General features: G+C 44.2%; 3 protein-coding genes across 6 annotated transcripts in view; 2 read left to right on the plus strand and 1 right to left on the minus strand.

Moving 5' to 3' along the window:
* Positions 1-4439: 4439 nt before the first annotated feature.
* LOC118217608 (coiled-coil domain-containing protein 85A-like) lies at positions 4440-32422 on the minus strand. Of its 4 annotated transcripts, none has more exons than XM_035399517.1 (4): positions 31737-32422; positions 27320-28325; positions 6634-6691; positions 4440-5353 (listed from the first exon to the last, which is right to left on the minus strand). In XM_035399517.1, exons 1-4 carry the CDS (start codon positions 31962-31964, stop codon positions 5338-5340), a joined length of 1308 nt encoding a protein of 435 aa, XP_035255408.1. In that variant the 5' UTR covers positions 31965-32422; the 3' UTR covers positions 4440-5337. The 4 variants fall into 4 exon arrangements, 3 of the variants coding, with proteins under 3 accessions (XP_035255408.1, XP_035255407.1, XP_035255409.1); XM_035399516.1 differs by having other exon boundaries at positions 27320-28337; XR_004763241.1 differs by having other exon boundaries at positions 5312-5353; positions 27327-28337.
* A 2570-nt stretch (positions 32423-34992) lies between these two features.
* On the plus strand, positions 34993-36354 carry soul2 (heme-binding protein soul2). Its single transcript, XM_035400770.1, has 4 exons — positions 34993-35212; positions 35351-35477; positions 35644-35815; positions 35935-36354. The coding sequence occupies exons 1-4, from the start codon at positions 35075-35077 to the stop codon at positions 36107-36109; spliced, it is 612 nt and encodes a 203-aa protein (XP_035256661.1). The 5' UTR covers positions 34993-35074; the 3' UTR covers positions 36110-36354.
* Positions 36355-58090: 21736 nt separating this feature from the next.
* The window catches only part of slc24a3 (solute carrier family 24 member 3), a 67364-nt gene continuing 53570 nt past the window's right edge, over positions 58091-71884 (plus strand). Inside the window, exon 1 of the mRNA XM_035400822.1 lies at positions 58091-58740. Within this exon, the coding sequence (XP_035256713.1) occupies positions 58548-58740 (193 nt within the window). The 5' untranslated portion in view covers positions 58091-58547. The remainder of the gene's footprint in view (positions 58741-71884) is intronic.

Here is a 71884-nt window from a genome sequence, read left to right on the forward strand (position 1 = left end):
TTATTTGAGAATTTTCAGTTCCATAAATTTGATAATGCTATTTCATGCACATGAATATGTACTGTATGAATTTACATGTACTTTTCCATTTGCATGTGGCCTTAGTTTGGCTTCTGTGTGGAAGTGAAGTGAATGGGATCCACTCAGCTGATGTGAATTCAGATCATTCCAGAAATAAAATGCCTAATTATGTCATGAATGAACATGCACAGTGAACCGAGCGGTGCTTTCAAACTCACAAGAGCCTGTAAATTCTGCCTGTCAAGTAGCTTCACCAGGAGCCTGAGGAGAATGAGGAAAAAAGATTTGCATGAATAAAATCCCTATTTAATTTGGGGTCGTAGATGATATCCTCCTGTTGGAAAATCCTCTGCTGTTTTAAAGCAGGGGCTCTTAATGCTGCATGATTGCGTTCAACCTGGAAGGTGGGTTGTTTCTAAACTCTGAAAACAGTTACCTGCTCCTCAGTGTCTAATCCTCTACCGGTTTTACGTATAAACCTTGACTTCTTTAATAACCCAGAGGTCCTGCATACACACATTTTGGTGATTATCCAGTCACCCAGGGAAAGTGTTGCATGCATGTAGGCTTGATGTCGTCATGACTTGACCTATAAAAAAAAAATTAAAAAAATATGGAGTACGGCTGGTGCCATGGGACACACTTAAAACTCTTCCACAAAATTATTTTCAAGTGTCTGTACCTCTATACTGCATTCTGTCTTCTACTTCGATACTTATAGATAAGCTATGCATTTGTTCGCTGATATTTAAAGGACAATGCAGTGCTCATATGGGCTCATTCACCCTGCGAAGTTCAAGCAGTGCAATGGAGCTCTCTCATCCAACAGTACATGGTGGAGCCCCAAAACACAACCCGTTGCTTTACTCAGATGTATCCATGACAACCCTGCTCAAAGGGATGCAGTCAGTTGGCACTGGATAGGGAACTCGAGTTTGATTCTGCACCTTTAACACCATCATTGTTGGAAATGAAAGCTGTTGACTTTCTGTAAAGTGAAAAGGTGCTGGGCGCGCACTTCTGAAATTCTGCAGGTGTTGGCGGTAAGAAGCAGACTAAGGAGAGAAAAGAGGTGCCAGCACACTGTATTGAATACTCCTTAATAGGTTTCATGATGCAAACACTATTTCAGCAAAGGTTTTGGTCACATATAGCTGTCACATGACACACAAAAGAAAGGCTATATACAGTGTACTATGCTGTGTGCGCCATAGTGTGGGACAAAGACACATTATTTCTTGATTGGGCTCTGTACTCCACAATTTAATATTTAAAATCAATCAATTTCCATGTGGTTAAAGTGCAGATTCTCAGCTTTTATTAAAAGGAATCTTTATACATTTTGGTTTCACCTTGTAGAAATTACAGCACTTTTTATACATAGTCCCCCTATTTCATGGCACTAAAATGCATGCTCAGATGGGTTATGCCTGTAGAACACACTGAGCATGCTCAGATGTAAGTGCATAAGAACACCAGATTTAAAATCCCTGCAAAATATGTTATTCATTCTCTGGCATCTTGTCCATTAGTTTAATCAAAGTGTATAAAAAGTTAATAAACAAATATATTTTTATGTTATCCCTAGATAAACTCAGAAAAACATTTGTGCTTCATTTTAAGGATGAATTACTTTTTAAATCGGAAAATATTAAACTTTTTTTGAACAGCAAATTAGTTTGACCATTTTGAGTGAACAGCAGCGCATGTTGAAAACCGTGTCCTCCGGTTGTCTTGAAAATGTCCACGGACTGACATTCACTTCCACTTCATAAATATTGAATAAATGGAGGGCTGGACCTGCGGGGTGCGTGTGAGATGTTTATAGATTATCTGATTCCAGCGTGATGGATAGATTGATGGCGGGGGTGATGAGTGCAGGCAGACGGGACGGCTCAGTGTTACTGCTCTGCAGCCTGACTCCAGATCCCGCAGGCGGTGATACGTCTTAATCAGACCCTTCCCCACCACCTCCCAATATACGCTCCTGTCCAGGAGGTCCTGCTGAAGGTACACCTTCACTCATGCATTCCAATGTGTACGTGCACACACACATATATACACATGTACACACAGGCTCAAACACACACACACACACACATACACATGCATTGCACACACACACGTATACACACGCACACACACATACACATGCACTCACATATACACATGCAAATGGAGGCTCATGCACACACACACACATAGGCTCATACATGTGCACATACACACACACACACACACACACACACACAAAACCTCCCACACATACAGACACACACACCGCTGCTTTTGCCTACTTGTCCTATTACTCCCAAGAGTAACCTTGCGTCTCAGATATTGCCCGCTTACTTAAAAGTAGCCTTGTATTGGGTCACTTCCCATGGTGGCGTAGTGCTGTAGAGGTACTGGCGTGGGTCTGAAGGTGATCAATATGTTTTTTCCCTGAATACCATAGAAAAAGCACCACAGCAACAGCTGAGGGAAATTGATTTCATCTTGTAAATGTAAAGAGGCTGCAGTGAGCCTGGATCAATAGGCAAAGTGTATTTCTTGACTGTAACGTGTATGTAACTGCTTCCTAATCCTTTCCTCAATCTCTCCAATAAGCGCAGAATAAAAGCACAACATTCATTTCTTCTTTACCGTGACTCATTTCACCAACCTTGACCACATTTGGCCATATTGATCCATTGCTTTTTTCATGACAGCAAACCAATGGGAAAGCCTGATAAGTGACGTCAAACTGACCTCAGTCCAATCAACAGCCACGTTATAGCAGTCTAAGACATAGCTTAGTCACTCTTTGAGTACGATGGAGGTGTATCATGCACATCTATCAGACAGACAGGCAGGAAATGGTTATGCAATGTTGCATATCAGTACAAATCATTTTAATGAGAAAATGCACCTTTTCCTTTATGATTTGCATGTCAGCAAAGTGCATGTATGAGAGGGCTTTGCTACTCAGCCATGTCTGAAGAGTAAAGAATCTGATTATGTGGCACATTTATGACCCTTGTGTTACTGATGGTAGATATTCAAGATCATAGCGTTAAATAATGCAATAGAAACACTAAAGTAAGAATCCACAATGGTCACACTGCAATTAGTGGCCTGTTTAACTACTCATCCTTTATTTTCATTACATAATTAGCACATTAGTGTCATTTGTGACCAAGCACTGGTTAAAAGATTTTAGATTTTATTATTATTATTATTGTTGTTGTTGTTGTTGTTGTTGATGTACTTGAGACTTTTAAATGTTATGCATTGCTTATTTATATGTGAGATAAAATTATACCTTTGGCAGCAAAATACTGCAGAACTGTTTGCACACACTGCATTTAAATTCAATATATGAAAAGGTTAGTGATAGAAAACACTTTGTGTTTATCACAAAGAAGCAAGCACAGGTCAGTGACCCAAGCACAGGTCTTAGAGCTGGGTCTGATCCAGGAGTTTCAGCTGAAAACCTCAGTGACGTACCTCTCTACTGCACACACTGAGCATAGCTGAGGACAGACTCAGACTCTTCCTCACACAGCCTGTACAGTCATTGTCAAAAGGGTCGTTCGGGGCGCGCGGCGAGCCAAGAGTCCGGCAGGAGGCTTGAGCAGGTCCCCGTGGGGCCGTGAGTTGGTTTTAACAGTGTGACAGATGGCGCATAGTCTGTTCGATGGCTCATTAAAGGGAACATCTCTGCGCTTGAACTCAACCTGGAAGCAAAGCAGCTCTAACGGACGTTTGACTCTCGCGGTTATCGGCCAGCCTCTGCAAGTTAAGCAGCTGCAGAGCTCCTCCTTGTGTTTGCGGACCAGTCTTTCCTCAGCAGAAGAGATGAATGCTTCTGCGCAATGACGGGGACACTGTGCTGCAGGAGGTCAATCAATATTTTGATTGAAATTGGAAATTGATTGATACTCAGTGTGGTTATCAAAAGTCCCTTAGTGCTTACTCCAAAGACAAGGGGTTCCCTGGAGTCCTATATAAACCCTCAGTGTAGATTTTCAAATCTTCCCATGCAATCATGTGCCAATTTAATTGGCTGAATAACCCACCCCCCCCCCCCCCCCCCATCCCGCCACATCTGCTATAACTGTGAGTGTTCTGGCACAAAGCGGCTGGAACATCCGCTCTCAGCACCGTATCAGTGGGCTTGTGGTTGTGGCTGAGGGCCCACAGTGGAATTAAAAGCTACAGGCCCAGCCGCCACCACCATGAGGCCCTAAATTACAGATGGGTACTCTGTGTGTGCATGCGTACGTGTGAGAGAGAGTATATGTGTACACACTCAACTCCTGGAAGGGGAACTATATGAACAAGTAATCAAATCACATTTTTTATCACTGCTTTTTATGAGGTTGCCATGGCACCATACACTATACTGCCATTCCAAAAAACAGCCTGTCGTGGATAAGCCTTTTACATAAAGACCCTTTATTATATCATACATACATTTCTTAGTATAATCATTTTTTCTCTTATAATAATACCAGTACATCAAAAATAATAATGGTTATAATTGTATTTAGAAAACTAGCAGTTAAACTACTCTGTCATTTTCTGTTAAAAACATAAAGATTTAAGTTCTTTTTTTAATATATCTGTCAACAAAAATAAAAAAGATCACAGGATTACAAAGTAGCTGTTGGGCTTGGTATTATGTGTGCAGTTCAGCCCCCTCACAAACAAACAAACAGCGCGATGCCTGAAGCCGTATCTTTAGTGGAGATGAACACTCACTCAATGGGGAACGCAGCATAATTGTGCGGGTTTCACTGGCAGAGGAATATTCAGTTATTTCTGTCTCACCGCTTCGCAGAAATTATGAATTTCCAGGACCGGAGGGGGCCGGGTTGGGAACAGGGGGTGTCCCAGGGTGGGGGCGGGGACGGTTGATTCGGAATTTTCTCAGCATGTAGCCACTCTAGTTGTAGCAGTTTCTGTAAACATTCGGGGAGGATGTATTTTTCGTTTAAAGTGTTTGTGTCCAGTTGTTTTTATGCATTCTGTTCAAGGAGGTAGGACTATTCCATTGCCAACAGAGGGCATATTCCATATAAGACTCTAGTGTTTTTCCATATCTCCAGAAACAATGGTAACTCTGGGTCCTTGATGTGCAATGACAAAGTTCAGAGGTGGCTTGGGGGGTGTGGTCTACATTAATGAGAATCAATGGTTTCCAGGGGCAACAGTGCTTTCTGAAGTGGGCAGGTTTTTATTGAGCACTTAAGAGGAAGGAAGCGTCAGTCTCTCTGAAGGCTGGGACGATGGTCATTCCCAAACGCCTAGAGCTGGATCCAGGGGAGGCTGGGGTCAAGATGCATCGAAGCTGCAAGAAAGAATGACACAAACAACGAACAAACATTCTGATAAGAGAACAGAAATGGCACTGGATGTTTGACACTGGACACAGCGACAAGGTTGTAGAACTGATCATTCTGGTCCCTTATCTTTCTTTCCCAAGAGGCCAAAGACTTGAGTTTCGTGTGCACCCCATGTCACTTTTTTAAGTCAGAGAGGGTACAAGAGTGAGCTCTGTGTGGATAGACATTTACACTGTTTGTAATAGCATCTACTTTGAGTGTGTGTGCCTGAGAGAGAGAGAGAGAGAGAGAGAGAAAGTATATATGTGTTTGTGTGTGTGTGTGTGTGTGTGTGTGTGTGTGTGCACCTGTGTGAGTGCACGTGCGTGTGTGTCTGTGTCTGTCTCTGCACGCGTGTGCGTGTGTGTGTGTGTGTGTGTCTGTGTGTCTGTGTCTGTCTCTGCACGAATGTACACATGTATGCGGGTGGGTGTGTGTGTGTTAAAGCGCACACCCATGAGCATACCTCATGGGTGCCTATGGTGGAATGAAAAAATGAGGAGTACAATGAACCCAACTCCTGTCCTGAGGAAGTTATATTATTCTGCTATGAAATATTAACACACCCCAATGCCTGTCCTGCCTGGAACAGGCTTTAGACAGTGCTGAGAAATGAGACAGTCTCCACCTCTCCTGGGACTGCAGTCTTCAGGAAACTACACCACAGCACAGTTATTAAACTGAATTACATCCCCCCCCCCTCCCCCCCATCTTTAATACTCACTGGCACCATGAGTCATATCCACCATTCACAAAGATAACCGAACTTACGGCAAGCTAACTGTATTTGAAGATCATTATCTGATTAGTGCTCAGTGAGAAACTATTGAGATGCTAAGCTTGATCTGGTTCAACGAATGCTTTAGCAGCGCTCTTTAGTGCTTTCTGCATGTGCTCAGCTACCTGTGAATGGTAGTGCTGTCTGACTTTCAGTAGCATAAACGCTTTGTGACTAGCCCTATTAAATGCTCTTAATGGAAACTCTCATCTCTAATTTTCCTTTTTCTGTGATTCTACTGTGTGCGAGTAGAAGCTCTCTGCTGACTTGAACTCTAGAGGTCGTTACCATGGCAATGCCATAGAAACTATGGAATGTTCACTTTAAGAAAGAGGTCAGGTTCTTCAGTCCCAAAATAACCATATAAAACAACTGAGAAATAAAGTGACTTTGGTGTGCTTCCCATTCAATGAAATCTCTGATACCTCAGAGAAATCTGTCGTCTCTGTCGTGGCATTAGATTCTTACCTGTCCCAAAGCTTTACGCTTCTACAAGAGGCACTGCAACAGCCAGCCGATATTAGAGCTGCAAAAAAATAAATAAATTACGATAAATAAATCTGAATGTGCCGGTGAGACCCACCAAGGGTGGCAGAGTGGCAGAGCTGGAGGGCTCTGAGCCTGCGGATTTAAAGTTTCAGTGGGGCCCTGCTGTTATACATTTTAGGTATCGATTGCTTCAGTTAATATCCAGCTTTGTAAAGGGATGGTACTGAAAATTTTAGTTACACAAGTCACCGTAAATGAGGGCTTCTGCCAAGCCAATAAATAATAAAGAAAAATTGAATGAATAATCAAGCCAAACTGAATCAAAACAAAAAACAAATAATCAATTACTTTAGTGCCCTCTCATTTAAGAGCTTGGCTTGTCTTACACTAGGCTAAAGGTTTGAAAATATTAAGAAATTAGTATGGCAGGATTTTATGCTTTTCCCCCTTTTCTCCTTAATTTGGAGACACACACACGCACGCACGCACACACACACACACACACACACACACACCTTTTCTCCAGCAGCTGTGATGCATATTTTACCACACCACTGTTCCCAAGTCAGGCTCGCACAAACATGAATCGGAGGAAAACACTCAATGTGCAGCTCAACTGTGGCCTTGTGCCCGCCAGCAGGGTTCACTAGTGTACGACCAGAAGCTGAAATTCTGGCCGACAGACCTGGAGCCAATTGTGTTTCGCAACACAGGGCTGCCAGCCACAGTCGGCTCCGGCACGGTCTGGATTAAATGCCAGATCACACGGCCTATCCATGCGCTAGAACAGGGCCTTAACAGGATGAGACCCCCAGCAGTCTCCCTGACAGTGAATTTATAAGGCTCAACACATACTTAAAACCATCTTTACCAGAATGCACTGCAGCATATCTGAGATGTGTGGGTTCTGGTAGTGTGTTCATACCCTGAGGTGGCGGTAATTAGTGTATACAAATAAACAGGAGAATATAAGACACACAGGCCCTATTCCCACTGTTCTTGCACTGCTGTTTCTAAATTAGCTTTCTTTGGCTTGTTTCTTATGCTTTCACTTTCACTGGGGTTTATAGCAGGAATCTGCTTTTCAGCGTAAGAGGATTTTGTTTAGTTTTTTTAATATATATACATTTATGTCACAGTCATTAATTCAACCCATCTTTGTCAGTTTTGCTTGTCTGCTGTAAAGAGTCTGCCTGCCCCCTGTAATATCAGAGCACAGAGCTGCTCTTCCTGTCTGGCTCACACATGCCCACCTCATTTTCCCAACCCCAGCAGGCCCTCCCAAATTGAAACGAGGTGTGATAGAATGTTTCTGCTGTGGAAACGGATCTGATATTAGTGCTGGAGACGCACATACACAAATGTGATTTAGTATTTTTTTTTTTTTTTTTGTACTCACACACACACATTCAAACACATACTGACTCACAAACACACATATGAGCACTAGTACATACTGACACATGCATACATGCATACACACACACACACACAAACACATGCTGACTCACAAACACACATATGAGCACTAGTACATACTGACACATGCATACACGCACACACACAAATATGCATGATAATTGTAAAACACAAGGGTGGAATTTATTTGACATTACCTCTTGATAAACAGATGGCTCCGGTATTTTGAGCACAAAACGGATCTGAATATTAAGTTGATATAACGCATTTCCACACCTTAGTGTTTGACGGTGTTTTGGGTTTGCTGTACCACCTGTACCGTAGGCGAGATAAGTGTTCCATGACTGGCCCTTCTCCTCGTTTCTCACATTTCTGTCTCTATTCTGTCTATACGTCAGTATTATTCTTGTAATATGTCTGTATGTTTGTTTTCTCATGAATAGTTTTATTTGTGAATCTGAAGATTTTGTTTTTCTTTCACGAAACACACCCGTTTTCTCAGTGAATGATTTGACAGTTGAGGACTGGTTTGAGAGGACTTGAAAGTCTCCACAGCGTCTTTAGTCGTTCGTCAGCCTGCAGACACGGTACCACAAATGACTGCAGTCTGAAATAAAAGGCTTAAGACCCCGACTCCAGAAAGGTTGATTTCACGGCTGGGGGTCGTCCTAATTCACTGTGAGAAGAACAGTGTGAATCAATCACAACCTCTTCCTCAGACGCGACTAAAAACCCGGCATTAAACGATAACTGCCTCGCGTTTCCGCACGAGACCCGTTTCATTAGATTCCGTTTGCAGCTCTGACGACTGCGTCGCGTGATCTAGTCATCTGAGACGACTGAAGGCACAGGGTAAAACAAACAAATACGGAACCTTTATTCGAATGAAGATTTTAACGAGCGGGTACGTTCATCCCTGTCCCAGCTTAGAACAATTGGGCGCGGCTAAATGCAAGTTATTCAGACAGCCTGGCCGACCAGATGAAAATCACTGTTATCAAGGATCTGTTGCTATGACTACACGTCACTTCTGGGCAGCACAACACTGTGATTAAAGAATTAAGCTGACTGCTGTCTGTCTCTTATCTTAGAACAACGTCAAACACATGACACAGCTGCCCGGGCTCTCTCTGTTTCAGACTTTGCAGTGGTTCCTCAATCTTTATCAGGCTCTCCTACAACCATAATTTATGCTTTCAAAAAAAAGTGTTTATGACAAATTTCATGACTAAGCTATGCGAAAATGGCTTTTCTGTGTTACTCCTGGATGCTCCTCTGGTTTTGTAATAAAGGCTCTGCCCTGGGTTTGGCCCGAATGTCCTTATTTATGTCTCAAGGCTGAAGTTACTGCGATCGATATCCTGAAATTTCACATCAAGACGCCCTAACCTTCCGCGAAGAGCAACATCAATTATTTACTTAATCAAATAAAACATGCCCAAGGCTCGCGCTGGTGAATTCGTCTGATCCCCCGACAGCTGTCCTTCCTTAAACACACCCCGCGGCAGCGCGCTCGCACCCCCAGTGCGTCATGGACCATGAACAGGGGCCTCAGACTAGAATCACAGGCCTTGTTCCAGGGGACCCCCATATCAATGGCCAGAGATACTGGCGATAGCAGCGACGCTGTTCCAAAGTACAGAGGGAGTGTATAATATTCCCTACAGGTCACAGATCCCCCAGATAACTCAGCTGACAGGCCACGCAGACCCACTTTAACCTGTGAGAAGGTGAGGGAGTGCGTGCCCGTTTATTTGCGCGCACGCACGTTCGCGCATGCGCGTGCGTGTAGGTGTGCGTGTTTAGGTGCGTGACTGCGCATGTGTTGCTGTGCATGCTTTCAGACCCCATCTAACCACAGAGTCTCTGTTCAGAACACACGCTCCAAACATGCTATTTATTGGAACAAGAGCGTGAAGATTGGTGCGGTGTGTGCTCACAATATAGGCGTGATTGGCTAGCTTAGCAGAGGCCCCTAACCACCACCTTTACGCTCCTGCTGTTCTCGCAGGGTTTGCTAATCTACGGCTGGCCTACTTGCGCACCATATTGTCCTGTTTATATTGAAGTTAGAAGCGCGCTGAGCACTGTGAGGCTGAGTGTGCCTTTCAGATCCTCTGGCCTTTTCTTCTCCTGGCCTACATAACTGCCAGTTTGTGGTGTCTGGCTCTCATGTCACAGTGGGACCGGGATTAAGTAAGAAAAAAAAAAAAACTCAGGCTCGGAAGAGAATTCTCTACGGTGATCGACAAAATTTCAAGAAACGGTGAGCCTCTAGTCTTTCAGTCCCCTGTCATAGTAACCCTAATAGAGGGTTCCGGCACATGGTGCCCCCCTTTCCCCTGAATATGCGCCCCCCTCATAGGTCACGCAATAGGACGGAATAAGAGCAGTGGTTTAAATAACAAAAAGAGCTACTCTTACAATCTCTCTATCTCTCTTTCTCTCTATCTCTCTCTCTCCCTCCCTTCCTCTCTCTCTCCCCCTCCCTCTCTCTCTCTCTGTCTCTCTCTCTCTCTCACACACACACACACACATGCAGAATCCTCTATACGTGACAAGTCAGGCATTATAAAGTGACACAGCATGGCAGTAATCAGCTCCTCCAGTGAGGCTGTCCATCACCCTGCTCTAGATGTTAACGCTGCCATATAAATCTTACCCTAAATGTGTGGTGGGAAGCAAAAGCAAAGAAAGACCCTCCAGCCACAGAGGCTGACCAACGGCATTAACGACCAGCTATTTATTTCCTTTCATTTTTGTGTATGGTAGAGGTTGCAGGGGGGCTGCTTAATCTAAAGAGGGGGTTCTGACAGGTAGCCGAGAGGGCTATTATTCAAGCCCCCCCGTTAGCCTCCTTAAGTCCGATCAGGACCCCCACCTGCTGCCTCGGTACCCCAGCGAACCTCTGACTAGCGCTGTTACCATTAGCAAGGGCATCTGCCAGGCCAATCATCAAACACATGCAAAAAAAGCAGGGAGGGGAGCGGTGGGGGACAGGGACACAGCAAGTGGTCTGAGCAGGATCTGTCCTCTGTTAAACGCATGTTTACGATGCTGTGGGAACATCAAACTTGTATATTAATACACTCATCCAGTAAAATTTAGTCAAGACCCCTGTCTCCAACCACGGCTGTCCCACAGCAACCAAAGCCCAGTTTGTGCAATTTAATGTTCGTTCCAATGAGCTAAAAGAGCACAGTGTCTGTCCCAGATAAAGTAGGGCGATAGGAACTGTGGGGGCTTGTCCTATCAGAAGAGTTTACACTGTACTGTTAACGCCCGTTAAAACTGTAGGGAGCTGGCCAATGCGTACATTATGGCCTCTAAGCCAGCTGATCTGGGCCCTAGCGCTGCCCCTGACTGCGTAACTGCACAGATTCACTGCGCTAGGGTAATGATTCACACCGCCCCTCGTCCGTTGGCTTAGAGTCTTCACTCTGCAAGTGAAGACACGTTGGCTGTCCTCTGTGCGTGTCAGAGACCCGACGCGTGAAGACAGCGTGCAAACTCTCATCACGCGTCACGAAGGCAGACTTCAGCGGCGTGACCTCACTCCTCAGCGATCGCGCGCGTTTCGGAGCTGACGATCGCGTGGGAGAACCAATCGTCCCCACACGCGTTCCCCTATTGGCGTCTGCTGCCGGACGCCACGCCAGCTTTAACTCAGATGCCTCAGCCTGAGGTGTGTGAATCAAATCTGAACATACTCTGCAACTTTCTCTCATTTGCAACAACAAAATTTTTTTTTTCTTTCATTGTCAGTTGAGGTGGCCATGGCTTTTATTGTTTTTTTTTGGTTCCTTTTTTCAGCACCATGACAATGGTGAGGGGTTGCCAGGTTATCAGAAGTGCCGGCAGCATTAATATGCATAATGTCCTTTACTAAATATGGATTTTTAAAAAAGCTTCAAAGAGAGCTGCAAATAGAGTCGCATAGAGATAACGGGCTGCCTCCTGCTCCATAAGCCATCATCAGGAAAACTGTTCAAAGTTCCCTGTCAGTTTCTGCTAATAAATAGTATATTATCTGTATAGCCATGATAGCCAGTAAAAAGAGAGAGAGATGGCATTACGATGGTCATCCTTCTGCTCTAAGACTTCGTCCTCCCGACATCCCATAATCCCATACTACTGCACATACCACCCAAGGTCAACATTTAATGAGTTTCTCTCCCAATATCTCTGGGCTTAGGACCTTGTTGACCTACTTTCCAAAGGCAAGGGGGTGGGGGGTGGTTGAAATGATGGTTTTTACTTGATTTCCTCTATAGTTTTCCAGCACAGTCACTTGTGTTGTTCTTGTTGGTTTGGCTGGTCCATAGTGAACAGCTGCAGTCGCTGCTGACTCAATCAGTAGAGTAAACACAGTGAAGGAACGAGAATGAAAATCTAAAATCTCAAGGCGCAGAGTTTCCTCCCTAGACAAATAAACCAAATTCACTTCCTCACTCGATGATATTCTATCTACCGGGCCACGCTCAGCGGCAGCTGCTGGTTCCACTTCCAGCAGTGTTCTGCATGGGCACTGCAGGGGTTCCTCAGGAGCAGAGCCGGGCACCTTAGCATTCTCTTCACAGCAGATCCTCGTCTTGCCTGCATCACTACAACACGTACAGCCGACCCGAACAGGCTGGGGAGAAGTCTTAAAATCAGCAGCAATATCAGCACTATACTATGCACTTAAGAAAGCAGAGATTATCTTAAATGATCCAGCCCACCCCCCGTCGACAGAGTTCGGTGTCCTCCCCTCAGGTAGATGTTTCCGTCCCTCTCAGGGAGGATAACGGGTACAGGTGATGACTCATCCCTGCCATTATATCCTTTAAGTAGCAAATAACCACTCCAGTCCCCTTTTAACATGTTTAATGTAATATAATGGAATGTCTCGGATGTACTGTAACTACTGTGCTGATGTTTGATGTTTTATTTTTTTTGGCTACAGAACAAATTTCGCCCATAAGGGACACTAAACTTTTGTACGGCTACGACTACCACAACTGCCCGCCAGCGGCCCGCTGTAGGGCCGATTGGCAAAGTGCCGATGCTCGCTAGCTGGATACAGAAAACCGTGCTTTCGTTGCACCCCGAGAGCACGTCACCCCGAATTAAAGACCCGTTTATCCAAGAGGCTGTCAGTCAGTGACGGCTCTCTTTCTAGACCAAGCAACACGAAGCAGAATTATATTCCACTTAGCACAGCAGGAGAGCACGCAGGGTACACTCAGTCATAAAAATAATAACGTAGCAGACTAAAGGCTGCCTGTTCTACTGACCTAGCTGAGGGTCCACTCTCTACTCTCTTCCACAAAAGAAACTTTTCCAGTTTTTTTCCCCCCCTGAACAATAGAGAATAAGTGCCTCGGCTAAAGCCATAGATGCTCTGCCTTGGGTTTCCTTCAACTGAACCGAGTAAAAAAATCAGGGAGTTAATCGATGTTCTGATTCTTTTGCTTTGCTCGATTAATTGGTGCAAGGACTGAAAGAAACTGCCTAGTTTCCTCATTATTTTGCAGCCATGTGTCACAGTTTTAATTACATTCTAGCGCAATATGTAAGAGTAAAATTCTCATTTAATTAAAATAAATGGTTACTTATGCTACCAGCAATGGAAACCAAAGGGTGACCCTGACTGTCCCACATTTAATGGTATGTCTGGTAGATTAAACCGTACCGCTGCAAAGTCAGGCATCGCTGTGTAAGGCACTATATCCTGCAGGTAATTCCACCCCCATTTTCCATGCTGGAAGATTCTACTGAAGGGCTCCTAATGGCGTGTGGCTTTAGGAAGTGTAAATAAATGCAATCTCATCCTTGCCGTTACCCGTGACATCATTTCCCAGCTCATCCAGAGCGGCGGCGGCCTCCTCTCGCGGGGAGACGAGGCCTAAAAATAGCCGGGGGAAGGTCTGGAAGCCGGGAGAATAAACAGCTACAGCGGCGTCGCGCGTCACTTAAAGCTGAAGACGATGTCGCTTCCTCACAGAGGGTCTGCAGGTGCTGTTAACCCATTGTTTCTGGGAGAGCTGCTTATTTTTTTATAAACTGAGCATCAGGTCCATTAAATCAACGGAAACGCTTTTTCTTCACAAAAATAAAACGGGTAATCTACTACACTGAAACTGCAGCGGTTCAGTATATGTACCCACACCACGTTAACACAGGGGGAGCTTTCGGCTGCTCCTCATCCGTTCCCTGCATCCAGCGCACGCCGATGGCTCCTGTGATTTTTCATCTTCGTTTGCATCCTTTTCTTTCTTTCCTTTCAGTCTGAGGCTTTGATGTTGAGGCGCTCCAGAGAGCGGCTGGAACAAAGGGTGGCACTGCCGAGGCGTCATGAAAGAGTCTGAGCAGGTGTGGCCGCACACCTGTGAGAGACTAAGGCCCGAATCACACAGCGTGTGGCTCAACAGCCCCTACTGAGAGCATGAAGGGCCCCCTGCACCATTCCAGCTAACGGGACGTTTGAAGAACATTCCGGTTAGATTTTGATTCTGTTCTGAGATGGCATCAAAAAGTCTTGAGAACGTTTACCCAAACCTTCCTGGAATGTTTTGGGAGAATAAAATTGCATGTTGGGATGGCACTGCTTACAATTTAAGCACTAATCCAGAAAAATAAACAGAATGCCCCCATACGAAAGAGGCAAGCAACCCATATAAGGTCGAACAAGTCAACCTTCAGTTTACTGATTGGCAGTGCTACTCATGATTTGCTGTGCTAGTAGCAAGCTATACAGTCAGACCATGAAAAAATTCTTCCTTATCATCTACCAAAGTCAAATCATACCAGTTACATTAGCACACTGGACCCAAACCCTCAATGCATAATCAGGGTCTCCCTGGCCATAGCCTTTAAGCTGCTTTCTGAGCAAAGCTAATGGGGATGAAGGCCACTGTTACCCCAGGGAGTGTGGCTGGAAGCCTGCCCTTCTATGCAGAGGGAAAGCTCTGATCCTTTTGGCCCAGACTAGGACAGAGCCCTGGGGAAGCCTGCTGGCCTAACTCCGTTCTGCCACATAGTTCTGTCCCCCGCTTAAAAAACTGTGCCAGCCAATCAGGAACGTCGACAAAGCAGCTCAGCATCATCAGACAGTGCCCAGATATACTTCTCAAAATGTGCAGATTTGAGCAAAAGCCTCATGCAGGGATTATCATAGCTTGATGCTCAAAAATTTGTGTGGGTTTTTTTTTTCCGCCAAATCGAAGAACAAACAATCTGAAATTCTGAAAAATTACGTAGAGAGATATAGCCCTCAGAACGAACCGCTCCTTCCGGAAAATATATCCCTGCTCCTCGGCTGTGGAAGCAGCCATCTGTTTCTGCCCACGCGTTTGGTGACCTCAACATAGACGGCTACACCCAAAAACTCAGCAGTGTCACCAGGCCTGTCCAAAGCACAGGGACAAAATGCATGCATGCACACACGCTTACTCATACGCATGCATGCACAAATGTACGCATGCTGACTTGGAATAGAGGGGCGTCACTCATTGAATGACATTGTGGCAATATAGTTCAATATATAATATAGTTTTGCATCACAGTCACTGTTTTATATGCAAACACAAATTGAATTAGTAACGAGGAAAAACAACTCATGACTGTCTAATACTTTTGTATTTAACTCTATATATAAATATGCTCACGCACCCACACACAGACAGCATTTGTGTGTGTGTGTGTGTGTGTGTGTACACACAATGGATACTACTAGACCGGCATCAATGTTTGAACGCTGAAAATCTAGACTGTTAATTACATATAAATTAATTTTGCGACATGTAAATTGCAAGCATGCGCAACATATGCACGTCAACTTAACTGAATTAAATCTTAAGAAATCAATGTGTCGTACAACAAAACTCTGAGCACAGAGAGTACTTTCCCTCACGGCGAGTCGTCACTGAACACTCCGCACCGGAGCCACCGGGATGGTTCAGCACACCCGGCACGCTCGCACTGTTCCGCTCCGCTCCGCCGCTCCACCTCTAAGTCACCTCCCTGTCTGCGGGACCATGATGCATCAGCACTTCCTCCAGCGCCGGGGCCAGGCACCCCGCCTGCTCGGAGCCCTCCGCGCGCACCGCGGGTCGGCCCGGGTCAGAGAGCCGCGCGTATTCCGTCTCCGGCCGCTGCAGGCCACGCCCGAGCCGCGCCTCCCCGCACACACGCGTGTGCAGGCATTTATACGCTTTATCAGAGGCGGGCTGCGTTTCGGTCAACGCTCTGCTAAAAAAGTCCCTCTCGGACCGGTCTCTCAACAGGTCAGAAAGCCCGCTTTGAACACGCCTCAGAGAACAACAGTGCTGTGCTGAAACAGCTATAGTTCTGTTCCCCTTTGCTGGTAATTCAGCGTAAAACTTCACCTGTACTTAATGTTTTTGGTTGAGTTGGTTGGGGTGGGTTGGGGGGGTTGTCGGGGTTGATTGGTGGGGTGGTGTTCTTAATTATTCCCCTCACGCTGCAACATGCTCAGGGGGAAGAGTGCAGTCTCCTCCCCACCCCCCACAGATTAGTGACAGCCCCTCTGGCCTGCCAGGCTAGCCCACCCCCCTGCTGCTACTGGGGCTCAGGGCCTAGCCTGGCCAGCCCCAGCCCTGACTGCTCTGGAGCCCTGTGTGCTACAGCTTCACCCATTCCAGTTTAATGTGACCGAGCTCAGTTTATACTGCACACAGACCTTTTTACAGCAGTGCTCTTTGTCTTCATTCTCACAGTGTCCTCAGATATTTAATAAAGTATCATAAGCTGCTGATTCACCATTTCCTAAGATTTTAATTTACGCATTCACAAGGTGACACCCCTGAAAGTTGAGCATGACAGCCTACTGTATGTGGATGCTCATACTGTGTGATCACACAGCAATTAAACTTTCCCGACATCTCTATGTCCATCATAAGGAAACTTAACTAATGATCTACATTTCAGAAGGACGTTGTCTCTTTGTAGATAACCCATATTCCATACTGGCATAGTGAGAACATTCTAAGGTCCTAGATTTACTAAGGAATTGGTCGCAGCGCAAAGCATTCGCTATACTGCAGCTCTGTTGAGGATGCGGATACCGACACATCAACGACCGATTTACCGAGACTCGTTCTATTTATGCAACCAAATAAATTCCAAATAAACATCCTCATTCGCAATTTTGTGGTAGGAGACACCCATAAAAAGGGTCAGAGGCTATATGGAATGCTTACACATCCATCCATATTTAATCTACCAGACATACCATTAAATGTGGGACAGTCAGGGTCACCCTTTGCCTTTGGTAGGCACTGAGTACAGAGCAATCAGACACAAGTAGCGAGGGAACCACCAGAAAAAGAAAACTTACAGATAAGGAAACATAGGTAATGTTCAACAAGACACAACTTCACAACGGCGTATTACACTATAGGAATACTACACCAATGGATAGGATAAAAATTAGGAGTGACATCACATCCAAAATAAATTCATTACGTATAATAATATGAATCGTAGATGTAAAGAAAAGATGGCATGATGTTTGGCAGCTTACAAAAAGAAAAACTGGCAAAAGACACGGGTGGTGGTCCAACTAAGGAAAGAATATTAGCATCAACAGAACAACAGAAAAGCAGAGAAATGAGCAAATCTCAGGGCTGAAGGAATAGACTTAGATTAACTTGTGATGGAAGGTAAAACTGTATTTACAATTCAATATAAACCCCACTGAATGTATATGCAGCGCAATTGTTTAAATTCAGAACTGCGTTTTCATAGCCTAATAACAGCTTGTTGATGACTTCAATAGAAGTCTTGCATCCTTTCAATAAGACATTTCACATTATATCTGAACATAAATGAGAAGTGATTAGTGGAAATGTGTGAAACATATTTAAAATCCTGGTGCCTTTCCAGAGCGTTACGTATCAGAGGATGAATTCGTTTTAAATCTCCACCCCATGGAGCCCACAAGGGAAACTGACTTGAGCCTCACACTCTCCTCCTGCATCCTGTGTGTGAGCTATAGGCTCTATCTGCACAGTCAAATTACCGCTTGCTTTCAGGAGCGCTAAAAATGCTCACGCAATGGGGGGAGTCGCAATTAATGCCTGCTTTAGTCAATTAGACTGAATACTTAATTGGGCTAATTTACATAATCTCAACCCTGTTTTAGTGCGTTCAGTCCAGGTATACATATGCATGAACACAGTTAACTATGCATGAGAAGGAAAGTCGCAGAATGATGTAATCCCCGTAAAATACAGAACATCCTAATAGTGATTTTGACTCATTGCGTCCGTTTAGTAAATCTGACATAGACATTGCGACCCTGCAATGACTGCTTTCACGTCAGAAAAGCAGTCACAATCCTTTATTAAGTCTGGCCCCCAGTTTTTTCATGAAAAATCCATGGTTCTTATCATTAGTGTTTGAGCTAAACTCCCAATCATCCCAAATATTAAGCGGTTTAATAATATATTACATTACCCTCACTTAGCAGAGGCTCTTGTCCAGAGCGACTTCCAAAGGTGGGGAATCAGTGTTACTGCCCAACCCTGCTCCTGGAGATCTTGTATGGTTTTCACTCCAACCCTAACAAAGCACACCTCATTCAACACCCAGAGATCTTGTTGAGATGCTAATTAGTCGAATCAGGTGTGCCAAATTAGGATTGAAATGAATACCTACAGGACGGTAGATCCCAAGGAACAAGGTTGGGCATGCAGCCCTGCTCTAAGGAATACAAAAATTGCAATATCAGAAAGCCATCAAATGCTCATGCAAAATGGCTGCCGTGCATGCCCCAGGTCAGTGTGGCTGACTGATGTCAAAGTAGCGTTTTTTTCCCCCCTCTCTCTGTGAAGCTCTGTCAGATGAAAGCCGCCAGACATGCAATCCATTCTTATCATTACTATAAAAGGGCTTTACAGGTGATCAAATCTTATTTTCCCCCAAGCAAGTACTGGCAGGAAAATGAGGCTATAGCTCTTCTGATCAACAAGTCATCGCTCAGTTGATTGCATTTCCGTGACTGATCCAGTAGACATACAGCCCATTGGTGGGTTGATTGATGTCCAGTTACCGCTGCCTGTAATACAAATTATTTTGGCCTTCGCGTAATATTTGGCAAGAGAGACTCAAATATTCGCCATGCCCATTTATAATGGTAAAATGTATTTAAAAACTGTCTCTGCAGATGACATTGCTGTTTTAATATAGCTCAAACACCGGGCATCTTGCCTGACTGTGGTTACGTTGGAATCTTTGGCATTGCAGCAGGGAACACTGTGCAAGTAATACATTTCTGGAATATGTCACAGCTTCAGTTGGAGATAAGGATCCCCCGAGATTTCATATAAATCCCTCCAAAATGATTTACTTTATCTCAGTCCGTCACAGGGATGCCACAATGTCACACAGAAACAGGGTACTGGGTGTGTAAGGCCACACTGAGGCAGAGGACAATAAATCACTGTTTAACCTCACTCAAGATTCACATCATTTTGTATTCCAGCTCTTACCAGTATCAGTGGCACATAAATAATATAAAGGGCATTGACTTGAGGCATTCCCTAGGGTTCATTTTACAATACTTAAATAAGGCTAATTTATGTCCTAGTGACTTTTAACTGCTCATAATTCTTTTGTAATTATGAAGGGGGGTGGGGTGTATGGTGGGAGCAAAGTACACCATGTAGACCATACATGTTCTGACCAGTTACTATGGCAATTATTTTTGAAAGATGGAATCCCAACTTCAAATTTCAATCACATAGACTTGTACAGAGCTTCTGCACCAGGCTAATCCATGGAAGCTTTGGATAAGAGAATCTGCTAAATCCTTAGCTGTCAAGGTAATCAATTATAAATGTACAGGTAAATGTAGGCCTTAATGTAAATTTAATTATACTTGCAAATGTGCATTAGAATGTAGCACTGCTTGCAAATACAAAAAAGAATTGTACGTGTAAATGTCATCGCCAATATAGGCCTAATCATAAATATACATGTAAATGTAAGCCATAATCTAAAATATATGTAAGGTTAACTCTGACGATGGTACTGATGGACTGAAGCACCTGCTGCACCTTTCTAACTTTGATTGCTTGGTACTTTTTTATGGGACACTGTTCCTTTGGTTTTTGTGTGTTGGTTAGCAGTGTTCCTCATTTAGGCCAGAAGCTTAACTTTCCAGAGGATACCTGTTCATGTCTGTCTGCACCATCTTTGGTTCTCTCAACAAAAAGCTCCACGAAATGTGTGATGACAAAAGTGTCTGAAAACCACCGATAAGACTGCATGCCTAAACTCCCTGAATGAAATCCAGTGCTTACTATTCTTTTCCACCTCAATATGCTGTTTAAACATGAAGGCTGGCCTGATTAAAGAGCAACGACACCAGCAGCTAACTGCTTTTTAAATTGGTGCACTGTGACTAAGTTCTCATGCCACAGCATAATGGTAATCTGTCCTAATTGACTCTTTTTAACGGTCAAACCCAGCTCAAGCCATAAATGCTGAACAGATTCCCACCACAGCACAACTCTTTTGTAACACCCAGGGGTTCTTATTAGCACTGAAGGTCAGAGGAATGCAGCTTCTCAATTGGACAAAAAAGCGAAACACTCAGGTGAATGGTCTACTCAGGCTTTGTGTAGTCCTGCTGTACACCAATGACTTTTAATGGCTCAAAATCTGCTGTCTCTGTCTTCATTCATGTGTGATGAATGTGAAGCAGTGGACTGCAGGAAAGATCACAGGTCACCCTCCTGAAATGACACCTTCAATATTACCAGATCATGAAAAGAAACGTCATAAAATGTATTTCTATTCCTTTCAGCATCAATAGCCCTGTTCTAAATTGTTTGGGAACTGCCATTTTATTGGCAGTAGTTGCTGAAAAACCACAGTCTAAATTTCAGCAGTGATCAGTCAAAACTTTTTTTTTCTCAGTTAAAAGAGGTATTGGTTATCTCCATCACACTAATGCACCATAACGGAAGCCATGCGTTAGGGGGTCAAAGTGTTTCTGGTGAATTTCAATTCATTGACAGAGCTGAAATGGAATTGACCTCAATCACCCAACGCTGGTGCAGAACTGGCCCCATGGCCCCGTATCCAATGGTGATGACATGATGAATCTAATGATGCCAGTGCCAACTGTGGACGAGACTCCCCCCGGCTAACGCACAGATGTGGATGGGGTTGCTGAGCCCAGGGTTTGGTATGCTGGCACTCTCCTGGCTCATTGGCAGATATGGACTCCTTGGGGTCGACTAGTAAAATGCCCTAGTTGCCTCAGTTGTGTAGTTCTCCCACAAGATGACTGCACGGCTCAGCTGGGGGATTGCAAATTTGTAGGCTCAATTGCTCATCTCCAATCTCCCAAATTGATACTTAATGACACTGCGGCAATGTGATGGGCTAACAAATGCAATTGGGCTTTAATTCATACTGCATGCCCCATTTCTCCGCCATCTTCCTCAGTCCAGCGTGTGTGGGAGTTTGACTGCAGTCTGCAGTAATTTTAACTGCTACTGTCTCATTTAATAAATGAATGAATGCATGAACATACAGTCCACAGCCCTAAAAGTTACTGATCTATCAGTTAGAAAGTCTCCTGAATGATAATAATTAATTTATAGTGCAATGGTCCTCACTGTAATATGCACAGTGCAGTTTAAATGGCGACATGGACCAGATTTAACTTAAACGCTATTTGCTTTGTCCTCGATCATAAACGAATTACGATCTTGCTTTCTCCATTTCTAATACAAAAGTTTAATTTCAGAGTAGTATACCATATTCCTGCTCTGCAAAAACCACATTGCAAGTTGAGGACATAGATGTTAGCAATTAGCAGTCACATAGAGGAAAATAGGGTGGCAGGCTTACAACTAGGTTGCAGGTTTGATTCCCAGCTGGGACACTGCTGCTGTACACTTGAGCTGAATTACTTCAGACGGATTTTTAAAAAGCTGTATAAATGGATTGTATTTAAAACTGTACTATGTGTAATTTGCTTTGGAAAGGAACAGCAGCTAAATTCCATATCTTAATGTAAAAAAAGGAAAAACATAACCCAGACACCTTGAAGAATGAACTGTATGTGAGATGGACTCTTTGTGCCTTCCCATTTCCAGCACAACAACAGTTCTGTTGAGAACAACACTGCCATTCATTATTCATTGGGTGACTGACAGATCAACTGATTGACTGATTGTCTGAGTTTTCTTCCTCAACCACTGACATGGAAAGAGGTCCGAAAATAGACGACAGGGCAGCTATTGGCCGAGACGCTATATTTGGATTACACATAAAGGGAAAGTGATTTTCAAGGTCACCGTGTTTGCAGGCCTGCAGCTGTAGCTGGTGCCCTTTTCACAAAGTTCTGTCGGACCACAGGCATTCCTACAGGGAAAAAGACGCAGTATCGAGGGGATTCTGTCTGGGAACGCTCGATCCTGTCCTTTCCTGCCACTGCTGCGAAGCCTTTCTCTTCTGAAAAGGTTAAACTTCTGAAGATGCCCGTCGGGGAAGGTGTTCTGAAGCAGACAGCATCACCAGCATTACAACGCAGCGGCTTCTGAACAGTGCGCTCAGCGTACGGCTCCCAGATCCGCAGTTTATGCATCAATCTTTTTTCCCACTCAGGTCTCACAACCCGGGTTTACCTTTGTGGCACCACAGCCGCAGACAGCAAAATTAAACCCAGATTTTTCTTCTGTAAAAGCGCAGAAAAGACTTTGCAGATTTCAGTAGCGGTCTTGCGTCACAGTACCATCCCCATGTAGCATACACCACCACGCTCTGTTCAGCTGCTTATCCTAGAGCAGGCCCGAAGACATGCTTGAATCAGCAAACGCACAAAATAACCCTTCTGCCAGTAGCACCGCCCCCATTTTACCCGCACCCCTGCTCCCCCAGGCGATACACGCCACAATAGACCAACCTGGCTTTCAACCACCGTAGCCATAAAAGATAATTAAGGTCATTAGTAAAGGTGTCTGGACTTTAATTCACGTCTCATTTATTGAGACGAAACCACGGCGGTAAGATAAGCGTCGCGTCGCGCGAGGCTAAACGCTCTTAAACAGAAAGACGAGAGCCACAAACAGCCGCACGTCTCCAGGGGCCCACGTCCTACAGCAGTATCCGCACCCGGGATTTACACCACAGGAGGAAATAAACGCCGTGAAGGAACTCCCCAGGACTCCGGCCTCTCCTACAGGCAGAGAAAGATGAAAGTTTTAAGATGTCTCGGTCAGAGCTTCGTATTTATTCATTTATTTTTTAAAAATGTGTTGTAGGGGGGAGAGGGGATTGTTTTTGTTCAGCAATTTTTTCCTGCAAAATCTATACTGACATTTTTTATCATGACAGTGTAATTTAAGCGCATCTATTTATCCTCTCCAAAATGCAGCACTGTCGGCTGAGGAGGACAGTTGCCTAGGGAATAAACTGCAAGGGATGGGGGGGGGGGCGAAATGAAGTCAACCCCTCTAAGGGATAATCCCACACGCTTTCCCAGAGGCAGCCGAAACAGTTGGCTAAACAGTCACGGTGTAATTCCTCGGTCCAAAAACGTGGCAGTGGTTTTGGCAAAGGATGGATGAGGGCCTGTGAAGAGTGAATCAGCAGAGGTCAGTCAAGACCCACTTTTCCTCCTTCCTTTATTTGCCTGCCAGATCTGTCCATCTATCAGTGCATTTACCTCCAGTGATATATATACTCCTCTCCTATTGTAGCGTGCCCCTGTCTGCCTTTATGGCTGTTTTGAATGTATTTATATGCATCTTCTATTTCTCCCTTGATGCATTGAATAGCATGTAGTTTTTTTTTTTTTGCTTTTTATCTAGTGGGCGGCACAGTGGTGCAATGGGTAGCACTGTTGCCTCATAGCAAGAAGATGTGTAGAGTTTGCACCTTCTCCCACGTTCTCTCTTGGTATGAGTGTGTGAGTGAACGGTGTGTGTGCCCAGGGATGTACTGGCGAACTGTCCAGGGTGTATTCCTGCCCTTGAGCAATGCATGCTGGGATAGGCTTCACCACCTCTTGCGACCCTGACCAGGAGTAAGCGGGTATAGATAATGGATGGATGGATGGATGGATGCTATTCATCTATCTCTATGAATCTACTAATTATCTCTTGCTATATTTGTTGCTACTATTTTAGTTGTTTTCATATACCTTCTTTAATTTTTAAGTGCTGTCAACATGTATTATTATCATTTAGACCAAGATCGGCTAACTCTCATGTTCTCACCTGCAGATACTTTCATCTGCACTAAACTCTTTTGCAAGGTACAATACCATTGGAGGAAACATGTCCCCCTGAGACTGACCAATTCAGGAACACATAGTTTTAGTGTCAGCATTATTAAAGGTGAGGAGCCTGCTGGGAAAAAAAGAAAAAAAGAAAATCATAATACGCCATAGAGTGCAGTGTCATCACCATAGTAACGTACATAGCAACAACCGACTGACGACTCACTTTCCAGATACAATAGCGTTTCCCGTTAGTGCAGCATTGCGTCACTGATGAGCCTATACTAATAAAGCATGGTAGATGGGTATACAGTACAGGCCACGTTCATACTTTTCATTCAGTTTCTTTTCCACACTAGTTAATTAGCATTTGTCATTTTATCAACTCATTCCATTAACTGAGCTAACTTAGTTTAACATTAGCAGGTAGTCGACTTGGCTAAATGAATAAACAAATTACTCTAGGTAATCCAGCTTGCAAGTTGGTACATGCCTACATCAGCTAGTAGTTACTGAATACAAAATGAAACTCATAAAAATGCAACTTTCCCAGACATTACGTTTACTGTACTGCATTGGAGAAGCTAGTTCGCATTTTGACAGTTGCAGCATGTGCGGCCCCAGCGATTGCAGCGATGCCGTACTTCCATTGCGCATTTTTTAATTAAAAAATTAGAATCCAGCACAACAAAAGCGGTGGTCAGATGACTGGTGCCCGTGTGTGGCTGACCGCGGGACCGGCTGCTCTAATTGGCTCTCGGCATCATTAAGAACGCGGTACTGGGCGCCAGCCGTCTCCATCGACTGGTCCCCCGTTAGCTCCCCATGTCAAAGGGGTGACGGAGCGCGGACAGGCCTATTTATCTTAGAACAGAACCCCCACTGTTCCCCAGACCGACGGGCCCTACCGCACAAACGCACAGCATCCAGCCTCGCTCTTAATTGCAGTTTTAGCCGTAAGCCGACAGACAAATCCAATCAGAGTTAATGCAATTAGTCCATTTCTTGCCATTCAAATCATTCTGCGTTAAAAAAAACAATAATAATATGAATTCTTTTTTCGCCAGTCAAATCATATATGTTTTTTAAGTAAATAAAGGTATTTGCAAAACCTGGGGCACTTTTAGATGGAGTTGCCTTCCATTTCAGTAGAATTTGCTGTAAATGAGGCCCTGTTATATATTATTCATTTTATAGCAAAGCAAGGCAAATAATTCCCCTCCAGGAATTAGTCCTGTGGTTTCAGACAGCTGGGCCACACAGCAGTTTCTATCCAGGAAATCATTACCAACCACAGCAGATAAAAGCACGAGCCAGGCAAACACTGTGCTTCTCCTTTATCACACTCTAACTCAGGGCCGCCCAACCCTGGTCCTGGAGATCTCCCGTCCTGCAGGTTTTCATTTCAATCCTGATTTGGCATACCTGACTGTACTCACTACCAGCTCAATGAGATTGCTAGCTGTCCAATGAGATGTGCTTTGTTAGAGTTGGAACGAAAATCTACAGGACCGTACATTTCCAGGAACAGGGTTGGGTAGCCCTACTGATCTAGCAAGGTAAAGTGAGGCTGTAGTAGAAATGTGGAAAATGATGGTGGAATGGTTTTACATATACAGTGTGAAGACATATTTTTTTCTTGAATGGGCTCTGTACTCCAGGATTTTTGATTTGTAATCGAACAATTCACATGTGGTTAAAGTTCTCAGCTTTGTTTAAGCTTATTTTTACACACATTTTGTTTTCTCCATGTACACATTACAGCACTTTTTATAAATATTCCCCCCATTTCAGGGCATCATAATGTTTGGGGCAAATGGAATCACAGGTGTTTCTGATTCGTCAGGTGTGTTCAGTTGCTAATCAGAAACACCTGTGATGCCTGTTTGTCCAAAATATTATGATGCCCTGAAATGGGGGAATATTTATAAAAAGTGCTGTAATTTATATATGATCAAACCAAAATGTGTAAAAAATACCCTTAAATAAAAGCTGAGCACTTGTGAATTGTTTGATTGCAAATCAAAAATTCTGGAGTACCTAGCCTGATGTCTTTGTCCCAAACATTATGGAGCTCATTGTATACAGGGGTAGATTCTGCATTGGCATTTTCAGATTCATTCCTCTCATTCAAAAGGCAACTTTTCCATATAGTTAATGAACCTACATATATTACAACCATAACATTTTTAAAAGTGGCATTTCCAATGCCTGACCTGAGACAGTGAAATCCCTAACATCTGGCGATACAGCTCATTATGAAACTATAACATCATTACAATAGGCGGCACTTCCTAATGTAAAGCTCTAATGGTCATTTTAAAATCCTCACATCTTTCATGACCTTGTCTGTTTTTGTCATTTTGTACCAAATGCGTTTTCTAAAACTTTTAAATGTATACCTTCGGAACTGCAGCAGAAAAATAAGTGAAATGATCATGGTACTGATAGTAATGAACAAGGCCTTGCTGAACTCCCCAGGAAGACCCAAGGGTTTCTGTGCATGTGCATGTGGCTGCCTGTGCATTTGTTTGTGTGTTTGTGTGTGTGTGTGTGTGTGTGTCCATGTGCGCGTGCGTATCTTAAGTGTGTGTGTGTGTGTGTGTGTGTATGTGTCTGCGTGTGTGCATGTGTGTGAGTGTGAGTGTGTGTGTGTGTATGTGTGTGTGCGTGTGTGTGGTTGCACATGTTATTGGGTCTAAGTGTGTGTGTGTGTGTCTGCGTGTGTGTGTGTGTGACATGCCGCTTGACTCCATGCTAAGTGCACACAGCAGTGTCACAGTGCTGATTTCACCCTCCTGAGTAACAGCGCCCCCCGCAGGGCTGAGTGTGACAGTGCTGCGTAGCGCAGAGTGAGGTGTGCCGCCAGTGCCCCACAGGGCCTGGCCTGTCCCCCTGTGCCCTGGCCCCGCCCTGCCTCTGCCCCGCCCCCGCCCTGCCCCCCACTGCCCCATCCCCCGCCCTGACCCCGGCCCCACCCCGCCCCCGCCCCGTAGGACCCACCGCTCACGCCGTTATAGAGGCTCCGGTGGTGGGGGGACAGCTCCTCCCCCCCCGGCCTCTTCTGCGCCGCCTCCCTGCCGGGGCTGCCGAACTTGAGGTGCTCGGGACCGGAGCTGTACTGGTGCCTAAGAGTCTCCGGGCTGGCCCCGCCCACGCGCCCTTTCTGCAGGTGCTCGGGGGTGCCCGCCGGGGCGTGTTTGGGCTCGGGGCTCCCGCAGCCGGACCCCCCCGCGCCCGCCCTGTGCTTCTGGAAGTGCTCGGGGCTGCCCTGCCCCGCCCCCAGCAGGTGCTTCTGAGCCAGCGTCTCCGCGGCGCCGTGCTTGGCGTGCGGCTCGGGGCTCCCCCGGGCCCCGCCCTTTCCGGGCTTTTCCGGGCTGGGCCCCCGCAGGGCCTTGTGGTCGGGGCCGGGGAGGGAGCCGCAGCGGGGCCGGCAGGAGGGGAGCAGGGGGAAGTCCGGGCTGGCGCTCCTGCGCCTGCCCTCCCCCCCTCCCCCTCCGGGCGCGGGGCGGGGCTTGTGCGCGTGCTCGGGGCTGCCCCCTGCGGGCGCGGGGGCGGGGGCGAGGAGCTGAGGCCTGTGCTGCGGGTGGTCGGGGCTGTCCGTGCTGCCCGTGCTCCCCGCGCTGGAGGTGCTGCTCCCGTCGCCCAGGTCCCGCAGCAGCCCCGCCCCCAGGGCCGAGGCTGGGAACGGGCCGCCCTGGCTGTCCACCGAGTTCCGGCAGCCCGCCGTCCCGGGCCCCGCCCCCGCCGCGCCCGCTCCTCCGGCCCCCTTCTCCTCGTCCAGCATGAGGCACAGCTCCCTGAGCTCCAGGTTCTCCTTCAGCACCTCCTCCTGGCGCGCCTCCAGCTCCTTCAGCTTCTGCAGGTAGAGCGTCACCTCCTTGCGCATGATGCCGGCGCTGTAGCGGCCCAGCCGCTGCCACTCCCGCGACACCCGCTTGCCCTTCTGCCGGTCGTCGTCCAGGAAACAGCACAGGTCGCGCAGCTCCTGGTTGTCCTCCTGCAGCTTCTGGTTCACGTCCTTAATTGGGATGCCAGCGCCATTTTCAGGACAGGAGAGAGAGACAGAGATGAACCGTTACATCACGCCTGTAGGGGGAGCCCAAGTGTGCGCTGTTCATGACACATCACATTCACCACACAGCAGGATTGCATTATTGTGGTGAGCAACAATGTAGCAGCAATGGTTCGACATTTTTTTTAAGACACCAATAAACCGCAACTTCCTAGCTGTGTTGCAGATGCTTCCAGATCATATTTTCTCTGCAGAACGTGGACATGTTGGTAACTCAACCAACTCACAGAAACCCAATGTTTTGTTATTTTTTTTAAAGAAATGTCTGGGGTGATGTACGTACCCAGCATTTATCTCAAAAGCTGTAAAATTATTTCACCATTGCTTCATGTTATACTGCAGGACTGAATGCTTTATTTTGTGAAAATGGCACGCCATCCTCCATCTACAATAATAATAATAATAATAATAATAATAATAATAATAGATTTGATTTAAAGCGCCTTTCTCAGACTCAAGGACACTGTTTATAAAAGTAAGAAACAAAAAGGATGGTAAAAAGGACTAAAAACGGGAGGGACAGTGCCGTGCTGGCCAGTCTGTGCTGATGGGTCTGTCTGTGCTGACTGGCCAGTCTGTGCTGGTGGGTCTCTCTGTGCTGATGGCTGTGTCTGTGCTGGTGGTCCAGTCTGAGCTGACTGGCCAGTCTGTGCTGGTGGGTCTGTCTGTGCTGATGGGCCAGTCTGTGCTGATGGCTGTGTCTGTGCTGGTGGACCAGTCTGTGCTGATGGGTCTGTCTGTGATGATGGGCCAGTCTGTGCTGATGGGTCTGTCTGTGCTGATGGGCCAGTCTGTGTTGATGGGCCAGTCTGTGCTGGTATGTCTGTCTGTGCTGATGGGCCAGTCTGTGCTGGTGGGCCTGTCTGTGCTGATGGGTCAGTCTGTGCTGATAGGTCTGTCTGTGCTGATGGGTCAGTCTGTGCTGATGAGTCTGTCTGTGCTGATGGGTCTGTCTGTGCTGATGGGCCAGTCTGTGCTGGTGGGTCTGTCTGTGCTGATGAGCCAGTCTGTGCTGATGGCTGTGTCTGTGCTGATGGGCCAGTCTGTGCTGATGGGTCAGTCTGTGCTGATGGGCCAGTCTGAGCTGACTGGCCAGTCTGTGCTGATGGGTCTGTCTGTGCTGATGGGCCAGTCTGTGCTGATGGGTCTGTCTGTGATGATGGGCCAGTCTGTGCTGGTGGGTCTGTCTGTGCTGATGGGCCAGTCTGTGCTGATGGACCAGTCTGTGCTGGTGGGTCAGTCTGTGCTGATGGGTCAGTCTGTGCTGATGGGCCAGTCTGTGCTGATGGGTTTGTCTGTGCTGATGGGTCTGTCTGTGCTGATGGGCCAGTCTGTGCTGATGGGTCTGTCTGTGCTGATGGGTCTTCAGTGTGAAAGTGTTGATGGTATGGGGGGCAGTGTGTGGCAGGCGGGAGGGTGTTCCGCAGCTTGGGGGCAGCGGCTGAAAAGGCTCGGTCACCTAGTGTGCGTCGGCGGGCGGGGTTAAGGAGGACGACGGCAGACTCTGAGGATCGCAGGACACGGGCGCGGGTATAGGAGTGACACGGGCGCGGGTACAGGAGTGACACGGGCGCGGGTACAGGAGTGACACGGGCGCGGGTACAGGAGTGACACGGGCGCGGGTATAGGAGTGACACGGGCGCGGGTATAGGAGTGACACGGGCGCGGGTACAGGAGTGACACGGGCGCGGGTATAGGAGTGACACGGGCGCGGGTATAGGAGTGACACGGGCGCGGGTATAGGAGTGACACGGGCGCGGGTATAGGAGTGACACGGGCGCGGGTATAGGAGTGACACGGGCGCGGGTATAGGAGTGACACGGGCGCGGGTATAGGAGTGACACGGGCGCGGGTACAGGAGTGACACGGGCGCGGGTATAGGAGTGACACGGGCGTGGGTATAGGAGTGACACGGGCGCGGGTATAGGAGTGACACGGGCGTGGGTATAGGAGTGACACGGGCGCGGGTATAGGAGTGACACGGGCGCGGGTATAGGAGTGACACGGGCACGGGTATAGGAGTGAAGGAGGTCAGAAGTGTAGGCTGGAGCCAAGCCATGGCGCCACTTACAGGTGTAGAGGAGGATTGTGAGGACATTTTACAGGGAGCCAGTGGAGCTGCAGTGGTGTGGGGGTGACATGTTGCCAGGGATTTGTGTGGGTGAGGACCCTGGCGGCAGAGTGTTGGCCATACCACAGCCAGTCCAGGATCTTGCTGGAAGCACCGAGCAGGACTCGATTACAATAAACCAAGCGCAAGATGCCAAATGCGTGGATTAATGCTTCGGCAGAGGTGTCAGAGAGCGACAGACAAAAACTGGAGGTGGATTTGAGGTGTAAAAAGGTGGTCCCTGTAAACAGGATGTGTGTGTGTGTGTGTGTTTGTGTGCGTGCAGATCAAAGAGAGAGAGGTTTAAGCATGGGAGCGTGTGTGGGGTGTGCATCCATGCTGTTGTGTTCACAATGTGAGCCAGTATGGTGTAGAACTAGACACCGGCTTTCTCGTTTGCTCACCGACAGTTTGGCGGTTATGTTAAAGCTTCCTCCACACACCTTGAACCCCACCTCGCGCTGGAACTGTTTGCCATCAACCTATTGATTTCAGTGTGCTTCATTTCAGTCTCGGGACATCTATTGCACTAAGTGGCCCTCTTCATTCAGTTGTATTTTGGTAGAGTCTCTTGCCACTAAACATCTGTCCCTCTAATTGGCTCTTTCATTTGAAGAAAGAATCTGGATAGTGCGCACTCATCATTGATTCTGAGTCATTTGTAAAATATTGTGTGAACTGTGTGTCTGTCAAACCGGATTTGACATACATACAGTACTTTACAGTAGCATCTACCTACTTTAACACTCTTAGGTTTTACTATGAAGACCCTTAATTCAGTTTACAACAAGTGTTTCCTTTGGCTGACCGTAGAGCTAAGTATAGCAATAAAGTATCACAGTGCACTGTCAAATAAAATTATTTGTGATACCCTTTCCTCTATAATTTCTCACACATGTAGAAATTGGTCAATTTCGCAATTATGTTTGTAAAACAGGAATAGCAACAAGCAATTAATTAAAAAAATGTTTTTCAAATGATTTTATGAAATATGGATTATATAACTATATGCATATTTCTTCAAATGTCTTCATAAACAACAATAAGAAAAAGTAATATGTCAGCAGAATTTATCTAGTAAGCGCTTTTGAAAAAACTGTGTAGATATCCTTGTCGTCTCAATTTTAGTGTGCGCTTAAAACAGGTGGGTAAGGTGACCGCACACAGTGTGTTAAAGACACAAATAAAGCGGAAAATATGCGTTCCTCTCGCATGTGGTCCGCGCTGCCGCTCACCTTAAGTCCGCGGATTTCGTTCAGATGCAGCTGGAGCCTGCGGTTCACCTCCCGGATCAGATTTCCGTGGTCCAATATGACGCTCATCTTTTCGGCTTCAGCCCTCCGGAGGCGGCGCACCAAGTCCTCTTTAGTCCACTTCAGCAATTCCTCATCCGTGAGCTTTGAGATGTCCTCCGCCGGGCTGTCGGCGCTCTTTGCCAACTGGGGCTGCGCTGCCATCTCCATTGATTTTAAGTTATTCCAATACAGTGAAAATGACAATTCAAATAAAATTGCCCCGCGCCTACACTTTATCACAGTGCTATTTCCACAATATCTGTGGAGTTAAGATAGTCCACTATGAGTATCGCATTTTTGGTTTCTCTCCGCATCCCATTTTTGCTTTGGTGACAAGAGGAATATATCGTCCTCTAGTAAAAAAATACTTCAAAAGAAGACAAAAATGTATACTGATCTGCGCCCTTCGCGTGCAAGGTTTCTAATTCAGCCTTCTTTGTAGTCAAGTTGCCACCCTGTCTCTACTGAAGAGACCCTCCTGGGCAGCCGGTCAGCACGCCACCCACCGCGTGCACAGCCTCTTCTCTTGGAGTGCTCTGTCACTGTCCGCATTTAGGTGGAAGTACCACTGCCTGTAAAGGCAGAGCGGCAAAGGGAGAGAGCGATCGTGACTGCGGCGAGGTATTCGGCAGACTGGCACACAGTGGACTCTCTCTCTCTCTCCCCCTCTCTCTCTCTCTCTCTCTCTATTTCTGTAAGAAATGTGTTGCGGGACACGTTGATAAGCAGCGCCATCTATTGTTTTAGCCTTGGGAAGATATGAAAATTCAACGTTATGACAACGTTATAAATGAGATGGAAACCACAGGGCCATATGTTTTTGGTGTTAGACTCAGTTTACTTCAGAAGAAACACAATTCACTTTAAATATATAAAATCATGGTTTTTTTAAGAATCAAGATAACACAAAATAGTTTAAAGTACATATGTATTGCCTATATGTCAAATTTGGCAAATGGTACCCCTTACTCATACACAGGAACATCATAATGTCGGGGCTTGGTTGGATATATTTCATATAGGCTCAATTTCACCCATAATGTGTAGTTTACAGATCGGTTTACTTGGCTGTGGACCCTATTATGTTCATATGGAATATATACACCCAGTGACCTGGCCCATTACATAAATATCTGGACAGTATAGAGATTGCTTTATTGAAATATCTTGCCTTTTTGCATGTACGCATTGTCCTAATTTTCACCATTACAGTGCTAGAGACCATTTAAATTCTGCAGTTTGCATACCGTCCAAACTGGTCCTCTTATCGTTCCCTCCCTCCATTGCTTTGTGAGAACAATCCCTTGCTAGCTCAAATCAATACTCTGGCCCAGGTAGGTAATGTGTATAGCTGCGATTATTTGAATCTACGAGTTATCAGGAGGCGAGTTATCGAGGGAAGGTGTAGACCATGAGCGATGATGTTTGATGTATTGAATGTTAACAATGGCGCCACCTGCTGGACTAAACGAAGTATTATTCACAAGTTAGAACGAGCGCCCGTCAATAAATAACTCTTGTTTTTGCAGTAAGCTCGCAAACGTGCAGTATAACCAGCTTTTTTGTTTTTGTTTCCCTAAAGAAGGTAGTTTATGTGTACAAGTATATGGGTTCTTATTGATTGGGATGTGCTTATATGAAACAATGGGCAGCGTAAGGTTATCCACTCGAGCGTCGAACACTAGCACATCAACCATGCCTACCGCCCAGATAGTTTCGGTCAACTTACCATAAGGACAATGCAGGTAATAAGCATAAGCGACAACTCGTCGTGACTGCTCGGCATAGTAGGCTACCCAATTAACCTATTTAATAGGCCGGGAGTGGGTAATCATGAACTATACCAAACAAGGAAACTTGATAAAACAATGCAATAGATGGTTTCTTGGCCAGGAAAATGGAACACCAGACCCCCTAATGGTTGATTAAGGGAGGCCAGACACTGGCTTCCCGGACCATGGCCTCTTGTTATTTTATTAAATAACATTAGGATCCACCGGGACACTCAAATTAACAGTTGTCCCGTAGCACCCGCATATCCGGCTAGTGCGACTATCAATATGCCCCGTTAATGGTCTTACCCAAAACCGAGACCAATACAGTGATTGATTCTCCCATAAATTTACATCCCGGTCGGAGTATAAGCGAACCATGCATCTTGAATGCATTGAAAAGGGGGGACAGTTTATTATGACACAATATGGCAGCTGACAATAACCAGGGAGTTCAATGGTGGTAAAAAGGTAAACAATTTATTTACAAGCCAAGGCAATCAAATAACACTGTTCTATATGAAGAGAAAAGACATCAAACGATCTAACAGAGTAAGGCAAAGAAAAGGAACATAAAGAGAATACTGATGTATGGCCAAAACTATTGTACCAGAAAAACTGACAAGCAGATTCTCTCCGAATGTCACTTTTGACTTCCCTTAAATGTCATCGTGAGCAAGCCTAGGTTTCACATTCCACAGTTCCCTTAGTTTGGCCAAATAAGTTTTGGGCAGGAATAAGGCTGCAACACCCTGCCCAACCACTGAGAACCCCCTCCAAGACAGAAACTGCATAATATAGCCTACTCCCACATAACCCCCATAAGTATTTAAAATAATAATAATAATAATAATAATAATAATAATAATAAATAAATAAATAAATAAAATCCAAACGATCCCACTTGGTGTTTAATTATACCCAACCAAAATGTCTGTAACTGTGGTATTTCGTGACTTGTCGAAATACGAAGGATAATTGTATTTCCACTTGTCCTAATCTGTCATGCCTCCATATTACCAATATTGTTTTCCTTCTGTTAATTGTGCGAATAGTGGGTCGTGTAACCTAATTTACAATACAGGTTCAAATTTAGTTCTTAAAATTCAATTTCAGTATTCCATAACTCACATCCGTGTAGCCTACTTAGGATACGTGTAGCCTCCTATCGTATAATTCCGTAAGTGGTTCCTAATGGAAGAAACGCTTCATAGTAACTTATTATTTTGTCATTTATTATTTAGTTTTTTCGTTTTATATAAGAAAACTAAAAATCGAATGAGTAACGTCATTGTACGATAGTAGTCGCGCACCAATGGACATGACGTCCAAGATAATACATTCCCTCCCACGTTTCTTTATCGCAGGTAGTTTAGCCTATCACGAGTGTGTGCGAAGCTGGAATCGGGAAGGGCCTGCGGATACTGTGCATATGAAGTACAGGAAGTTCTCTTCTCAATTACTTTTTGTTCTGCGTACCGGCGGGGAGAAGCAGATAGCAGCGCTATGAGGACCTTTTTCACTGAAGGGACTGTGTTCGTTTGCAGTATATTGGTGTGTCTGCAAACCGTAAATGGCTGGACTCCGCCTTCGTTTTGCCGTGGCTATGTGTGTCCAGAGTACAGGCTTGTGCATGCATATGAGGTAAATTAGATTATTATTATTATTGTTGTTGTTGTTGTCATAATAAAAGTTTACACTCTGCCTAATTTGTTAACGTAGTAAATGTTTGCACTGACCTCTTCAAATTAATTTTTTAACGGCTGTATCTGTTAAAAACAGAATTTTGAGGAGCGCTTCTACAACACCAGCCACTGGGCAATAACCGAGATCGAAGACACGGACACTGGGACACTGATTGCTGCATATAATAAGCTGGATGCTTACATCAATGGAGCGAATGAATTAAGTAAGTGAAAATTCGTTGGGAAATTAATTTTTCATCTCTCTCTCTCTCTCATGCATGCAGACATACATGACTAGCACATTAATTAACTGCAAACTACTAGTGTACTACTGGCTGTGATGAAGACCAATAGTTAGACCTGCGTTTAGGCATTGTGCTGTTTTCTCAGGTCAGAAGATTCCACCCGCCAATCCTGTTGCGGTCACTATTCTCAAGTCTGACAGCGGGGAGGAGGATAGATATTTTGTTTCTTTATATGTACCACCTGACACCTCATTTCCCAAGCCTACTGATTCAACCATCGAGGAGTTCACCATTCCTGCTGGCACCATTTTTGTGAGGTAAGCAAAATACAAGCCCTTTAGTTTACACATGGATTGGAGAAAAAATAAATTGGAGATACAGAAAAAAAAGTCAACCGACCTCAATCACTTCAGCTCTGGTTTTCTCTCAAACTCAGGGTCTTTGGAGGCCGGCCGTCTGTGAGCAACTGGCTTGACAACTTGGAAAAACTAGAGGAAGACTTACAATCAGCAGAGAAGCAGTACAACCCCCTCAGACAAATGGCTTTAGACTATGACAGCCCATTGAAGTTATTCTACAGACATGATGAGGTCTGGATCTCAGAGGCCTAAGGCCTCCACTGTCAGCACATTGTGCTTCCCTCTCCTGAACGCCAGAAAGTCGGTCATCATTCTCATGTTGCAGCTCTTCATGAGAGCGTTCAGTTGTTTGGCGTGTCACAAGGATTTCTTTTTATCAGTTCTTGCTTGACAAGTTTTTTTTTTTCCTGGTATAGGATATTCAGTCTGATAATTGTGTTTTTCGAAAAAAAATCCATCCATCTATTATTTGTACCCACTTATCCTGGTCAGTGGGGGGGGGGGGGGGTCGTGGGCGCTGTCAGAGACAGAATGATACACAAAAATAAATCCTTCTCAAAGAGATGTTTGAGTTTCAGAAGGGTTAGCTGCTGTTTGATTTCAGATGCACCTTTTCTTTAGTGCTGACTTCTTATGTGAATAGCAAGAGAAACAAAAATAGGCAATGGAATGTTGTTTAACCTCCCAGTATCTTGTAATCAAGTCTGTGGATTCCTAAGATGACATCCGAAATGGCCTTCATCTTCACAGGTTTACATTGCATCAAAACCGCATGTATTGGCATTAACCAATTTAAGCCCAGGGGAAACTAAAGTTTCCAAAGTCTCTACCAGTTTTTTTTCCATCTGTGAATATTTTTTGGATGACTATAGATGCTTCAAAAAGAAATCTCTGGGGAAAATCTGAGCATTAATGGGTTAATGAAAAGGGGAGTGATGTTATGCACATCTATATAGTGTGGGGTTTTTTTTTTTTTCAAATATAATGTTGGATTGTACTGATTAAACAAGTTATTTTAGCGCACTGCCTTTCTACATTCCTTTCAAATGTGTGCTGTGACAGATAATTTCACTCGAAACGCTCCTTTTCAAAAGCCAGAGCTGGCAAGCCTTTTGTTTTGAAAGCCTGTGATAAGCTGTGCTAGCCGAGTGCCCCAAAATATTTTTTCTGAGATTAGCATTTCTCTCGAAAACATGCGATTGTGCTAATGTCACTGCCACTGTCGTATAACACTCTTATAGTCTTTTCAAGGCACGCTTGGAATTCCAGCAATCGGGAAACGGGACGTGCTCCACAGGCGACACGCAAGAAAAACAGATGATTTGCGCTATACCTGTTTTTCCTGATTTACAAGCAGCCACGTGCCAGTTTGTCATTGCATTTTGCCTTCATTTGTTCCACTGCCACTTCTTTTCAGGGTAATTCATTTGAATGATAAAACAATGCTTATTATAACAATACATTTTTGTCATTTTGAATGTAAAACCCAGTCTCTTTTAAAACAAAAACCCTTTTTTAATTTCACAAATAATGATTGAAAATTAGTTTAATAAATTAGACTTTTCTTCAGATGCACAGAAGTAGAGCTAGCACATTTAATGTAATCAAGTAAAATGTACTGGAGCACTAGGGTCGTCCTTTTTGATTTTATCATGACAAACCATGATAAACCTCGGGATTATTTAAAATAAATAAGGTAAGTTCTCTCACTCATTGATTTTGTATTCCAAAAACAGAACTTTGCTGTATGTGAAAAGGTTTGTGTTAACTTGTATACTTAATTTGGTTGCAGTATAATCTTTAAGAGAGAGGTGGCAGCAGTGAGACTGGTCTTTCTGTCAGGGTCAAGGATGTAACACCTTCTAAAACAGGATCAACAATATTTACATTCCCGCACCCTCTTTAAATATGTAAGCAAAGTACTGAGGAACTTTCAAAGTATCGAAAGTCACAATGACAGAAAAGTCTGTGTAGAGGGAAGATGTTGTATCCTAAATGACCCCCACACTCACTGGACAACTCTACTGCATTCAGTAACTGGTCTTTTCTGAAACACACAATTACACACTGAGCACCTCTGCATTCAGACACTGGTCTTTACTGAAACACACCATTACACACTGATACCAACCTTTGCCACCTTTATTGAATCAGACCACTGTTTCAGTTCAGTTGACTGTGTGTGTGTGCGCGCACATGCGTGTGTGTGTGTGTGTATGTGTGTGTGTGTGTGTTTTACTCCTCCTTTCATGCTTGGAGAAGTGGGACAGCCCATGAGAGAGAGAGAGAGTGTGTGTGTGTGTGTTGTTTGTCACTGTAACTGTAACCGATCGGAAACCAGCCTAATTAGTCTCTTCCTTTCCCTGGATGGAAATCTTATGAAACTGCACTTTCACTTTAACGGCTTAATTTATTGCGCACATGGCAAAATTGTACAGAAATCACAAAGTAAAAGTTTAAAGTCTCACCAGGTCCTCATCTTCTCCCTGCTGCATTAGAAATAATTATCCCATGTGCTAGTCCTATTAAACACTGCCATATCCCTGTCAGATGGTAAGATTCAGGGGGGCTGGTATACAACAGAAGGGGCAGTGGGCAGTTGGCTCCAAATATTGCATTTCATAGAAGGGGTGAGCATATGGAGTTGACTGTATTAGTGCGGTAGGTTGAACTTGTGAATGTGTGTAGAAACATTTTCTGGTATTGACTTCCTGTGTCTGGTGACATGAATGGTTGATCGGGAACAAACGAAAATTGGTGAGTATTGATCTTTAATGGTATCCTTATTAGTCTGATGACTTTAGCTAAAACATAAACCAATCGAATTTAATAATGAAGAGAGATGGCCCACAATGTATATACTTTTGACCCTTTGAGTACCAGTACAAAAATAAATATTATTAATGTGCAATCAATGTACAATGTCCAGATTACTATCTGTATCAGCATACTTCCCACTACTGAAAAAAATAATAGTTATGAAAATTTTAAGAACGTTTCTACTTTGTTTATCCTTTATTGTAATATATATCTTATTAATTGCTCATCATACTAGGAGTAATTATAAAAATGTTTGCCCTATTTCCACATATTTAAAAAATAACCTCCTGCTTCGTGAAATCCCCCCTGCTTTGTGAAATCCCCCCCTGGTGTCCCAGAAACTGAACCTTCAGTACTGGCATTCATCTGAATCCATGCACCACTAGGTGGTGCTGTTGATTTTCTGGAAGTTCAAAACTCGTAGTTCATAAAACCTTAAGGGAATATGAATTGCCACGCAATGCTAGGAAGCAATGCCTGGGGTGGATGTGTTATGTAATCAGAGAGGCTTTTGACAGAATAAGAGGCAAACCACCTCCAGCGTCATCTTCCACTGCAATCACTCAAAACGTCACTGCACCACATCCAGTGTACTAAAATAAACTTCACCCCACTGCAACACAAAATTGATGTTCTCCATGACATTTTAGAACAGATTAAGCATGATTTTTTTCTAACGAATTAAAAGAATTTCTCATATGTTAATCAGACTGTGCTAACAATTTTGTTTGGTTTCTTCTGTTCTGAAAAGTTGCAATACTGAAAGGTTTGTAGATCCCACTCGTAGTCTTAGTTACTGAGTGCCTGGTATGTGATGAATTAAGACAGTGACTAATTAAGACTGACTATTCAGATTCATGACATATTTGTTCTATATTACATGGCACTTTTCATGGGCTGCAGTAATTCTGAGTAACGGGAGGGGGTGACTCATCTCAGCCACGACCAAAGCAAAGCTCCCACCTGTATGGTGATAGGCAGCCATTTTGTGCCAGAATGATCACCACACAACAGCTGCAGGGAAGATAAAGGGTCTTTGTTAATTGACATTTGAAATTAGTAGATGTAGAGCCAAAATGGAAATATCTGGCAGGCCTCTGTGGAATCCCCTGCTGTGTGCTATAGGTCATGGGATCTTTAATGGCCATGATGTGTCAGGAACACAGCTGGGGCTGGGGCTGGTTCTAATTCAGCTAAGTCAGCCCGGGAAATTAACTTAATCCAGTGCTTAAAATTTAACATTCGTAGTGTTAACATCAGCCTGCCCAGGGACAACAGATGGAAATTAGCGATCTAGCTAAATCTGGCACATTTACATCTCATAATAGTGATGTTGATCAATGTGTATTGTCCCTGTCAAATAAATAGATAAATAAATAAAGTAGAACATAGAACATTCTCAGCATTTTTCAGTTCATGAGTTTAATTTCATTCATATTTCTTCCGTATGCTGAATTGACCCCAACTTTGGACCAGGACTTTGGTTTAATGTCTCATTGAATAAAATATGTAATGAGGATGAAGGAAGGATTCAGGAAAAATTAAGTTCTGTAAAAGCTGGGCGATGAGCTAGAACCGAATAGAAACCCACGGACTGGACCCGGGTAGAACCCCAGGGACTGGACCCGGGTAGAACCCCAGGGACTGAAACCGGGTAGAACCCTAGGGACTGGAACCGGGTAGAACCCGAGGGACTGGAACCAGATAGAACCCCAAGGACTGGAACCACATAGAACCCCAGGGACTGGAACCAGATAGAACCCCAGGGACTGGAACCGGGTAGATCCCCAGGGACTGGAACCGGGTAGAACCCTAGGGACTGGAACCACATAGAACCCCAGGGACTGGAACCAGATAGAACCCCAGGGACTGGACCCGGGTAGAACCCCAGGGACTGGAACCGGGTAGAACCCCAGGGACTGGAACCGGGTAGAACCCGAGGGACTGGAACCAGATAGAACCCCAGGGACCGGAACCGGGTAGAACCCCAGGGACTGGAGCCAGGTAGAGCTCCAGGGACTGGAGCCAGGTAGAGCTCCAGGGACTGGGATCAGCTAGAACCCCAAGGACTGGGACTTCTGTTTGAAAATGAGAGAAGCTCTGGGGGAGGGTCCCCCCGTTCCTCTATTCAGATGAAAGAGTCCAAAGTTAGAGAACATGATGAGGTGAGAAGAGAGACAGAAGTGTGTAGGCGGCATAGCACTGATGTGCCCGGATCAGAACCGAAGATTGTTCCACAGTACGATGTCATCTGCATCACTCTGCTGGAGTCCAGGCACTCAAAAGACTCCTCGCATGCTCAACGTGTTCAGTTTCCATGGAGATGGCCTTATAGTGGAAGACTGGTCCTTTTGTCAGGAACATAATTATACTTTTATACCCATATCTTTAAAAAACATAAAAGTGTGTTTTTATGAGTCATACTGAACTCCAAGTGCGGTGGTCACATGTAATTCTTCTTTCAAAGTTCTTCCAATCTTTTCATTTTGTTATGCATCATTCTTCCTAGCGGGCTCGTACGTTGGGTCCTGATTTAGACTAGCGGTTGGAGTCTATGAAATGTTCAAAGATGAAGTGTGCAGTTAAAATAACAGTTTCACAATGTACTGTACTGTAATGACACCGGGTAAGGTTGTTGAAGAGAAAATATAGTGATGTGTGGAAGTCAACTCATTTCGATGCTGAAGAAAAGTTGTGTAAACCTTCTGTTATTTTATTAATCTAGCTATCTGAACCTTTTTATTCGCATATTTTGCTTCCTGATTTTGATTCCTGTCACATTGCAGAGGTTTCAGCAGGAAACTATACTGTTTAATCAACTTTTCTGACATGTATGCACACAGTCCTTGAAATTTAAATTTAGCCCGTTTTGGATGTTGCATCCCAGTTTCCTTTTCAGCATCCCGTACCGAGCCGTACCAGAGATGACCTACAGAAATGCAAAGTAGGCCAGCACGGTGTTTCTGCAGGTCGTTTATCCTCAGAAGAATACCCACCGGTGTTCATTATAGATGAAGTGTTTTTATTTAGACCCACAGAGCGAGGCGACCAGTGCTTTCCGAAGCCATCGCAGAAGCGCTGACCGCAGCAGGAAGCGGTCGGGTTTAGATTAGGAGAGCCGCTGAGAGTTAACGGATCGCCATGTCAAGCAGATTCCAAACATGGATGCAGCTGATCCACGGAACAGAGATCTGCGAATGGTCTGGAATTCCCGAAATCTGCTTCATCCACCAGGAATGAAGCAGATTATGAGGAGCGTATGCTAGATCTTGTATCCATTTTCTCACCTGCTGGTCATAGAGAGAATTTAGGGGAGGCGTTGGCCTGTTCTTACACTTTCCCCAGTGGTGGGTCCCTTCTTTTGCTGGCACTTATTTAGTTATTTATTTATTTGTTTGTTTGTTTTTTGGTGGGGGGGGGGGTTGTGGTATGACAGTGCAGGGGTCACTACCACATGGGTGGAGGAGGAAACCAACAGGCTGTCCTCATTGTTTGCTTTACTTTACGTGTCTTTGAATCAGTCGTCCTGACACCTTGATTAAAAACATAAAGGAACTGGGAGAAAAAATAACATGATTCTGTTTCCGTATTATCTTCTTCACAAAATCCACTGTCTCAGCTGTGTAGTTATATGTATGACCCCCTGTGTGATAAGCCTCCTGCTTGTAAAGGTTCTTGTTTGGGTCATGTTTCATGATTCTAAATTTTTTTCAAGAGTGCTGTTAAAGTGCGTGACCATAATATATTTTGGTTGGGTTACTATCATTTCCTGTTGTGGACAACTAGCACAGTATATTTAAATAGTCATTCTGCATCGTGCTTGTGTGTCCAAACGTGAACTGAACCAAGAGGAGAAGTTACTGGCCTGTCTGGGTCTATCTGGTGAAAGCAGAGAGGGTGGGGTGCCCAGACCCTTCCCTGTCCCACATGGCACCGGGGCGGCTTCCTCACCCACGCTGGCTAAACTGGCAGCCGCTGTGTCTAGCTGCCTTCACTGCTTCCTTCCCATGTTGCCGAGCTCGCTGAGCTCAAATGTTAAAATATGATAATGTGCAGTCCTGATTGCCAGACTTCACAAAGACTGCCAGACTGCCTGTGTCTGTGTGTGCACATGCATGTGTGTGTGTATGTGTGTGTGTGTGTGTGTGTGTGCTTGTGTGTGTGCTTGTGTGCTTGTGTGCTTGTATGCATGTGCATGTGTGTGTGTGTGTGTGCTTGTCTGCACGTGTGTGTGTGTGTGTGTGTGCGTTTATGCACTGCACTCTGTGGCTAGACACTGCAATAGGAGTTCATCTGTCTCAGCACTAAGCTGCAGTCTGTGGAGCCCCAGCTGCTCGTGCTCCCCTTTCGCTTCTGGAACATGAGTAAAAACAGAGCTGACATGGAGGCAGGGCTCTAACCCAGCCACCGCCATTTTTGCTTTTTGCACCCCAAATGTCAGTGAGGTTTCACTGGCTCTGCCACCTTTCATTGTTTTCATAGTCCTGTTCATCCAGTGATGAGCTGTTGGCATGGCAACATGGACCTGGTTTTATACATTTGCCCTGTAGTCTCCCTTAACTAACAGAGCTTATATCTGATGTGCAATCCTCCATTTACTGTCCATTTGAACACTTTACTGAAGCAGTTTTGGTTAAGAGCCCTACAAAAAGGTGAAGTGGTTCATCTGGATGTCTAAGCCAGGCCAGTTCCATTACCAACACCCCTCACTGTCACCCAGTGTAACGTGAGGAGGAGCACGGAAGTGCTATGCAGTGTTAAGTGTCACGACATGTCATGACACGTAATGACTCATGGTGGTACGTGTGTCGTTGCATAAGAAGAGAGATTCTGATAAATGAATGCAATGTAGTATAATGTAATGCAAAGACCAGTCCACTCCTTGGAGACAAGGGTTAGCACGGTAAAGAATGTCCAAGTGCTTCTCAAGTTGATCTCTGTGCCTGAGTATAAAATATTCTACCGCTGCAGAGAAGGTGCAGACGTAAGTCTGAGCTTCAATTTAATGTGAACAATTGAATCCCCTCTGAATCAGTCACCTTTTGCTCAAAATAGCACTCTTGAGAATACAATCTTCTCAGAACAGATTGAATTTCATATAAATTATTAGTTTAACAGTGAATATAACACATAGAAATTAGAGTAGCACAGCTTACATCTTTGTGGATGGTTAAATATTACAAGAGTTAATTGTTCCTGAGAAAACATAACACACAGAGAGAAAAAATAATGCCAGCAAGGGAAAAGGTGTAAAATTATCCCCTTATTGCCATTGCTGAAGTACCACTTACCTAATGGTGGAAACTGAGCATAGCAGGGAAAGTCCTGGCTGTTCTTTTTGGCACCCTACTGTCAGGTGATCAAGTGTCCTGGCAAACCCAGGACAGTCCTGGGTTAACACAAAATGTGCCAATGTCCAATAGGGTTTGCTGAAAACCTTTTTGTTTCATTTTTTCACTGCATTGCTACAATGGGCACTCATCAGTATCGTTACAGTGCGGTTTTATTAGCTCGTTATAGTGCAGATCCAGGATCAGCCGCGATTCTGACAGACAAAGGCTACAGTGAAGGAGTGCATTGTGGGAAACCTGATCACAGACCTGCCTGATTGAATGCGTTCTCATCTTGAGTTCTGAAAGCCGGGCCATCCTTATCCATCTGCTTACACCATGGTCTCTTAGGGTGTAGTGAGGCCGTGCGAGAGGCTGTATTTTGGGTCTGTAAACATGGCTCAGGGCAGATCAACGATGGAACAGGAGGACTATGGGGCGAAGTTATCAGAAGACTCAAAACTACACTTTTGATGTTCTTCACCGGAATCAAAGCAGACAGCAGTTTTTCTCAAACAAAAGCAAGTTGGCCAGCCTAATTAAGTAATTAGCAGCTCAATGAGATCTCTAGCTGTTGAATGAGGTGTGCGTTATTAGGGTTCGAGTGAAAACCTGCAGGACGGTAGATCTCCTGGAACACGGTTGGACAGCCCTGGCCACAACTAATGAGAAGTCACTCTGCACCCCCAGGGAAAGGATGTGACTTATTAGTTTTTTGTCTGCGGTAGAAAGTGCTGTCAGTATACAGGTAGGGTGTATTTGAAAAGTCAGCACCGAGTCAATCTACGGTCTGATTGTTTGACTCCTCTGTGTTTCTGACCGAGAGACAAAAATCCTCTGCTTGGGCGAATTTGTTAAAAGAAGGAAATGGCATCATACTGTGTGTTTTCGCCACATCTGTACAGGGGCAGAATTTAAACTTGAGAAAATTGTACTAGTTTGGTTTGTAACACCTGCATGCCACAATCTTTACTGTGCTGTCTTCTTTGTTTTCCTTTCATCTGAAGCATGGATAGGCAACCAGAGACAACAATTCTCCATTATTTATCCCGTCTCATAAGTAGTTTTGTTTACAAGTTTCGTTAATTGGATGAGCAGTAAAATTGATTGAGGTTTTACAGAAGTAGTCCTATAACCCCTCCGCACACAAACAGTTTATTTAACAATCAACTCATCGTACTGATGTCAATGACTTTAAATCTGTATACAAAATTTGTGCATGGAATTGTTTAACAGTGAGGAGGCACTTTTATGAGTATAATATATTCATTAGCTGATGAGGTGTATTGAGTCAGCTATTGAAACCTCTTTATTTTCATTATTGTCATTAAAATAGCAATTGTCCAGGGAAAGGAAGGCATTTCAAATATGCCAAACCTCGTACTATTTGTCAATGGCTGATGTTGATGATGATCAAGTAATGGGTCATTGTCTTTGGAGAGAACAGGTTCGACTGCTGGGCCATTCTCAGGCAAACCCTCCAGTCCCAACTCAGGGGGGCTGAATCTTCATTCTCAGCTGGGCTGCGTATCTTCTTTCAGGTGAGACACAAACGCACTGTTATGTCTGCCATAGGCTGCTTTGAGCTCCCTGCTCAAGAGAGTTGAGTTGAGTGGGAGGACTGTGTTGGAGCCGTCGGGTTGGCGTGGGATGTAGCTCTGTCCATCGTTCACACGTCCTCCTGTGCTACCAGCAGTGCATACATCTGCGTTCCTCACTACTGGGTCTACGGGAGGAACGGGTCCTCGTGACAAACTGCAGATGCTGTGGCGTGTATCTGAGGGTTGGGTTCCGAGCACCAATCCTGTGACCGTCTCTGTGTGTTAAAAACTCATTTTGCGCAGCCGGAAGGTAGTGGAAGTGACTCTTCAGCTGTTTGTGCCTCCCACGGCCTGCTGAAATGCTATGTTTTTAGCATTATCATTGTTTGTATTATAATGAGTGGTGTCTGATGTCAAGGGTGTTGACAATGAAGGCTATTAGCTTTTGTTCTGTGTTTGCATTTTTGTCTTTTGATAATGCTGCAGGCTGTTTGGAGCTTTAAAAAGCTACCCAGAGTCCCGCGGGGGATAGAATGGGTCTCTGGTATGACCTCAGTGCGGTGTTCAGTACAGTCCTCTCTGGGGACCCTCACTCTTTCACCTCCCAGTGTCACTCAACCAGCACAGGCCTTTGACTGTCTGTCCTCTCTGGAAGGACAAAGGAAAGTACTGAGCGAGAAGAAAACATTAAAACGCACTAGGAGGAAATCGAAAATGTTCTCATGAATCATAATTGCTGCATTAATTCTTGATATATGATATCTTATGTTCTGTAAAAAAAAAAATAAGTCTGTATGTGACAGTGTTCAGAGGGCAGGGGATTCAGATGGGATAAATACTGGAAATTGGAAAACGAGATAAAAATGCTACTTCCCTGTAACCATTCTGGGATATAATGTATGCGTATTTGATGCTTTGTTTCCTGTATTTGTATGTGTGACTGTGCATGTGCACATTTGCCTGCATGCTTGCTTATGTGTGTGTGTGTGTGTGTGAGAGAGAGAGAGAGAGAGAGAGACTCCCCATGTGATCCTCAATCTTCAGCCAGTAGAAGCCCCCTAATAGCACACATCCAGCCTTTGCTGTTCGCCCCTTAATTCCTCTGGGTAACAGGCCATTGACTGAATGAGTAATTTGGCCTCAGAAATTGATTTTGGGGTAACCATGGAGGGCCGTGTGCCTCGGGGAGCCGGTGGCCCAGGTCAGGTGAGAATCCCAGTGTTTGGCTTTCTCTGTCAGAAAGCACGGTGCTGTGCTTCTGTTCATGGGAACATCAATAGCCCATGAACAGAGGAAACCAAGTGTTCTCTCTCATGTGCATTTCAAAGGCAATGTTACTGGTCTTCTATGGTGAGGAGTGCAGATTACAAATACCTCTTACCCACACTGCATTTATCAGTGCAATTCATTAACCAACCATCTTCTCGATAGTAGTGACATTCACTCTGCGCTGATATTAGCCAAGTGTTTGCATTCTGAACGCAACAAGAGATGCGTTCCAATGCTGATTGGACACAGGGAAGTCCTCTAAGAGCAATTAGCCTCTGTTTCTCTGTCAGTTTGTTTTTGCATGCAAAGCCACTTGTGATGTAGCATGTACTGTGTGTGTGTGTGCGTGTGTGTGTGTGTGTATGTTTGTGTCATGTTCTATTTGCGGTGACTTGATATGTGATTGGTGGTTTCTCAGGTCTGATATCATGCTAACACACACACACACACACACACACATAGATCCCTGCCTGAAAAGGGGTAAAGGCTAAACAAAGCTAGTCGCTTGGAGTGAAAGCACTTTTCTCTCTGTCCGTCTCCCCTTGTCCTCAGTCTGACTTTGGTAACGGATCCCCCTTTTCTAAGAGAATCTATGCGCAGCGAGCCACTCCCAGAATAGAACAGCGTTCTGGAAACAGAGCTTTCTGGAATCCCCGTAGACCAAACCCGGCGTGGTGACAGAACTTATTGATCAGGGAGAGGGCGATAGCTGTCTCCAGGTCCATTTCCTGCTGTAACCAGAGCTCAGGCTCTGCACAGCACAAACAATGTAGTGGCCTCACTTTTTGGAGGGAAAGTTCTTAGCGTTGCTTTACTCATCTTTGGAATTAATTCCTATAATTACCTATTCCCTATAATGACACACCATGCAGCACTCACACATCATTATATATTCAGATGTGTCGTTATAGCTTCTGATTTTGTTGTGTGTATGTGCATTTGTGTGTATGTTTGAATGTCTAGTTACATGTGCATGTTTGCACAGGGACTGTGCGCATACAGTATGTGTAAGTGTGTGTCTCTGGGCCTGTGAGTTTTTGTGTGTCTCTTAAGTGAGAGTGCATATTAACAGGTATGTATAGTATGTATGTGTATAGTAAAGCTAACTGCCCCATAAACCCCACTGCCCACTAAAGCCCACTGCCCCTAAAGCCTACAGCCCCCCCTAAAGCCCACTGCCCCTAAAGCCTACAGCCCCCCCTAAAGCCCACTGCCCCTAAAGCCTACAGCCCCCCCTAAAGCCCACTGTCCCTAAAGCCTACAGCCCCCCCTAAAGCCCACTGTCCCTAAAGACTACAGCCCCCCCTAAAGCCCACTGCCCCTAAAGCCCACAGCCCCCCCTAAAGCCCACTGCCCCTAAAGCCTACAGCCCCCCCTAAAGCCCACTGCCCCTAAAGCCCACAGCCCCCCCTAAAGCCCACTGCCCCTAAAGCCTACAGCCCCCCCTAAAGCCCACTGCCCCTAAAGCCCACAGCCCCCCCTAAAGCCTACAGCCCCCCCTAAAGCCCACTGCCCACTAAAGCCCACTGCCCCTAAAGCCTACAGCCCTGTAAAACCCACTGCCCCCTAACACTGATCTCCATCAATGAAGACACAGGCTCTTTGAGCAGCTTGTTTTGCTCCTGCTGTGTGTGTGTGTGTGTGTGTGTGTGTAGGGGGGAAAGCTATATGAGAGTTGTCACTAATATGAATTTTGTTTAATGCTGCTGAGACAGATCCCTGTCATAGCTCAGGATTGGGGTCAATTTGATCAATCTACTTCAGTCTGTTGCTAAATTTAATTTTTACAGAAAAATTCCCGTAGAACATTGAACATTATGGGGGTTTTTCAATTCGTGTATTGAATTTCTGATCTTTATTTTAGCTTGAATGTGTGTTCATAATGCTAAAGAGGTTCAACTATAACATGAATGTAAATTATGAATGATAAAGAAGTTGGTGTAAGGGTGGGGGGGGTGTTGGGGGTTGTGGGGAGGGTCATTGTCTCCCCTCGCTGATCCTAGACACACATCGCATAACACACGCCTTCTTTCCCCAGGCAACTTATCAACCACTCAGGCTTAATTAAGCTCTTAATTGAATACTGACTTTTATTATACACCTAATCTTAAAAAAAGAATAGTTAACCAGATGTGCAGCTGGTGATGTGTTGCTCATGATATGAAGATAAAGATATGTTTTGATCATTTCTGCTGAAAACTTTCGAAGGAAAGCGAGCGTGAAACAGCTGTGGAATGCTGCGTGGAATTCCCAGATTCCTTTGCTTTCCCATGTTCACCTGGCTGGTGGAGCGTGGCGTAACTGTAACACAGGAAGCTGAATCCTGCTCGAAATGTATGAGGGAGCCACGTAGAGCTCATCCTACAGTCTGTATCTCAGTTTTGTAGAGAAGAAAACGGGCTTAAAATATGCTAGTGTTGTCTGTGTGAAGATTAAGCCGAACTCCTTTAGCAGTACAGGGCACAGTGAAGAGTTTAATACAGAGAGAATGTGTAAAGGAGACCAGGGTCACTGTTCTGGTAGATGACAATGTCATCGGCCCACCGTGTAAAGGTTTTAAGTAGCGGACTGTAAATTGGGAGAGAGAACATAATCCCAAAGGCTCACGAGGATTAGACGTCTAACAGACACCATTTTCCTTTCTCATTTGCATATGTTTGAAGTTTACTTTAGGTCCTTGGCTGTGGTTTGTCCGGGTGTGCGCCTGTATCTGTGTGTGTGTGTGTGTGTGTGTGTGTGTGTTGGTGGTGGTTTGTGTGTGTGTGTGTGTGTGTGTGTGTTGGTGCTGGTGGTTTGTCTGTGTGTGTGTGTGTGTGTGTGTTGGTGGTGGTGGTTTGTCTGTGTGTGTGTGTGTGTGTGTGTGTGTGTGTGTGTGTTGGTGCTGGTGGTTTGTGTGTGTGTATTTGTTTATTTGTTCTAGATTGTTGACGTTTGTACATGAAATGGTAGGGGTGGCTGTGAGTAAATACAATGTGTGATGACTCAGATGATCGTTGCTAGCTTTCATCCTGAAGTCCAACAACACAGATCTATTTAAATGCTGAACATGGCCAATATTTTCTTTCCACCACATGTCCTACAAATATTTTTCTTTCTCTTCTGCAGCATCTCCCAGTGAGTTTAAAGCATTTATCAATGGAATTCTGTTTTATTTATATGGCACTTTTTACAAAGACACTGACAATAAGACACTTTTTTTACAGAAAAAAAGGAAAAATAGGCCTGAGGGAGCTTCAGATGGAGAAGGACTCCATCCTCTGCCAGCTGGCCTGGTATCAATAGGTAAAGTTTGGCTGAACAGTAATAGGCAGCTGATAGGGAATCTTGTGGAAATATAATTGTTGTGGTTTGGGAGATGGCTGGAGTATTAGACTAGATTGTAAAAAGACAGGCAAAAATATAATTTCTAATAAATTGATCAGAAGAACAGGATAAGCCTTACATAAATGTAATATACTGCCATATACTGTAAATATGTGCACTTAAACATATTGATATATTTGAAGTAGTCTGCCAATACATTTTGAAGTGTTGTCAAAATATATTTTATGTCGGCACTTTTGTTGGTATATTCTATTTCTGTAAGGGGATACATCTTGGCCTTCAGCGTGCATGAGTGTGCGTAGGGACTTCTCCTTGTTCATCTACACACTGACAGTGAAAGAAGTGGCTGACACTCAGTACTTTGTACTCTCTTTCTTTTTTGTGTGTAATACATGTGGAATTGCATGTTCTCCCCATGTCAGCGTGGGAGTCCTCCGGTTTCCTCCCACAGTCCAAGGACATGCAGGCAGGCTAATTGGAGACTCTAAATTGCCCATAGGTATGAGTGTGTGAGTGAATGGTGTGTGTGCCCTGTGATAGATCGGTGACCAGGGTGTATTCCTGCCTCTCGCCCAATGCACTCTGGGATAGGCGCCAGCACCCCCCTGACCCTGACCAGGATAAGAGGGTATAGCTAATGGATAGATGGATGGATATATAAACAAATAAACTGTATAACAGAATTATGGCAGGATATCTGCTGGGATGTTAGTGAAGGGTTAAATGCAGGAGACTGGTGATCTTTGTGTAGTGTGTCTGCATGGCATTATTGTTTTCACAATAATGGCACTGTTTTTTTTCTGTTCAGATGGGTTTGGAGCAGAGAAGCAACCCTGCAATGACTGCATGTTATGCTTGGCTGTAAAATAACAATCCTGGCACAGATGTGTGGTCTAGTTTACAGCCGCAGAACTATTAATACGATCATCATTGTTTGCTGTGAATCGTCGCAGCGACGAGGCGCGTTCCACCGCACACCTCTGTTCTATTGTAGCGGTCGATGAGGGTGTGGGCCAGGCCTCTGAACGGGCGAGGGACCGACACAAACGCCCGTCCGCCCAAAACCACCGGGGGGAGATGTGCTCATTGCGGTGGACCTGCCCCAGTTTCTTTAGAAACAGGACAGAGCAGCACGGCGGAGCACAAAGAGTGGTTAACCTCCTTGGGTTTCTGCTGTTAATGGCAGAGGACGAAGGCAACAATGAGCTGGAACCGCAGAGGGGGGGGCGGGTGGGGGGGTGGGGTTGCTCAGGTGCGTTTAAGTAGGCCGTTTCCATGCGCGGCCCAAGCCCCCCCCCCCCCCCCCGTGTCCTAGTTTAACCCGAACTGCCTGTCACTTCGCCCCCGTTTAGCACAATGTCCGGGACAGGGGCTGTTTACTGGCTGTGGGCTGGGGAGCATGTGCAGTGTGCTTACTGAATGGGGGGGTGGGGGGTGGGGGGGGGCTGAACACAGGCAGAGGGCCAGGCAAGGTCTGACACTGGCAGCAACATTCATCTCCCCTTCTGAGGGGGAACGTCTCCACTTAGAATTCAGGATGTTCCCCCTCAGTCACACAAAGGTACAATCACTAGCCCCCTTCTCGGTCCCCTACTACACTTGATTAAGTGTGTCTGGTTGTGGCAGATATCCTTTTTTTTCGGTCTCCAAGAAGCAATTACCTAAATGTGATCATTACTATTATTGTTGTTCGTTTTTTAAACTGCAGGTTTGTAAGACTTAAGGGACATTGCAAGCTCTGTGAAAATGCTCTGAACTGACCCTACTGTATGCTTCAAACAATAGAAAGTTAGAAAGGCCATAACTCTTGACCCAACTGACCTTTAGCAACACAGCTGTGAATAAAGCTTGAAGCAATATTCTGCTTCAAAGCGCTAGTGCCACAGTGGATATTATGCACATCGCTGAAAATCATAGTTGCAGCAGCTTTGTTTTGCTTTGACGTGGTATAGAGAAGTCCTTCACATCAATCTCCAGTTCCTCTTTTGCAGCAGACGCCAGTCACAATTTGTATTCGGCCTTCTGTCTTCGGCTCCGCCTCCTGCATTATCTTAGAGCGCTGTAGCCTCCAAACAGCATGAAGCCACATCCTGCTTCCTGTGCGCATGCTTCCTCCTTCCCTCAGCCCCTTGAGGTTCTTAGTTAGCACGTGGTACCAAAATGAAGCTTTGCGCACCGGTGTGAAAGGGCATGCTGGGAAGGTTTTTCTTCTGCGTTGTGGTTTGGCTGGGTCAAAGCACTTAGGGTTTGAGGGACCCAAATAAAATTACACCTTTTTGTGAAATTATTGCATAAAATAAAAATAATAATATTCAATATTCAATATTCAATAACAACATCCTAATTGATAGTCAACATGTTTTTCACATGGAAAGGCCATGTCCGAATCTCTTCAAGCTTAGTTAAAGGAGAGCTAGGGGCAATTTGATTGAGCTTTTTAAATTCATAAAGGGGACTAACAAAGTGAACTACATGAGATTCTTCAGGCTGAGTTCTGTTAGTCGAACGAGGGAGCATAAATGAAGATTAGGAAAAGGTAAATTCGGCACAGACATAAAGAAGTATGTTTTCACATAGAGGGTAGTCGTTGTGTGGAACAGCTTGCCAGGTCTGTAGTAGAGGCAGAAAATCCTTGGGTTTTCAAGACCAATCTTGACACGGTACTAGATACTATGTAGTTTTTAGGTAATTCGGTGAGCATTAGTTACCCTTTAGTGGTAGTAAAATGGTGAGCATTGTTGGGTTGAATGGTCTGTTCTCATCATTATGTTATGGTATGTCATTCTGTGTTATGGTATGTTAAAAATACAAATGAAAAAAAGTGAACTGTACTCAGAATTGAAAAAAAGTATACTCTGTGACAAAACACAAAGCATTTGACTGTGATTCCATACACATGAATGTATGTGTAAGCAGGAACTCTGGGATTGAAGCCATGAGCAAATTAATCGCAGCTTTAATTTTTTATACATTTTGTTAATGTTTTTGCATTTGTCTGTAATCCTGCAGTGCAGCTCTGGTCTGTGCCAGCTGTCAGTGTGCTTCCATCCCATATTAAATACATTATATGACCAAAAGTATCTGGACACCCCTTGGCCTGCGGTTGTTTTTCACGGTTGAGGCTATGCCGCTTAGATCCAGTGGAGGCAAATCTCAATGCAATGACATTTTAGATGATTCTGTGCTTCCAGCTTTGTGGCAGTTTGGGGAAGGCCCTTTCCTGTTTCAGCTTGACAATGCCCCCAGGCACACAGAAAGGCCCATATAGAAATGTTTTTGTTGAGAACGGTGTGGAAGAAATTGATTGGCCTGCACAGAGCCCTGACCTCAACCACATCCAACACCTTTGGGATTAATTGGAAATCCAACTGCGAGCCAGGTGTAATCACCCAATCAGCATCAATCCTCATTAATGCTCTTCTGGCTGAATGGAAGCAAATCCCTGCAGCAATGCTCCAACATCTAGTATAAAGCCTTCCCAGAACAGCAGAGGCTGTTATAGCAGCTAAGGGTGGACCAGCTCCATATTAATGCCTAGAATTTTGGATGAGATGTTAGAGGTCAGGTGTCCACATACTTTTGGCCCTGTAGTGTACCTCTGCAGCCCCTGGATTTTTACCATGTGCAGGAAAGTGCAAATAGAGCAACAGAATGGGGGGGGGGGGGGGGGGGCTGTTGGGGACAGTCCTGACGAAGACTTCACTCCTGAATATTTCTGGTTTTGAGAATCATGGGAGTCAAGGAAGGCTTGATGACCTTGAGCCAGGAAAGTTCATTTAGAGTAAAATACTTAAACACAATACCTTGAGTTTCTTCTCAGGCATGATTACCAGTAACAGACATTTCAGCTTATAGTCCAGTGCAAATTCCTTTGCTTAATGAGAAGCATCGTTGTGCCATAGCTGCCAGTTTGACTCCCCAGGCTTTGAAGGAGCTGGGCTGTGCTGCAGGGATTGGGGGAATGTGGGGGGGGGGGGGAGGGGGGGGGGGGGGGTCATTATCGGTGGGTTTGAGAACGCTGTCCGCGCTAGTCATACGACAGGTGCTGCTATTACCCGGGAAACGGTGATGCATTCCACCACATACCGGAGGGACTGTTTCATTTTTCACCGTGCGGTACGAGGATTCCGCTCACTCTGGTGGTGAAAGACTGTCTTCTGTTCAGCGTTATCTCGCATCTTGCACGCACTTCCCCTGCCAAGCCCACTGGCTATGGAAAAACAATTTAGCTGGACTTAATTTGCCTGGGCTCATTCTTTCGGTCCTCGCTTTCGTGTGGCTTTCAGACTTAACCGTTGAGAATCATCTCAGTATGTGGCTGCAGTGTGCGCATTAAATACGACCAGCCACAGCTAGGTCAGGGCGATGGATGGGAAATGTGTAAAACATACATGTTTTTGGTCTTCATTCTTCATCGCATTAGTGTATGACACATGGAATATTCCTATTATACTTCATACAGTGGATCATATATTTTAAATGTTTTTTTGTTTTTTTTTAAATAAGTAAATAAGTAATCAGAAGCAAAGATGAGCATCAGAATTGCCATAATGTGTGGATAATAATGTGAGTTTTATAAGATGATGAAAAACATGCTCATTATTTAAAAACAGCTATACCAGGGCTGAACCCCAGTACAGGGGTTTGGCATATTTATGGGAACAGTTCCTAGCGCTAGGATTCACCTCAGAGCACTTCCAGGGAAATGGCACATTAACAACCCGTTCTCATTCTGAAACACCCTCCCGCAGCAACCCAACTGCCACCGGAGCCAAAGCTGACAATCAGAACATTTTAAACCACATACTAAAATGTAATCGCTTTGGTTTAGTTTCGCTACCAAATAATGTCTTTGTTGCGCTTTTATAATGTTGAAAAGTATAGGAATTCCACCTCTTGTACACTTTCAGAATATTTACCATTAACAGCTGTGCAGTATCACTGTGTCAATTTGTAATCTCAAGAAATCCTCAACAAACAATGAACACAAAAAATGTTCTCTCTCTCTCTCTCTCTCTCTCTCTCTCAGGAGTCCCCTCCTGAATGGGGTTAAAGGCTAAATGAAAGCTAGTTGCCTAGAGCCTAACCACTTTTTCCATTCTTGCTGGAAAATTTCCAGTGCTATTTATAAGAATACTTAGGCCTGTGCGATCGCTGATGTCTGTCAGCCAGGCGAAAATTTCAACAAATGATATGAAAAAGCGGTGAGAGGCCAAGCAGAAAGAGAGCAGGACTGGGCCTAGCTGCTGAACATGAGCAGGAGTCTGGAGCTTTCTAGGCTATCCAATTTACTGGGCCAATATTTCAGTGATAATTCCCCCTCCCCTGATTCGCTCTCTGGTACCTTATGCTGAGCTTATTCCCAAACGCTCCCCTCTCCTCGCTCCCCTCTCCACGCTCAAATGTAGCAAACCCATGACCCGCTTCCCATTTCCCATGTACCCCTGCTTCTGAGAAACCCAAGATGTCTGTCCACAAACAAAGCTTTCGATTCCCAGCTCAGAACGTTTCTTTTCCCAGAAAATAATCAATAAAAAAAGGTCTCTCACTACCCCGAATCGTACAGAGGCTCAACGCATCAAATACACTCTAAATTCTTCATGAAATGTGTATTTAAAATGGATTGAATAAACATAGCATTTGTACTGAGAATGACTTTCTTTTTTTTGGGGGGGGGGGGGGGGGCTGTCAATGCCTTATTTCTGAAACTGAGTGAGAGAAGGACTCATCCAACATGGTTGTCTTCCAGAATAACCACAGCTGTTAATTAGTACATTGTTTACAACTGACCTGACAGGGGTCATGATGGAAAGGCTGTAAACTTTGTAAACAAAGAGATTTTCTTTATTGATCAATGGAGCATAAATAGCAGGAAGTTGTACTGTCAAACTGCCACCTGCCAGACACACAGACGGACGAACGGACTGACAGACAGGGCTCTTGAGCACAGCTCATGGCTAACAGAACATCAAAAGGAAGGCCGCCCAGAATTAAACCAAACAGAGAGGCAGCAGATCACAAGCTTGAGATGAAAGATGGTGGGGGGGTTGAGGTGGGGGGGGTGGACTTGATGAGAGAGAGAGGAGAGGGAGAGAGGGAGCCAGCGTTTCCCAGAAATACACCAGGCTGCAGGCTTCAGCCCCAAGAGCCAAAGTGCTCGCAATTCAGACACACGGCTCAATTCTTACCTCAACCAAACCCCCAGAACGTGGGATTAAACGGCAATTGAATGCAATGGCAATGCAAAATAGGCACTTTCTATGAGGTCCACAAAAAAAACTGTGATTTCCCACCGAGTCAGTCTCCTTTGTTAGGTGGAGGATAATTTAAATCTAAAAAATGGCCCATGTGATAATCCAGCTCATTTAAATCCATCAGATTTTTTTTTAATTTCTGATTTTCTGATGTCTAAACAGAGATTAAACCCAATCAGCCGGTGTGTGCTCAGCGTTAATCTGATAAACAGTCTCACCGCTCTCTGCTTTCTTACGCTTAAAAAAGGCCTTTATTAGATATGCTTACATGCTTCTCTAAATTGAATTAAGTGCCTTTGCCAATAGAACACCCAGATATGAAGACCAAGGTCCTGGCCATCTTAAAGACTGAAGCAAGAAGCATGTCGTGGACACAGTCACTACTGAAGAAGACAGACACCGTACATGAAGTTCTCCTGCTGATTGCTCCAACCATTTCTCAAACGGAGAGAGAACCTTTCAACAAAACAAGAAAGTAAGTGTATGTACTTACACTAAAGCAACATGCACGAGGTCTAGGTCTGACGGGATGTCTTTTGTACGGTCTATGCCTCTGTGCTATGTCTCCGCCATTTTGAATACATTTTGTTCTTATGTTAACATCCATCCATCCGTCCATTATCTACCCACTTATTCCTGCTCGCGGGAGGTGCTGGAGCCTATCCCAGCATGCACTGCGCGAAAGGCAGGAATACACCCGGGACAATTTGCCAGTCCATCGCGGGGCAATTTATATTAACACTATATTCTAAATGAAACTTAACATTAATACTTTAAAGTAACAAAATTACATTGCTCAAATTAATATTACTTAATATTTTTGTCGAACTGAGTGATCTGTCTTCCACTGCTCACTTGCAGATTACTTGAATCTCTCAAAAATAGGGTAGCCTTTTGTAGCCAAAATCAACTCCACCATAGGACTACATCAAGCTACACTCCCCTTTAAGTGTGTTTTTAGAGGGACAGGAGGCTCGTCTGGTCAGTATTCCCCACAGGTAGAGCCCCGAAGGACTGCTGTATAATGCTGTACCTTAGCAATGGGCCAAAAGCTGTGGGTCGGTTTCTGAGTCGGTTGTGAGTAAGCTGCGGGTCGGTTTAGTGTGCACAATGGATAGATTTAAATGATGTGTGGCTCACTCACTGTCCACATAGATTTAGCAGAAGAGTCACTGGAGGTGACTGACAATGAAGAGTCCCACCCCCCACCCTCCCACCCCCTCTCTGTTTATGTGGGCGTGTGTATTGTATATTCTCAATGCAAGAGTTCCTTTCTTCTTACACTGACAACACCTCTCTTGATTTAATTGGAAGATAAGTACTTGGATCTAGTTTCCGCAAAATGCTGTTAGCTTCCGGCCATCAGTTCACAGGGGAGCATGTGGGAATGACACGACCAGGATTTCCACAGAGATCTGAAAATCAAGCAAGGGGTGCATTTGCTCCTTGTATAAATTTTAACTTGCACTGCTTTAATAATAAGCAGTCATCTCAGAATCGCGTTTCGCAATTAAGTTCGTAGAGATGTCCCCAGTGAATTGGTGCAGAGCAGTGCGGCTCTGCGCAATGCCGTCTGCAAGTTGCCAACGTCTGTACCTGTTTTATCCAGATGGGGGCGGCAATAGACGCATACTTCCGCGTTGCTGAATGACTCCCGTTACCTCTTTTGGTCTCTATTAGTTTCCTTCTTTGTCTTCTCTGGCTTGCGAGACGCTAACGTTAGCTGTTTTACCATCAAACAGCTGCGCTGCATCAATCTGTATAAGCCCTACGCTCTCCCTCACTCTGTTTTACTCCCCCTCCCCACCCTCACTCTCTCTCTCCCTCTCTCTCTCTAACACACACACATACACCCTCAACATCGCAGCAAATTGTGTCCTGCAAGAGCTGGCACCAAACTGACGCATCCATGGAGCGCTCCTTCCGCTTTCGACTTTCATACTGCACAGCGTTAGGATTTAAAGTAATATAGGGACAAACCCTACAGAAGCACACAATTGCACATTGTTTACGTATTTGACGTGAGGATATTACATCAATTCCGTTTTGAAACTTTTCGAACCGTCCGTCCGTCCCCACGCTCCCCTCACATCCATTCCCCCTGTCATTCTTCTCCCTTTAAGATTGCTATCGCTAACTGAAATCTTCCTCTATGGATGGGATTGAAGCCGGGAGGATGTCTCCCACTTTCCGAGCCCGGAGTCGTCCGCTGCAAGTGATGCTAAACCAGAGGAAGATCAAAGCGAAGAGGAAAAAGCGAAAGGAGTTGCTTTGGGGGCAACTGAGCTTCCTGGGGGTCTTGTTCATTGTGATGTCGGGATTTTCCTGCCTGGCCAAAAATTCAGGTGAGCTCGCCGCTTTGTTTCAGAAGTCAAAGTAAGAGAAATAAATTATTGCCCACAAGAAGAGGAAAAGATGTCAACGGGCCTGGAGAAAGTTAAACGTATTTTTGTGTAGCTATTGAGTTATGGAAATTAGTCTTGCACGTAACCTATGAAAACGCTATTTTATATAGGCTAATTGCACTTTCTTTACTGAAATGCTGCTGAACTGAGTTGCCAGTATCCGGTACGATGCATTTCGATAAGCTATTGCTTTTCATAGTGCCATTTTATACGAAACGTGCTGTAAACACGAAAGCGAAAACTACAGCAATAAGTTCATAGGCTACACACATTTTCTTGCCATTCTTGTGGCTGAACTCGAAAATACGACATAGAATGCAATATTTGCGTAATTGCGACCCACCGTTTTGAATCACCATGTATTATAACACGCAGTATGCTATTAATTTGAATGCTGAAAACCGTACGACAGACTACAGTAAATTTGATAATCGATGATGCTGTTTTCTGTTTTGTTTTGTTTTATTTCTCGGCAAAACGATAGCAGTTTAGAAAGTCTGGGTCCGAACACAAAACGCTGGGGGAAAAGTGAAAGGGTGAATCAGTCCAACATAGTTGCGATTTACAGCCTATTTCAATAATCAACTCCGCCAATAATTGTTAGTGTAATTAGCCTCTAATAGTAGCATCTAAAACTACATCATTAGAGACATGTCATGTTGTTCCGTTTGACTAGCCCACATGATCGATATCGGCACATTAGTTTGCACATCTGCGCGAAGGCGTGATGTCCCCTCTGACGTTTGACGTGTGATTACATCTTCAAGGCTTCATCCAAATCACTCAGCTCTGCCTTACATCCGATGAAGGCTACTTGCTCTACGACGTCGTATAAAAACTCTTTGTGCATACTGTACTCCTCACGTAGTCCAGTGGTTTGTGCTGATCATTTCGTTGTCTAGTTCTTGTCCGCAAATACCATTAACAAGCAATATTACGCACACGATACTGGAGAGGTAGTAACCTATTGCTCGATTATTCTGTTAATCGCTTTCAAGACCGCCTAGTTCTCTTGTTCCTGTTCCTTTTTCAAGCGTCATTTGAAGCTCAAGCAATCGAATTCCATTTGCGCCTCTTGAGTGACGTTTCTTGGATGCGCTATTTGAGCTTTTGTCCTGATTAAAATGTTCGAAGCCTAATGCTTGCTCAAAAAACGAACTCCCCATTTAAGTTATGCATTAATAAAAGTTTGTTTTGGACATAATTTTCCCACATGGTTTGGTTTTATTCCTGGGTCACAACCGAACATTGTCATATTCCAAACTTTAAAGGAATTGTATTCCTACGCTCCATCTGTTCACCCACTATGGGTGCCTCGTAAAAAAAACAATTACAGCAAGGATATTGAGCGATTAGCGTGAGAAAATATTTCTAACCCGTGCCACTCAGTGTACTAATCTCTGAGCATCAATGTCATTTGCAGAAACCATTATGCTTAAGTTGTATGCATTATCTCTTCTGAGCCATTTGTCAGTCCTAAGTATCCAATGCCTCGGTTTCACGATGACAAAGTGTGCGCTTTCATGTGCCGAGTGTACACTAATGTGTACTTCAGAAATTAAGCAGATTATTCCATTGCATAACATATACTGTAATGTATGTGCCTTGCATTTGATGCTCTTGCACAATTTCTGTGAGTGGCCCCCTGATCATGAGTTCTGAGGGGCTCATCTCCATATAGGTAATGACAGGAAGTGGCATCATTGTCACTCTCCGCTCCCCAAGTTTTTTCTACAATGCAGGTGTGCATGTGTTGGGGGTATACTTTCAAAAAGGTGGCTCGCTTCAAGACTGAAGTCATTAAACTGTCTGAAGCAATATGTTTATTTTTTTCTACATTTGATTAGCACATAGTTTGGAGACTAGAGGAACGGTCAAGTTTTTTATATAGTTTTGTCTTTCAGTCAAGCCCTGCTAAATGATAACGTAGACCTTCAGAAACTCCAACAAACTCTGTTAATTATATATCTCAGTAACCCACCTCTTGTCCTCCACACTCCGGGAGTTTTATCAGCAAAGTGGACAAGGTATTTATTGTGCATTTGGGTTATTTTACAAAACTGCGTGAGGACAGTCGTACCAGTGACATCACCAGAGGGGCTAAAAATCTGCTGTTTGACGACAGCTGACAGCGATTGTGCTCTCGTGCTGTTTTTTCATCTTCGCGCTTCCTCGTTGCTTATAGAGCTCGGTGACAGAGGCCTTTTTTTCCCAGCATCGCTCGGGGAGAGAAAAGTAAGACAGCTGGTCAAAGAGACCTGCCAAGCAAGCCTGAATGATGAAGCTGCTGAGCTGGAGAAAAGTTAGAGGGGAATATGATGTATGTAGAGAAGCAGCAGTATAATGAGAGGGAGGCGACTGTCATGTTCTGAACTGAGAGTGTGGGAGGGTGACAGGGACCTTTTTCCCTTGTGGATGGGGAGTATTCTTCAACAGACACCACAGTCTCATTCATCTTCTGTGCAGGGCTGTTTCAGACGTGAGAAGTGCCCTGTTTAGAGCGGTACCATCAAGAGCAGGTTTACAGCACACTCAAATCCCAGTTCAGTTACCCTTAAGTTGAACAGCCAAAGGAGCCCAAGTCTTTCCTTCATAAAATCTGGGGCCGTGTGATTGGTTTGATGGCTCTAGGCCATGGCTTTCCTCCCCTCTGGCTCCCTGGTGGTGGAATGAGCTCTCTGCTGCAATCAGGACAGCAGAGTCACTGTCCGTCTTCCACCAGAGTCGGAAAAACGCACCTGTTCAAAACGCTCGTCTGCTCCTCAGTGCAGAGCTCTGAATGTTTCTCAGTGCTTTATTAGCTCCACCCGTGCGACGTCTGAATCGATATCTTCCATTTGCTACTTAAGCACTGCATTCTCCCTCTTGCACCTACTATGGCACTTAACTTGATCTTGTAGGTGTATGTGTTTACTGTTTCTCAGTAAATTATGTATTGACGGCTGCTATCGGTTGCGACTCTTACGACTTAACATTCATTGCCTGAACGTTTTTTGTAGGAACTTACATAAGTCGCTCTGCGTACGGATGTCTGCTGAGTACCTAGACTGAAGTGAAATTTGATTGTCGTGGGCAACGTGGTTTTAAATTTCCTCCCTGCAAACAATCGATGACGGGGTGTTTTCAGAACGGCTGTGGTTTGAGAGCATTTCTAAACACGGCCCTCGTGACTGCGTTGTTTGCCATCCGCTAAATGCTAACTCAGAAAGGAACATTTTAGCTTTTTGGCTGACGGATCCATTCTTAGTCCTGAGTCTGCATGATAGTGGGACTGCCTGCAACTGTGTGCATTCTCTGCTACATAAGTTATAAATTATGAGTAAAATATTCTGAATAAAAACTCTGGTGTACCATTTATTTTCTTTCAAAGGGAAACATTTTCTCTGGAAATCAGCATACACTCTATCAGCATTGTCCATGTAGCTTTTTGGAACCTGCTGATACTCATTTTCTGAAAGAACACCCTACAGGGAGTAAATTTGTTCAGAAGGAGGAAGGCCAAATCTGCATAGAACAGAGAGAAAGCGCTTGTATGTTCGCAACTGGTTTTTATTTGATTTGCTACGACCTGACCGCTCAGTCACCTGAGAACATGGACTGCTCTTTCGCATGTAAACATAAACATGTCTAATTATTTTTTGTATATAGTCCCCCAAGGTGTTGTGTAACCTACCTGCTATGGAAATATGTTTTTTCTTGATCAAAGGCAACTTCTGAAACACATCCTTGGTGGAGAATACTTGCTGTTTATAACAGTAGCTCATGTATCATGGATTGAGCTTCACTGACACCAGAAAGAATGGATGGAGTGGTGTGTCTGTCAGATACTGTAGTCAGTCTGCTAGTCATCCATTTTGACTGACATTAATGGTAACATGCATTTTACAGCATTATCCCTGTTTCAAGTGTCACTTTCCCTCCATGTTGAGATGTGGAGATGCTCAAATATACTGAGCAGGTAAAGACCTCACTCTATACATAGTTAGAATGAATGTTTCAAACCTGTGTATGTGTCACTACATTTATTTGCTGTACGGAACAGTAGCCCTAAGGCATGTAATGCATATCTAAACACATGCCTCCCGTTACTACATTTATTGACATGAAATTGACTCCATTAAATGTGTTCAAGCAACCGTTGCCCTCTTGACACTCATAGCTCACCCAGTCGATTGCAATTAGAATTTCTCGCATTAATTCTATGTGTTTGGCATGTGTAGAAGCCTTTTAAAGTATGATTGCATCATAGATCTGCATTTAGTTTTTTGCGCCAGTAAAGGAAGTTCTTAGATGATAGTGCATTTATGGTTGTTTGGTGTAACCACACATACAGGAAACCTTTCTTGGGGAGTTTGTATTTACAATGAAAGGAAATATTACCAGATGAATCTGTGGTCACAAATCTTCTACGCCCTGAATGCTCAGAATTTCCACTACACTATTATTTAGAACAAGTTTTAAAAATCGTTCAGATTTTGAGAGCAGTTTGTACTGAGGGAAAGAAGACTATCCGTGTAGTTAAACTCCATTATACATATGTACACACAAAGGATTTTTATCAAATTCATTTTTAAATTAATTTAAAATTAATTTTTAAAATTTAATTTTTATTTTCTTGATTTTCATACCTACAGGTAAAACAAATTGCAAGGCGGTGAAGTATTTTCAATTATGTTTCTTGGCATGATTAAAATGTACTGGGTGTATGCTGTATTTTTCAAATGCGGTCGATTATTTTCTGAGCTTTATTTTAAAAATAATAATCTGTTAAGTTACGGCAGTCAAAGAGACCCCCGGGGTCTCGTTCCTCTTTGTTTCCATGGATACTCTGCCTAGTATGGACATAAGTGGGAGCTTTAGTTAAAAAAAAAAAAGTTCTCTGAAGATTCCTGTGGTGGGCATAATAATGTGTCCACCGCACAAGGTAACAACAGAGAGGGTTTGACCCACTAATGTTATTGGTCAGGACCCAAACCAGCAAGCCTTCTCCTGTCCAATCTCTTTTATTCAGGACATTATCTGTTCCCGGCAATCTGTCTTCAGCAGAAATGCATGGGAGTCCTATACTATTACTCATTCAGCCACAGATTCATGTAATAAATTGCTAGACATATAAAAATTGTGAAGAAAAATATTGACTTGATTGTATCATAAATGCATAATGAAAGTGAAGTCTACTTGTGAACAAGGCATGAGCATCTTTACCTTTGCAGTGACTACATTATTGCTGTCATCTACAATAAAAGAAGGCGGGAGCAGAGATTATGAGTCTAGTTTTGGGGAAATTGTTTTAAGGGAATTCACTGAGATTAATCTCAATGGGCAATTCCCCAACCGAGTCAAAGAAAACTATCCATTAAGGCCTGCTTCATAAATTCTGCTTTAAAGCCGTGGGGGGGAAACTGCTTCAGTTTTGCATGCTCAATGTGGGTGTTTTTGAGAGCCCCAGGAGGGTGCCTGTCACACCCAGCAGAGTAGCGGGAGGGGGGTCCGAGAGGAGGGAGGGGGGCGGAGAAGGCTTCTCACCTCTGTCCACTGAGTTGCTCGAAGCTCTCATCCGTATCACAGGAAGACAGGGTTTCTACAAAAGCCCTCGCATTTATACAAGCAATAAAAGCAATGACTTTCAGGAAAATTACTTGACTGCGGCACTTCAGAGTGCCTGGCTTCTTAACTTGGAGATTTTGGAGATCATTTAGAAATCAGTCATGTATAAATATCGAGTAAAGCATAGCCAGAGAAGCTGATTCTGGACCAAAATCTACAATTTCTACTCTAAATGGTTTGACTTTGGTTTGGAAAAACTGATCCCGAAGCCTGTTCATTTTAAGGAATATTGATGCACAATGTATGCATCATTGGCAAATTAACGGTCCTGTTATTGCCTACCGTACAACATGGCTCGTTGAACTGGGGGAATAGCACTTTGAAAGGACCTTGAATTCGTGACATTGGTGAGTGCAGAAACCTCAGAGAAAAATGTAGCGCTGAGAAGCTGATTCGTGAGATATCGTGATAAATTTAGGTTTTCTCTTCCATCTACCGACCATCCTCAATCCATCAAGTTTCATTTGTGCGCCGTTGGAGCTGCAACGTTGTCCTGCTAATGCACGGCGTTAGCTCGAGGTTAGGTGGTCAATCTGCAGAGGACGAGAGTAAATTAGACCGCTCTGTAATTAAGTGGAGTCTTTTTTTGTGTGCTTTCCGCTCAAATTAGAACGTAACTAATTAATAGAGAGGTCCTTTTTTTGGAAAGCACTTAGTCTGCAGTACAGGAAGTGATGGAGTCACAAGGTGTATTTCCCAAAAGTGCAGGATGAGGTGACGGATGGGTTAGCTGCTTCAAGGTCTCCCCACGTGCTTCTCCAGCATTGGTCTTGGTGGGAGGACCAGGGGGAGATAAATGAGGGGGGGGGGCTGTCCTACATACATTCTCCTCCAAAAATAGCACACCTTAAACCTCCTCATTATGGATTTGATATATTGTGCTGCGCTGCTCCTCTGTACACGCGCGAATAAAAGGGGAGGAATCACTCCTGTGGTTTCCGTTTCTATGTATATGGGCACCTCTGTGTCAGAGAATGTTTGCTTTAAAAACCGTATTGGTAGCAGGCTATGTTTTGAAACCACCTAAAATGCAGATGGAATACATACCTGTGTCTTAAATGCTAGACTACGCGTAAAACTCTGGTGAAGTTTATTATTTTCTTTCCTGGCAGTGCTGGACATAGCCAATAAACTCGTGTTTTGCTGGCAGCTGTTTTGAATTCGTTTCGACGCGCAGACATAAAACGGCGAACGGGACATACGTTTTGCGAAGGTGTAGCATATTGCATCAGCAATAAACAGATTCGTGCTCTGTTCCTGGAGCCTCTTTAGAATTGCATCTTTAGTTTGAACGCTTCCTGGTTTACACAGTGTGGCATTGTGCCATTATCAAATAAACTTGGGGAAAAAAACCCTTGGGGGGGGGGCCCTGGGACGCAGTCCATTGGTGGATACCATTTGTGTCGTCCGAACAAGGCCATTCTACAAAACTAAACCATGTGTTTCACTTAAAATCTCCAGGGACGTAACACACAGATTCATGGTGCAGTAACATTTGTGCCCCTAGTGTTTTAGCCTCTGCATGTAGCTATATTTTATATTTAAAAAAGGATGTAAAGGGAATCCAACACTATACAGGCATGACTCCAAATCATTGCAGTCAAACCAGCAGTAGGAACATGTCAGATTATTCTTGTAATTGCTTGTTGTGATAAATTGCTGTGTTGTTGAGCAAGAATAGAAAGCTCTGCCTTTGTATTTCTGCTGTGGTTCTTTTTAATTTACATGTCTTTTAGCTCCGCATATTTCTTTGATTATGTGTCTGTAGTTTATTTTAATTTCCCTTTTGACAGTGTTGTTTTCTTAAATGCAGAATTTATTGCAGTTTTTCCACAGAACTCTATTCAATTCCTTGCAAATGAATATGCAATGCATATGCATGTTGTTTTTCTTTTCAACATGTGTAATATATTATTGGTAAGCTCAAGATTTACTTTGATCTGTTTGTAATTTAATTCATGACTTCTAAGTAATCCTGAATAATCATAACAATTTATTATTTTTATTATTATTATTATTATTATTAGTATAATAATAATAATAATAATAATAATACATGTATTTTGCATTTCAGTAAATATTAATGCTTTACTTTGTGCATTTATTCAGATTCAGTCATTCTCTCAGTGTGTAAAATGACAAATAAGCTTAAAGTATTAAAATCGTCAAAAGGAGTTTGAAACCTCTAATCCGCTGAGTCCAATGCATTTGTATAATCCGCCATTTGATACGTTGTGTGATTACATAAACCTAGATCCAGATTTAATAGATTAGATTAACTGTTCTTGTTAGATTAGACAAAGACCGCGTGATTTCCAAACTATGTGTTGCCAACCTTCCCTTTTCTGCAATGAAGAATTGCGTAATGCGCATCTTACACTTCAGTTCTGTCACTGAGGTCTTAACTCTGTCTTACCATGCCTCTTCTTGTCTTATCAGTTGTACGAGTCTTTTAAACATTATTATCTGAGTTGTCCAGGCATATAGCTTGTTGCTTCCTGTGACTGTAGTCCTTCGATTATGGAGAGTGCCAAATAGAATATTTCCCGAAAGAATTACAACCAGCTTCTGTCATCCCACAGTGTCAGCTGAGAGGCAACACTTCACTATATATTGACACAATATTCAAATTATTTCCACTTTAAAATATTGCAATATATTATTCTTCTGTGAAATATGTTCCAAAAATGTCCACTTATTTACAGTATATTGCAGTATATTCCAATTCCATGAGGAGTGTGCTACTGCTACTGACACAGCCGGCTGCAGGGTTTTGGTCGACAGGGGGAGTCGCTCTTGTGTCGTAAGATGGGGGTGGGGGTTCATTACCGACTGAAACAGTCCGCTTTATAGACCGCTCCACAGAGCTTCTGGTCACAGTCGGCTCTGGAATGGATTGGACTTATTCTTCCTCCCGCTCTCCCTTCCCAGCGTGTGATCTCCTGTAATTTGCACCATGTTTCCTTCTCCTATCGTTCACTAACTGAAGGACAGATCGGTCAGACCACGTTACTTCACAGCACACTGGCTGCAAGTGGTTAAGGCCATCGACTGTTTGCTCGCTGTTTGTCTGTTTTGAGCCCTGTTCTCTCATTCTGTATGCCTCATGCCAGTTAAAGTAAACTATAATAAAATAAGAATGTTTACCTCTTTGTAGCTTATTTAGCAACCTATGTTTCCATCATCATTTTTTACCTTTCCATCTTAAATCAGCAATGATTATTTTTCACTTTTTAGGAATTTTTTGGCTCTCTGGGTTTTCGTATAAGAGTTCATAATACAAGCCCAGAGACCACATTTATTCACAAGGAGTAAATGGTTGAAAACTTTAGTTTCTGAACGTACAGTACAATGTCGAAGAGCGTTTGTGTCTCCTGGGTGTTTGTCTACCTGCTTATACCCAGTGCTTAATTTGTGCCAGATCCTGCTGGAACAGGATCTCAGTTTAGCGCTGTCTGTGTCCCGGGGTGTGCTTGCACTGATTCGGCAACTCTCGAAAATATGGAAATATGTATATAAATAAAAATTCAGCCATGGAATCCGTGATAGTTGGCTGCACCTCCCGGTCCCTCTTCCCCTGCTTTGGCGCTTTTTTTGTGCATGTTCCAGAACCCGTGAGACCGTTCTGTCACCTCCTCACCCAGGCACGTTTTGCTCCAGCACCTCCTGATTTACAATCACTGCTTATGCCCTGACCTCGCATCTTACTTGACCTCTCGAGCATGTGATAAAATTGACGCTGCTGTTTTACATGTAAGAGAAAATACATAAAACATTTTTTAGGATGGGTGCCGTACTACAATTATTTGCTGAATGCAATACAGGAACTGCCGCCGTGGGCTATGCATGGCAAATTGTGGTCCCTCATCACGGACGATCTGAGAGGGACGTTTAGTAGGTTTAGTTCTTTCTCAGGAGCTTTTTACTGGCTTATTCTGCTGAAGTGCTGGTTTTTAGTTAAGTGATGTGCTCTGTGGAATCTTGACTGTGGTTGGCAGCCCCATAGAGCAGCGCATTAACTGGGCATCGCTTTGGCCTGGGGAGGAGACAGACTGGTTGGGTTGTCTTATCTCACTGTGCCCGAGTGGCCTGCAGTCTGCCTGTGCAAGCTGTGCATAAACTGTGCTCTGACAGGAGTACTGTGCAGCTGAGCTGGGGGACTGCAGAGGGAGATTAAGGTGGGGGGGGGGGGGTTAGTCGCACACACTTTGGAGGAAAACAGAATTGGCTGAGGGTGCTTACGAATACAGTGGGACTCTCAGAATGCCAAGGAAATTCACATTAAAAATAATAGGAAAATGCTTCAATAAATAATGACTTATATTCCACAGTAACAGCAGCACATTTAGCTGAACCCAGACCCTGCCCCGGTTGCAGATCAACATTAGCATTAGCGCTGCAACCACAGTTAGCGACGCAGTTAGCATTAGTGACCGCAGTTACTAGCACACAGTTAGCCAGCATGGATCTGTGCAGATGAGAGAAGCGAGGGTTGGCCCATGTGGAGAGGGTCAACCTGCCCGACAGCCTCCCACAGGACAGGGACAGGATCTATGACCTCCCGTGACCCTGACCAGGAATAAGCAGGTATAGATAATGGATGGATGCAAGTTTATGAGTTCACTGTGTCCTTGTGCTTGCATTCTACACAGTAATCTGTGTGTAAAAGAACACATCTCATGTTGGAATAAGTCGGTCCTAAGAGTGCCTGTACTCATTGCCCAGAGTCTGCAGGGGGAAATAGCTAAATCTGGTACAAAGCATCTCTATTCTCTTTGATTAATGTATTTGTATATAGTACTTGATAAAATAAATAAAACAAACAAAATAAACATTGTAACACAAGAACATCTTACATGCTGCTTGACAGATCAAAGCAGTGAAAATATGTGGAGAAATGACCCTTGTCCACTGTTCCATTGTGCCAGTGCATTATCCGTGTTTCAGCTCTCGCTCTCTCTCTCTCTCTCTCTCTCTCTCAAAGGGAAGATGAAATAAAGCTCCTGTTTTTTTTTTGTTTTTTTAAACTTGTGAGTCGCAGTTGAGTTGTTAATGAAGATGAACTGTGCATTAAGGTTTGCCACAGAGGACAAACGGAGGCGCTAAACATAAAGTAGTGGTGACACTATGAGGTCGGCGTTGCGTCACGTCGTAGGACGAGTCTCCCTGCCGAAGGCGTTGTTCCACCTTTGGTGATGGGCCTGTCCGTGTGTGCACTGTTCCCCTTGTCAGGTGTGTCAGGTGACTCAGAATAGCCAAACAAGTCACTTTTTGCTGTGCTACTGTCCTACTCAGAAAAGTATAGCCCCTGTCGCTCTTGTCATAGATTCATCAGCAACCACTGTAATAAAAATGGGGAAATACAAACTAGTAGTTTTCCTGGTAGAACTTCACACCGTTTGTGGGTCATAATGGTTCAACAGTCTCCTGCCATGTGCTTCCTACTGACAGTGTTTTCCATTAGACTGCATTACGCACTACAGAATTACCTTGCATTAAACGATCATCATAAAAGTTAATTGATTAATGAATTATTTAAAAGGTATTAACCAACTGAAGCCAAAGAGAGGAAAATCATTTGCCTTTAATTAGCTATATTTACACAAGAATGATCAGTAATAGTGAAAAGGATTTATACTATAACGCTATATATAACAGCATCTCACGTTGTAAAATTAACTGCAGATCCTCTGTGCCAGGAATTCCACACAAATATAATTTTACAGCGAGAGATTTTCCCCCTTGACAACGTTTAGAGTCTGCATAGCGAATAGTGTGTGTGGCAGCTTTAATGTATGTACTGTAGATGAGTGTCTATTTCTGTACACCACATAAATCTCAGAGACATTCATCTCTCTGCATGATTACAGACACCTTTCCCCCATCTATGATATAGGAACTCTACGTAAAATTACCTCCAGCAAGAAGTGACCTGGACACTTACGTTCGCATTCAGTCCAAAAATTAGAGGCCAGATCAGTAAGATAATTACTGCTCTTTTTAACCGGGCTTTTGAAATGTGACTGCGAGGTTGTTTGAGAATCAGCTGAAAGAGTTACCCAGAAATGAATCATTGGGAGTATTTATTAGAAGCTATTTTGTATTCAAATGCATTACAATCTTTAAAATATATAAACTGCTGTGTATACAATAAAATGAAAGATATGCTACAATGGAAGAAAAATGTAATTATAGCTGTTGTAATCTACTCTGCTCACCTGATTATTGAAGAATCTCAGATTGAAAAATGACACCGGTGAATCAATTTTAAACTACTTATTGATTTCTCAAGAGTGCATCTTTTCAGTCTCTTCTAAATATTAACTTGATGCAAAGAAACTGACTGGGGAGGTTTGTTTTACAGTGAGGCCAGTAATTCCTTATATTCCAGCCTTGTAAACCCACCGGTGAAGCAATAATTAACAGTCATCCCACTGCGATATATCTGACTCACCTCTGTTAGGCTAATGGATTCTCAGAGTGGGGACCCATTCATTGAGTGTTCATTAGAATTTGCCAATAATGTGCTAATGTTTATATGGCAATAATGAACCAGCAATGTTAAATGACCTGGTGAAATATTCAAAAAGGTTGCACCTAATGATATGATATATAGAATAACTATTGGTATTGTCAACTACTAGGAATAATACGTTTTGTTTCTCATATCTCATGTATGTGTAGTTAGGCATTTAGTTAATAGTCTTCTGCAGTGCGATGTTTAGTTGTACAGATTGTGCAGAATAAATTCTATCCACTGGAAAATACATTCTATCCATTTCCACACAAGTTCATTCAAGAAAAGGCTTTTGGATATCGCTTTCTTCCCTGTCAGACTTGTCTAATTTAATCCATTGTGTTCGAGGGATGATTTGTTGGATCTCACAGACTCATTATCTCAGACTCATTGTTTTTCCCTAATCTAATGAATCACCGCTTCATCATAGCAATTATCTCGCTATTTGTTCGGCTAGAAGGGCCGTAAATACACGTATCCGTTTTCAGATGATTCACGGCCCGCGCCCCGTCACCCGAAACGCACGCCGTGCCCACAACATCCTAATTGTGCATTTCTGTCACTTCCAGACACGATCATTATTTTTACGCCTGATTATTATTCCTTAGCTGTTCCAGTCTATCTGAGGCTAATTGACAAAGTGAGGCCATTTCAGTTGAAACGCTTCATCGTCCCTTTATTCTTTTTTTCGTGCACTTGTATTTTCCACAGGGGGTCCTTGAAGGTACTGTAGGGGGGTCGCTGGTTAGACTTGATATGCAATGACTGAGTACAGTGGGCTATTTAGATTCGGGAAAATTTATCTAAATATAAAACCTTTTTGAAATATAGCCCTCTTAACATGGGGATCCCTGGATCAGGAAAGGTTGAAAACCTCTGCTCTAGCGTACATATGGAAAGGCTTTGTGTTGGGGTAGCCTGCTTTTTCCATTTAATTTAACAAGGTAGGTAAACACAGAA

This window comes from Anguilla anguilla, chromosome 18, assembly GCF_013347855.1.
Source record: "Anguilla anguilla isolate fAngAng1 chromosome 18, fAngAng1.pri, whole genome shotgun sequence".
NCBI classification, from domain to species: domain Eukaryota; kingdom Metazoa; phylum Chordata; class Actinopteri; order Anguilliformes; family Anguillidae; genus Anguilla; species Anguilla anguilla.

What these genes read in the sequence shown, in the direction of transcription:
- soul2 (XM_035400770.1), top strand. Translation starts at nt 35,075, where the DNA reads ATGAGGACCTTTTTCACTGAAGGGACTGTGTTCGTTTGCAGTATATTG. An exon ending in GGCTTGTGCATGCATATGAG is followed by an intron (nt 35,213 to 35,350) that starts GTAAATTAGATT and finishes TGTTAAAAACAG; the next exon opens with AATTTTGAGGAGCGCTTCTA. An exon ending in CAATGGAGCGAATGAATTAA is followed by an intron (nt 35,478 to 35,643) that starts GTAAGTGAAAAT and finishes CTGTTTTCTCAG; the next exon opens with GTCAGAAGATTCCACCCGCC.
- LOC118217608 (XM_035399516.1), bottom strand. Translation starts at nt 31,964, where the DNA reads ATGGAGATGGCAGCGCAGCCCCAGTTGGCAAAGAGCGCCGACAGCCCG. An exon ending in ACGAAATCCGCGGACTTAAG is followed by an intron (nt 28,338 to 31,736) that starts GTGAGCGGCAGC and finishes ATCCCAATTAAG; the next exon opens with GACGTGAACCAGAAGCTGCA. An exon ending in CCTCTATAACGGCGTGAGCG is followed by an intron (nt 6,692 to 27,319) that starts GTGGGTCCTACG and finishes ATTTTTTTGCAG; the next exon opens with CTCTAATATCGGCTGGCTGT.